General features: G+C 48.1%; 3 protein-coding genes and 1 long non-coding RNA gene across 27 annotated transcripts in view; 1 reads left to right on the top strand and 3 right to left on the bottom strand.

Annotated features, from left to right (window-relative positions):
* LOC100383268 (Serine/threonine-protein kinase WNK2) overlaps positions 1-2,899 on the top strand; it is a 3,086-nt gene extending 187 nt beyond the window's left edge. The window contains exons 1-5 of one of the 3 annotated variants that reach the window (XM_008653485.2): positions 1-505; positions 686-723; positions 847-1,465; positions 1,556-2,033; positions 2,153-2,899. The exon at positions 1-505 is cut by the window's left edge and continues 187 nt beyond it. In XM_008653485.2, the coding sequence (XP_008651707.1) occupies positions 401-505; positions 686-723; positions 847-1,465; positions 1,556-2,033; positions 2,153-2,634 (1,722 nt within the window). In that variant the 5' untranslated portion in view covers positions 1-400 and the 3' untranslated portion in view covers positions 2,635-2,899. 3 annotated transcript variants of the gene reach the window in all.
* Positions 2,900-4,927: 2,028 nt separating this feature from the next.
* LOC100501715 (uncharacterized) lies at positions 4,928-7,250 on the bottom strand. Its single transcript, NM_001196385.1, has 2 exons — positions 5,843-7,250; positions 4,928-5,752 (listed from the first exon to the last, which is right to left on the bottom strand). The coding sequence occupies exons 1-2, from the start codon at positions 6,762-6,764 to the stop codon at positions 5,712-5,714; spliced, it is 963 nt and encodes a 320-aa protein (NP_001183314.1). The 5' UTR covers positions 6,765-7,250; the 3' UTR covers positions 4,928-5,711.
* A 30,892-nt stretch (positions 7,251-38,142) lies between these two features.
* On the bottom strand, positions 38,143-46,013 carry LOC103632031 (uncharacterized). Of its 16 annotated transcripts, XR_004851356.1 has the most exons (7): positions 45,340-45,961; positions 44,936-44,993; positions 44,708-44,844; positions 44,531-44,595; positions 43,197-43,260; positions 39,018-43,125; positions 38,143-38,558 (listed from the first exon to the last, which is right to left on the bottom strand). It is a non-coding gene; the product is annotated as an uncharacterized lncRNA (long non-coding RNA). The 16 variants fall into 16 exon arrangements; XR_002263546.2 differs by having other exon boundaries at positions 44,531-44,844; positions 45,340-45,962; XR_555620.4 differs by having other exon boundaries at positions 39,018-43,260.
* Positions 46,014-48,202: 2,189 nt separating this feature from the next.
* On the bottom strand, positions 48,203-52,331 carry LOC541964 (histone H1-like protein). 7 transcript variants are annotated; one of them, XM_035960761.1, is made up of 5 exons: positions 52,194-52,331; positions 51,683-51,768; positions 51,535-51,604; positions 50,401-50,509; positions 48,203-49,020 (listed from the first exon to the last, which is right to left on the bottom strand). In XM_035960761.1, exons 4-5 carry the CDS (start codon positions 50,485-50,487, stop codon positions 48,466-48,468), a joined length of 642 nt encoding a protein of 213 aa, XP_035816654.1. In that variant the 5' UTR covers positions 50,488-50,509; positions 51,535-51,604; positions 51,683-51,768; positions 52,194-52,331; the 3' UTR covers positions 48,203-48,465. The 7 variants fall into 7 exon arrangements, with proteins under 7 accessions (XP_035816654.1, XP_020396305.1, XP_035816652.1 ...); XM_020540716.2 differs by having other exon boundaries at positions 51,543-51,604; positions 52,194-52,296; XM_035960759.1 differs by having other exon boundaries at positions 51,683-51,933; positions 52,194-52,294.
* Positions 52,332-71,241: the final 18,910 nt, after the last annotated feature.

Below are 71,241 nucleotides of genomic sequence, written 5' to 3'. Positions count from 1 at the left end.
ACCCTACCCGGGACATACATTTGCTATTTAAAAGCCTAGCGACAGAGCCGAGTGTGCCTCTGCTTCCTCCTCCCTCCCCCCCTCGTCTGCCCTCGAGATCCCACACCGCGCGCGTGCCACGTTGTCTTCGTCCTCTGCGCGCCTTCGGTCACCCCGCCGCCTGTACTGTACATGCGGTAGTACGGCGCAGGAACAAGAAGGATTTGCCAGCATGAGCGGGGAGCTGCAGGTGCATGCATCTATCGTTGGGTTCTTGGCTTGGTTGGGGGGTGAACTGAGTCTGGATGCGCCGAACGGGATGTTGGGGGAGGCGAGAGTGAGAGCACGGTCGCTCGCTTGAGGTGCGGCGCCGTCTGCCGTGCGGTGTCGTGGCGGTCTAGTAGAGGAAGCTAGGAAGAGGATGATGGGAGCTCTGCAGCTGCAGAGCAATGGCGACGGCGCTGCTGAGGGACTCTTACCGGACCCGGGCTACGTCGAGGTTGATCCTACCGGGAGGTATGGCAGGGTAAGGTCGATCGTATTCGTATTCGTATTCCTATCTCCGCTCGCCTTCCTAGCTCTTCCTCCTTGCTCGTCTTCTTCTTCCTCTTGTCGACATGCTCCGTCGTGGACTCGTGGTCGATCGTGGTACTAATAAATCTTGCTTCTCTCCTCTGTTCCGAACCATCGACTGACTGGACTGCAGTACAACGAGATTCTCGGCAAGGGGTCCTCAAAGACTGTGTAAGAAGTTCGATCATCTCCATCGTCGATTCCCAAATCCTAACAAGCGTCGTCGTGGTGCGTGGCACTGATTGCTGTTCCTGCGTGTGTCCGTCCATGCCGTGGCGACCATGGCGCAACCAGGTACCGGGCCTTCGACGAGCACCGGGGCATGGAGGTGGCGTGGAACCAGGTGCAGCTGCACGACTTCCTGCGCGGCCCGGCGGAGCTGGAGCGCCTCTACGGCGAGATCCACCTGCTCAAGTCCCTCCGCCACCGCGCCGTCATGCGGCTCCACGCGTCCTGGGCCGACGCCGCCGCGCCCCGCCTCGCCGTCAACTTCGTCACCGAGCTCTTCACCTCCGGCACGCTGCGCCAGTACCGCCTCCGGCACCCGCGGGCCGGCGCCGCCGCGGTCCGGCGCTGGTGCCGGCAGATCCTCGACGGCCTCGCCTACCTCCACGCGCGCGGCGTCATCCACCGCGACCTCAAGTGCGACAACATCTTCGTCAACGGCAGCCAGGGCCAGGTCAAGATCGGCGACTTCGGCCTCGCCACCGTGGCCCGCCGCCGCGGCTCGCCGCACGCGGCGCGCTGCGTCGTGGGCACGCCGGAGTTCATGGCGCCCGAGGTGTACGCGGAGGGCTACGACGAGCGCGCCGACGTCTACTCGTTCGGCATGTGCGTCCTCGAGATGGTCACGCTCGAGTACCCCTACAGCGAGTGCGTGCACCCCGTGCACATCTACAAGAAAGTCACCTCCGTAAGAAATTGCCTTCGTTCCGTTCTACAGATTACTCTTTTTTTTCTTTCATCCATCGATTGATTGATCAACTGCTGTTTCTCTGGGCAGGGGATAAAGCCGGCGGCTCTGTACAAGGTGAAAGACCCCGCGGTGAGGCGGTTCATCGACAGGTGCCTGGCGCCGGCGTCGCGGCGGCCGAGCGCGGCCGAGCTGCTCAGCGACCCGTTCCTGCAGCTGGAAGACGGCTGCGGCCTCGGCTACGGAGACGACGCGGACTACAGCGCCATGTACAACTACCTGCACCAGCCCGCGTGCCTGGACCACCACCACCATGCCGGCAGCATTGGCTCCACGGCGAGCAACGGGGTGGTGTCCAATGGCGGCGGCGGCGGCGGCGGCAGATGGGACGACGAGTCCGAGGACGAGGACGACGATGGCAGCATGTTCCAAGGCATCGACCAGCTGTTCAACGAGCACGAAGACGACGAGCTGCACGTTGCTGGTGTCGACATCACCATCAAGGGCAAGAGGATGCAGGACGGACGCATCTTCCTCCGGCTGCGTATCGCCGACAAAGATGGCACAGGTGATGGCACTCTCGCTCTGACCATTGAACGTTGAAAAAAAGAAAGAAAGAAACATCTTGTTTTCAACGCAATGCGCGGAGAGACCTTAATTTTCTTGTTCATTATTATACTTATACAGGGAGGGTCCGGAACATCTACTTCCCCTTCGACGCGGACGCGGACACGGCGCTGAGCGTGGCCACCGAGATGGTTGCGGAGCTGGACATCACCGACCACGAGGTGACCCACATCGCCGAGATGATCGACGGCGAGGTGGGCGCGCTGCTGCCGCACTGGAGGCCGGGTCCTGGCATGGACGACGACGACGGCGGCGGCGCCGGTCCGGACACGTCGGGCGCTACCGACCGCTGCAAGAACTGCCGGTCCAGCGCGTCCTCCGCCGGGTCGCTGGACGACTACATGTCGGCGGCGGCGGCGGCGCGGCGCGGCTGCCGGTGCGCGGAGCTGCACGGCCGGTTCGAGGAGATCACGTTCCAGGCCGACGAAGAGCAGGTGCGGTTCCAGGGCTCTGGGTGCAGCTCCGACGACGGAGGCGGGCAGGCTGAGCAGTGCGCCGGGGACGGAGGCAGTACTGTAACTGAACGTTCAGACCAGCCATGACCTGGTTCCTCGCAGGAGCAACTCCTGTTTTAAAAATCTGAAAATGTCACCAGTGCAGCCGCACAGCTGCTTGTAAGTGAACTTTTTTGTGGCTCTGGTTGAGCATACGATCGTTAAGACGGATATAGTTTGAAGTTTCAACAGGCAGGTGCTTTCCCTGATCTTTGTTGTTGTTTTTTTTTCCACTCTAAAACTGTTTTGTAGAACTCACACAGAATGACAGAATAGTGTATTATAAATAGATAACCAAAGACAGTTGGATATTCGAGATCATCTATCTATCTATTTATCCATGACCCTATTCAGTGATCCGTCCCAAAAAGTAGCACCGAGAGGGACATGCATGCTTAGCTGACATGCAGAAAAAAAGCATCCCTGAGCTGCCATATGAAAGATGGCAAGTTGGATGCCTTTGTGTGTATATATATGCACTAGATTAGGCAGGAAGAAAAGCTAGAGAAAGAAAGGCCCTGTTCCAAAGCTGCATCCCAGGACCAAACAAACTGGGCGCTGAACCCTTCTTCCGTTCCCTGTACAGCTACAGCCCTAGTGGAAGCAAGCCTAGATACGATTGTGACATATATGCCTGATTGCCTGGGGGGAAAATAATATATACCAACCATGCAAACCTGCAAATTGCTAGCTACTGGGGGGGGGGGGGGGGGGGGGGTATCCACTGATGGTTTCTTTTTCTCACACAAAATCCCAATTTGGTCAGTTGGAAGCCCAGTGCTGCACAGAGGGATATGCTATTGTTTCATCAGTTGGACCAAAAGAACTAGGGAAAGATGGCCACCTTCTAAATAGGGTGTTCTTGCATGTTTTTTATTATTTTTTTTGGCTCAAGTATAGCGCTAGCAGATGAAAGGCGGTGCCAGGTTAGTTGCATAGGTTTTAACCAAGCTTGGGTTTCAAAATGGGCTAGATGTGTTGCGTGCAGTGCAGATAAGAAGGGGCCGCCTTGCCAGCAAAAACCGAACAGGATCGAAACTGGCAAGGTTTGGCATGTCACATGTGGCGCTACTCTTGCTCTTGGGCATCAAAACCGAACAGGACAAAGACAACAGCTTCTATAGATGCTCCTAGTTTCCTGGGAATATTTATTATAGCTAGCTGCTTACCGTAGTCTAAAGAAGAATATGACGGAATCCAGATCTGCAGCCTGTACTGTAGGCCTGGCCTGCCACAATCTAAGGGTAAAGGGGGGGCTTCTTCTGGAAGTAGGAGCAACGGGTCCCCATCCAGAGGATACTGTATGGAGACGGATCGGCGATCCTGGCTTTTTATGGGTGCAGATCTAAAGATGCAGAGAATTAAAATCCATGAAGGCACAACAAGGTGCACGCACGCATCAATCGGCACAAAATGTACGAAAGATGTGGTGGCACTCACTTTCCTTGCAATAATTCTCCTGCATCTTTTATTGTTCATTCATTTCCCCTCTTTCACATGTTGCGAATTAGACATGTGAACCATGAATGAGTAATTCTCTGCAGAGGAACCTGAAAGAAAAAATAAAAAATAAAAATAGGCTACACCACACATCCCAGTAATTCTCGAGTCCGTCAAAGATTTGTGCTTGAGTGCAGATCGTCTAGCTAATGGCTCGGTGGGTGATTGCAGTTTCTGAAGGTGCGGCTGCATGCATGTGCGTGAGGAATGAATGATTGGGCAGCTGAGAGCAACCTTGCTTTGAACAGGAAGGCAGGCAGCCATTGTTTTCAGATAAGCATCAAGGCGACATCAGGCGTGCATGCGTGTTAGGTTTCGGTGGTAGGGGACGAAACGAAAGGCATGCCTGCCGCACTGGGCTCAATAACTCGCCTCGTCCAATGGCCATGTGTGGGCTGAAGGTCACTGTTCTGGCTTTCTGCAGACCTGGTGGTCTAGGTTCTGCTGCCGGTGCCCAATCATTTGTGGCGATGAGCTACTACAGCAAGGAACTGCATGTTCTGGAGGTTTTCATTTGTCGCAAAAAAAGTTGCGAGGAATTAATTTATTCAGTTTGTTGCTGGATTGTTTCTCATGAAGAAAAACAAAAAATTTCTGTCGTCAGTATAGGTTGTGCAGCTCTTTGACCAGGTTGCCATAAATAATTGAGCACCGGCAGGAAGAAAAAAAAACTAGACAGACATAAGTGATATCTTATATATCTACTCCCTCCGTTTCGTTTTAGTTATCGCTGGATAGTGCAAAATTGAACTATCCAGCGACAACTATAAAGAAACGGAGGGAGTATAACACAGTTGGGTGCAAAAGATGCTAGGATGACGTACAGTTGGATGGTTCTTCTCCTTTGCAGATAATGCCATGACCCACTGTTTCTACTGCAACCACAAGAAAAGAATGGCCTCCCTGACAATTTAAAGCCTGTGAAGGTTGCTGGAGCGAAGATTCTTCAGCGCCACTGATAATCGGGCCCAATCTCTACAAAATCGTTCCAAGATTACACTACCTTTTCTACCAGCCTTCAGCCCAAAGTGTCTAAGGATTTTTGTGAAGACACACACACACACAAAAAAAAAACAAGTACAAGATATGATGGCGATTTGAATTTAAGAATTTCCATCAAGGCTGGCCAGCTATCTTAAGAGTCCTTCAAGGTGAGATAGCTCTCCACTTGATTTGTAAAGAGCTAATGCATCTTCAACCCTTCCATTCTTAAAGTAGCCATCAAGCCAATGGAGACCATATGATCAAGTTGCTTAATGGACTCATCCACCTTCACATGGAAGCAATATCCATTTATCAGTATATTATATGAAATAACATCTGGTTTCACACCAGGGCGTATAGCCAGATCAAAGAAATCCTGTGCTTCCACAACACTTCCTTGCATTGGTTGTCCGTTATTGTGTTCAAGAATATGCAATCAGCATTGGATGGATGCCCCTATTGATCATTTCAAAAGTCAGTCCCCAACCTTCTTCCATTCACCAATGGTACAGAGACCATGTATTAGTGAGGTAAAACATACGATGTCAGGAGACAACCCTTCACTGACCATGCATCTGATTGAAATGGTACACATCATCCTCCACCCTGCCTGTCTTGCAAAGAATGTCAATTACCGTGCTTTAGCTGACTAAATTTGGCCTCAAACCATTCTGTCGCATCTCTGCAAACACAGCCATTGCCTTATCTACTGTTTCATGTTTAGCGTATGCATAAATCAAGATGTTGAAGACACGATGTTCAATTGGAATACCGTCTCGAATCATCAAATCAAGAAGATCATGCATATCAACAAGAGCTCCTTTGGTGGCGTACCCATGAAGCAAGCTGCAGTAGGTGGTAGCATTGGGTTTTTGACCCCTCCGAACCATTGAATCAAAGATACTCCTAGCTTCTGCGCATCTTCCAATCTTGCAGTAATAGTCAATCAGCATATTGTAAGTGACAACATTCAGTTGAAGACCACCTCCAGACATCTTTTTGAGTAGTCTCACTGCCTCTACCAACTGTCCTAAAGAGCAATATCCATGGATCAAGCTGTTATATGGCCTAGTATTTGGCATAACACCTTTATAAAGCATCTGTTGTAGGGATGCTTCAGCCTTGTCCATTGCTTGAGCCTTGCACAGGCCATCAATGACTGAGCTGTATGTCACAAGATCAGGTGGAAACCCCTGGCCCGGCATTTCATGAAACAGGAAGTAAGCTTTGTCGACCTCACCTTCTTTAAAGAGGCCATCAATGACTATGTTATATGACACCACGTCGGGAGAACAGTTGTATCCGCCATTGGCCGTCATGTGAAGCAGCAGCTCAAGAGCCTCTTGACTCTTCTTCTCGGCGCAGAGCCCCTTGATAAGAGCATTGTAAGAGAAAACATCAGGCGTATAGCCAAGCTCCGGCATCCGTCGGAACACCATATCCATCGCGTCACCAGTCCTCTTGCCATCACAGAGACCCTTGATTAGCTGGTTGAGGACCACGTTCTGCACCCTCCATCCTGTCCTGAGGAACAGGCCAAAGGCAGCGAAGGCGAGGTCCAAACGCCCAACATTGCAGAAGCAGCGGATGAGGATATCAGCGAGGTCCAAACGCCCAACATTGCAAAAGCAGCGGATGCGGATATCAAAGGCGCAAGCGTTGGTGGCCATCATATTGACGCGGGACCGGGCCATGGTATTGAAAAGGGACACCGCGAACGCGGCGCTCTGGCCTATAGGACAGTAGTGAAGGCGTGCACCGAGGCCTGTCTGGCCTGAGGAAGCAATTCATCGAACAGGTTGAGCGCGTCCTCTCGGCTGAGGCTTCTGGAGCGGTGCCGCTCTAGGATGATCCGCTCCAGCTCCTAGCACGTGCGGCGGCCAGAGCTGCCCCCTCGCCACATGCCTTGTAGGCTTGTACTCCTGTGTGGTGGGAGCGGCGGTGGAGTGGATGGGCCGAACGGCGCGGCACAGCGCAGCCAGCGAGCAACTGGGCGGCACAATGGTTGCGTGATGCACCTCCGCACCAGCCGTGGTCCCGTGAATCAGCGGCGTGCACGATTTGAAACGGCAGGAAGCTGGGATGGCGAGCGAGGTGCACTCGCCATGTTTGCCGAGCGGGAGATCGGGGGTATGCGAAATTGGGAATCGAGGTGCATGCGTCATGCGTGTATGGTGCTGTTCGAGGCGTCCTCGGTACTAGGATTAATTTGTCCTCTATAGGCTGATTTGGTGATTAGGAATCCCTATGGACTAGTTTGGGAGCCACAAAACCGGAGGGGATTGGAGTGGCTAAAATTCCCTCCTTATATAATTTTGAATAAAGAGGGGATTTTAGCCACACCAATCCCCTCCGGTATTTGGACTCCCAAACTAGGCCTAGAGGATCCATGAGTCCTCTTTAATTCAATTTTAAATAGCAAGAGGATTTTTTTCCTTTCGGGATCCTCGATCACCAAATCAGCCTTATAGGTGTACATTTGTGTCGTGTCACGGTTCAGGCACGAAATAGTTTAGTGCCGGGCCGGGTTTGGACCGAGGTCACGGCCTATGGGCGGGCACGAGCACGACCTGTTTAAGGCAGACACGAAATGGCCCATATATCTATACTATATTTAAAACACCAGTTTCAACAGTCGTCACGCGTCATTTTTTACAAATAACACCTCACAGCTATTTCAAATTAATCTGCTGCATTTCAAATTAATCTGTTGTATGACTATACTATATTTAAAACATCAGTTTCAACGGTCGTCCTGTATAATTTTTTTACAAATAACCCCTCACATCTATTCCAAATTAATCCGCTGCACGCCTATAGATGGCCAAACGACGGCCCGACACGGGCCAGACGCCCGCAGGCCACAACTCTGGCCCAAGCATGTCATGCCGGCCTACTGACTATGTCGGGCTAACGTCGGCACATTTGATTTCGAACCCATGCCCTATAATGGAAGAATGGCAAGAGACATTGGATGAAGCTGTCTAACCAGTAGAACATCATGCTCAGATGTTTTTAATATTAAATATAAATTGTATATATGTATATACTTTTTTTGTAAAATAAAAATATATAATCGTGTCGGGCCAGACCAGCACTACGGACCGAGGTTACAACCCAAGCACGGACTACGTTCTTGACTCTTGCAAACTCTTGCAAGCATTAGGTCGTTTCTAAGATCACATTGGCGCAATGGACTCTATGGTGTTTGAGGTTACTGGATGGAGCAACAATGATTTGTCACACTAACAGTAAAATGAAAAATTATTTGTTGGTTTAAATGTTAGTAATTGCTACGAATTAGCATAATTTATATAGAGTGCATCCAGTTTTTATTGATGTCTGACTTTAGCAATCACTCCATATTTTGATCTATCTTTTTATAAGTTTGTGTTCATGCGACTTATTTTAGAAACTTGAGCTCACAAACTTTTCTTAGTTGGTCTCTGTATGGTGGAATTATATTATTTTATATTTTTTGTCCGTTCAGTCAGTCGTTGTGAACTCTCTTCTAATCGCTCACTTCATTTATCGTGTTGTACCAAGACATATTGCATGGAGTAAACAATAACATCAGTTAACCAAATCAAAAAAATTATACGGAGAGCGGAGACAATAAATAAAAAATCTTAATTTTTTTGGTGGATAGTTTACGTGGGTATTGTTGTAAGCCGTCGCAACGCACGGCAACCACTAGTATTTATTAAAATCACATTTCATTCCACACTTTCATGTACTTGATAAAGAACACAAAGCTAGAGATAATGTTAGTTAGATGTTTTTTGTAGCTTTGAATTAGAGCATGTGATGTAATTTTATTTTTGTTATGAACATTAGATAATGAACTGAACTTACGAACTTTATATAGAGCTGATTATACTCTTTTTTTTTCTAACAAAATGATTTGTAAACAAGGTAGTCATTACATAGCTCTAGTAACTTAATACAAATATTAAGTTTACTTTAGGTCAAATTTATTTGTCTTATCTTTTATTTGTTTTATTAAATTTGTTTTAAATTTCGGGCTCTGATGTGAATTTTGGGCCATGATGCGAATTTCGGGCCAAAAACTGAATTTCGGGCCGCCCGAAATGAGCCCGGCACGTTTAATCAATTATGGGCCGGGTCGTGGGCTGAGGGCTAGACCTGTGGGCCAGCCCGACACGACCCGAAATTCAAATAATACGGGCCTTTTCGGGCTTGAGCTGGGCCGGGCCGGGCGGCCAGAATGTACACCTATATTGCCGTCGCGAGAAAGACGAAAATGGTGTTGCCCGGACTCGAACCGAAAACTTTAAACCAGTTTGGGCCATAGGCCCACTTGGACTATTTAGCCGAAACTTTAATTTTTACTATTTGTTGTAACAAATTAATAGAATAAAGTTCTTTTATATCTTTGTATCTCTTGTGTTTGTGAGTTAAGAAGCATTAGACTATATTCAGTAGCAAATGATTCGTAACACGTTATCAACATGATAGCTCTTACAACGGAGTTCACAAAGCAGTGGAGGTAAGTTCACTTCACCGTAAGAAGTTTATGGCCATGTTTAGTTTGCTGTCTAAGTTGCCACACTTTGTCTAACTTTTATGTTTAAGGTTAGTTTTTCAATTCAGACGACTAACTTTAAGCAAAATATGCACAGTTAGCCACGAACCAAACATGCTCTATGTATTTTTTTTATCCCTCCTCTTTGTTCGGGCATAAACACAAATGCATGTATGAAAAAAACATCTCTTTAGCAGATTTAATCGCCGGCTTGAAGCCGAATGAGATGCAAAACAAACAGAATCAAGAAATAAAAAGCGACATCCATCCTATCAAAGGAATAGTTTTTAGATAGAAAGGAATAGGGACATGTTGTCATCCTTTTTCCTTACATGGCGGTAAGACCAGCCAAGCATGAGCTTGTGAGAACTTTGGTCACACAAGCCACCATGTGTTGCGCATGCTAGCAACCACCGCTCGACGGGACGTAGATCGTCGTTGCGAGCAGGTATGAGCGAATGCGTGGGCCCTGTCCCCGCTGTTGCCTCATTACAGGAGAGCACGGACCCTGCCGCCGCCTCGCAGGCGAGCACGCAGGTCGGCCGCTGCTGCCACCACTCCGTGGGCGCGCGAGCGTGCAGCACCAACCGCCGTCACGCGGCTGAGGGCGCGCGGACGTGCGCCGCCGCGACCACAACGCGCACGGGCAAGCACCACCGCAGCCCAGCACGCGACGGTGGGCGCCGCCGCCGAACAAGCGTGTGCGAGCACAGCCTTCAAGCCCTGCGCGGACGCTGCTTCGATCAGTAATAGAAGAGAGAGAAGGAGATGTAGCACGAGCAGGCACCGAGGCAGGGAGGCTGTGCATCCACTATACGGGAGCGGGCGCAGTCGCCGTCACGCCGGCACCACGGCCAGGCGGCCATGGCCAGGAGGGCGTGCGAGCGGACGCCACCGCGCCAGCACCAAGGGCGTGCGGGCGAGCGGGCGTCGTCGCGGGCGTGGCCAGGCAGGCGAGCGACCACCGTCGTAGCTGCCAGCGCGTGCACGATGGAGATGGAGTTGGTCCGATCTGGAAACTGAAAGAGAGAGAAGAATGAGGATGACGGCTGCTATGGGAATCCTAAATGGCGCCCCTCTCATATATAGGCCGAAATAGGTTGGGCCTCGTAGGCCTTGCAAAACTAAAATAAGGAGTTATGCCTTTTTGTAATATCTCTTAATTTATAGAAAAAGTTTAAAATAACCATGAAAATGTTGAAAATTGATGAGAAATTTTTTCATACAAATAAAGGAATTGGGATCAGAATTATTTGCTATTTATACATTTGAATATTGTACTATTTATTTAGCATGTTATTATAATTATGATTTATGAATTTGTATTTAAAGTGCCATAGGAAATTACAAGAAGTAATTTTCCTCATTTTATAGATGTATATTTTTTTAGTAATGTTTTAAAAAATGAACGAAGGCCTAGAATACTTAGTATTCTAAATTTACAAGAAGTAAATCTTGAAGCACATAATGAAATACCTAGAAAGGATATCACATGAAGCATTCCACATTGCATCCTGTGCATATGATATTAAGCACATTGTATGTAGTGCATATTAGCAAAAAGTGCATTACATACTATGTGTCGGGGACCATAATTAGGGGTACCCTCAAGACGCCTAATTCTCAGCTGGTAACCCCCATCAGCATAAAGCTGCAGAGGCCTGATGGGTGCGATTAAGTCAGGGATCAGTCCATACGAGTGACTCGATCACGCTTCACCCGAGTCTAGCCTCGGACTCGGGCAGCCGACCTCGAGGGACTTCCGTCTCGCCCGAGGCCCCCCCTTTTAACGGCGGACACATCTCCGGCTCGCCCGAGGCCTTGGCTTCGCTAAGAAGCAACCCTGACTAAATCGCCGCACCAACCGACCGAGTTGCAGGGGCATTTAACGCAAAGGTGGCCTGACACCTCTATCCTGACGCATGCCCCCCGGCAGAGCCGAAGTGACCGCCGTCACTCCGCTGCTCCACTGACCGGTCTGACAGAAGGACAGCGCCGCCTGCGCCACTCCGACTGCGGTGCCACTCGATAGAGTGAGTCTGACAGGCAGTCAGGCCTCGCCAGGGGCGCCATAGGGAAATCCGCTCCGCCCGACCCCAGGGCTCGGACTCGGGCTAAGACCCGGAAGACGGCGAACTCCGCTCCGCCCGACCCCAGGGCTCGGACTCGGGCTAAGACCCGGAAGACGGCGAACTCCGCTCCGCCCGACCCCAGGGCTCGGACTCGGGCTCAGACCCGGAAGACGGCGAACTCCGCTCCGCCCGACCCCAGGGCTCGGACTCGGGCTCGGCCCCGGAAGACGACGAACTCCGCCTCGCCCGACCCCAGGGCTCGGACTCCGCCCTGGCCTCTGCCGAACGACTTCCGCCTCGCCCAACCCAGGGGCTCGGACTCGACCTCGGCAACGGAAGACAGATTCGACCCCAGCTTCGGAGGAGCCCCCACGTCGCCCAGCCTCGGGCGCGGGCCCGCCACGTCAACAGGGAGCGCCATCACCACTCTACCCCAAGCCAACTCGGGCCGCAGAGAACAAGACCGGTGTCCCATCTGACCTGCTCCGCCAGATAGGCAATGATGGCGCCTCCCAAGCTCCATGACGGCGGCGGCTCTCAGCTCTCTTACGGAAGCAGGTGGACGTCAGCAAGGACTCGACCGCTCCGACAGCTGTCCTTCCGCCAAGCTCCGTTGCTCCTCCGACAGCCACGACATCACGCCAGCAGGGTGCCAAGATCTCTCCGGCTGCCACATTGGCATGTACTTAGGGCGCTAGCTCTCCCTCCGCTAGACACGTAGCACTCTGCTGCACCCCTCATTGTACACCTGGATCCTCTCCTTACGACTATAAAAGGAAGGACCAGGGCCTTCTTAGAGAAGGTTGGCCGCGCGGGACCGAGGACGGGACAGGCGCTCTCTTGGGGCCGCTCGCTTCCCTCACCCGCGTGGACGCTTGTAACCCCCCTACTGCAAGCGCACCCGACCTGGGCGCGGGACGAACACGAAGGCCGCGGGACTTCCACCTCTCTCACGCCCGTCTCCGGCCACCTCGCCTCTCCCCCCTTCGCGCTCGCCCACGCGCTCGACCCATCTGGGCTGGGGCACGCAGCACACTCACTCGTCGGCTTAGGGACCCCCCGGTCTCGAAACGCCGACAGTTGGCGCGCCAGGTAGGGGCCTGCTGCGTGTTGACGAACAGCTTCCCGTCAAGCTCCAGATGGGCAGTCTCCAGCAACCTCTCCGGCCCGGGACGGTGCTCCGTTTCGGGAGTCTTGAGTTCATGTCCTTCGACGGCAGCTACGACATGATACTCCTTCCACCGCCGTGCGACAACGACAATGGCGGCCGACAACCCGCCCGCCGGCGGAGGAATCGACGACATCTTCCCCGCGTGGTGGAAGAACAACATTCGAGCTCGCTCTGTCCTCTCCCCCGCCAACGGAGGAGGAGGCGGGGCAACCAAGGCCAAGCGGGAGGCCGCGCTTCGCCGGCCGTCGAGCGAATCGACGCCCCCGACGCCCAGACGGAAGGCACGCCGGGCGTCGACCTCGCGTTCGAGACGAAGGCAAGCGTCGTCCCCCCGCGACACGCTGATCCCGAGCAAGAAGACGACGCCAGCGCGCTCGCGGAAAGCTTGCAGGACGTCGCCCTTGTACCTGAGATGACGGCGCAACCAGTCCCCGATGTGACTACGTCGCTCCGCGTTGACCAAAAGGTACTGACTAATCCCCATCTTACGTCATTTCGACTCGGCCTCAACCCGCCTAGCAACCTTGCTTTGGCGGGCGCTCTCATTGAGGTGAGTGCAACCCCACTGGGGTTTCGTATGCGGTCGCCTTGGGACCGGTTGACGGACGTCTCAACCTACGGGCCCTCTGGGTCCGAGGAAGATGACGATCCCAGCATCTGTTGGGATTTCTCTGGACTTGGCAACCCCAGTGCCATGCGGGACTTCATGACCGCATGTAACTACTGCCTCTCCGACTGTTCCGACGGAAGCCGCAGCCTTGACAACGAGGGCTGCGGCCCAAGCCGCGAATGTTTCCACATCGAGCTAGGGGATCCCTCCGAAGGCAACCATCTCGGCATGCCAGAGGACGGTGATCTTCCTAGGCCGGTGCCTCGCGCCGACATCCCGCGAGAGCTAGCTGTGGTCCCCGTTCCGGCGGGGGGTTACGACCCACAACTCGAGCAAGTCCGCGGGGCGCAGGCCAGGCTCAACGAGGGAACAGGAGCGCTTGAGCCGATCCGTCGGGACGTCGGACAGGTATGGGCGGGCCAACCCCCGGCCGGAGAAATACGTCACCTGCCCCAAGGTCTCCAGCACTGCGTCGCCAACGATGTCAGGGTCAGGCCGCCACCCGCATCCAGCGGGGTCGATCAGAACCTGCAGCCGCAGCGATGCTCCTCCGCGCGATGCCGGAGCCATCAACTACCGAGGGTCGGCGGGTCCAGGGAGAGCTCAAGGATCTCCTGGAAGGCGCTGCGGCCCGACGGGCCGAGAGCACTGCCTCCCGAAGGCAGGGATACCCCTCGGAACCTCATGCCGCGACTTCCCGATTCATGCGGGAAGCCTCGGTCTACACCGGGCGCACGCGCAACACCGCGCCTGCGGCCCCGGGCCACCTCGGCAACGAGCACCATCGACGCGACCGTCGGGCCCACCTCGACGAAAGGGTGCGCCGAGGCTACCACCCCAGACGTGGGGGGCGCTACGACAGCGGGGAGGATCGGTGTCCCTCGCCCAAACCACCCGGTCCGCAGGCCTTCAGTCGGGCCATCCGACGGGCGCCGTTCCCGACCCGGTTCCGACCCCCGACTACTATCACGAAGTACTCGGGGGAAACGAGACCGGAACTGTGGCTTGCGGACTACCGCCTGGCCTGCCAACTGGGTGGAACGGACGACGACAACCTCATCATCCGAGACCTCCCCCTGTTCCTCTCCGACGCTGCTCGCGCCTGGTTGGAGCACCTGCCTCCGGGGCAGATCTCCAGCTGGGACGACTTGGTCCAAGCCTTCGCCGGCAATTTCCAGGGCACATACGTGCGCCCCGGGAATTCCTGGGACCTTCGAAGCTGCCGGCAGCAGCCGGGAGAGTCGCTCCGGGACTACATCCGGCGATTCTCGAAGCTGCGCACCGAGCTGCCCAACATCACCGACTCGGATGTCATCGGCGCGTTCCTCGCCGGCACCACCTGCCGCGACCTGGTGAGTAAGTTGGGTCGCAAGACCCCCACCAGGGCGAGCGAGCTGATGGACATCGCCACCAAGTTCGCCTCTGGCCAGGAGGCGGTCGAGGCTATCTTCCGAAAGGACAAGCAGCCCTAGGGCCGCCCATCGGAAGAGGCTCCCGAGGCGTCTACTCCGCGCGGCGCCAAGAAGAAGGGCAAGAAGAAGTCACAATCGAAACGTGACGCCGCCGACGCGGACCTTGTCGCCGCCGCCGAGTACAAGAACCCTCGGAAGCCCCCCGGAGGGTCGTGCCACCCGCGGAGGGTGGCAGGGCCCACGATGACGACAAGAAAGAAGATCACCAAGCAGGAGAATACCCCGAGGTCCGCGACTGCTTCATGATCTACGGTGGGCATGCGGCGAATGCCTCGGCTCGGCATCGCAAGCAAGAGCGCCGGGAGGTCTGCTCGGTGAAGGTGGCGGCGCCAGTCTACCTAGACTGGTCCGACAAGCCCATCACCTTCGACCAGGCTGACCACCCCGACCATGTGCCGAGCCCGGGGAAATACCCGCTCGTCGTCGACCCCGTCATCGGCAACGTCAGGCTCACCAAGGTCCTGATGGATGGGGGCAGCTGCCTCAACATCATCTACGCCGAGACCCTCAAGCTCTTGCGCATCGATCTGTCCTCCGTCCGAGCAGGCGCTGCGCCCTTCCACGGGATCATCCCTGGGAAGCGCGTCTAGCCCCTCGGACGACTCGACCTCCCCGTCTGCTTCGGAACACCCTCCAACTTTCGAAGGGAGACCTTGACGTTCGAGGTGGTCGGGTTCCGAGGAACCTACCACGCGGTACTGGGAAGGCCATGCTACGCGAAGTTCATGGCTGTCCCCAACTACACCTACCTGAAGCTGAAGATGCCGGGCCCCAACGTGGTCATCACCGTCGGCCCCACGTACAAACACGCGTTCGAATGCGACGTGGAGTGCGTGGAGTACGCCGAGGCCCTCGCCGAGTCCGAGGCCCTCGTCGCCGACCTGGAGAACCTCTCCAAAGAGGTGCCAGACGTGAAGCGTCATGCCGGCAACTTCGAGCCAGCGGAGACGGTTAAGGCTGTCCCACTCGACCCCAGTGGCGACGCCTCCAAGCAGATCCGGATCGGTTCCGGGCTCGACCCCAAATAGGAAGCAGTGCTCGTCGACTTTCTCCGCGCAAACGCCGACGTCTTTGCGTGGAGTCCCTCGGACATGCCCGGCATACCGAGGGATGTCGCCGAGCACTCGCTGGATATTCGGGCCGGAGCCCGACCCGTCAGGCAGCCTCTGCGCCGATTCGACGAGGAGAAGCGCAGAGTGATTGGCGAAGAGATCCACAAGCTGATGGCAGCGGGGTTCATCAAAGAGGTATTCCATCCCGAATGGCTTGCCAACCTTGTGCTTGTGAGGAAGAAAGGGGGGAAATGGCGGATGTGTGTAGACTACACTGGTCTCAACAAAGCATGTCCGAAGGTTCCCTACCCTCTACCTCGCATCGATCAAATCGTGGATTCCACTGCTGGGTGCGAAACCCTGTCGTTCCTCGATGCCTACTCAGGGTATCACCAAATCCGGATGAAAGAGTCCGACCGATGAAAGAGTCCGACCAGCTCGCGACTTCTTTCATCACGCCGTTCGGCATGTACTGCTATGTCACCATGCCGTTCGGTTTGAGGAATGCGGGCGCGACGTACCAGCGGTGCATGAACCATGTGTTCGGCGAACACATCGGTCGCACAGTCGAGGCCTACGTCGATGACATCGTAGTCAAGACAAGGAAGGCTTCTGACCTCCTCTCCGACCTTGAAGTGACATTCCGATGTCTCAAGGCAAAAGGAGTCAAGCTTAATCCTGAGAAGTGTGTCTTCGGGGTGCCCCGAGGCATGCTCCTGGGGTTCATCGTCTCCGAGCGTGGCATCGAAGCCAACCCGGAGAAGATCGCAGCCATCACCAGCATGGGACCCATCAAGGACTTAAAAGGCGTACAGAGGGTCACGGGATGTCTTGCGGCCCTGAGCCGCTTCATCTCACGCCTCGGCGAAAGAGGTCTGCCTCTGTACCGCCTCTTAAGGAAGGCCGAGTGTTTCGCTTGGACCCCTGAGGCCGAGGAAGCCCTCGGGAACCTGAAGGCGCTCCCAGCTGATGGAGAAGCCCTCTTGGTCTACGTCGCCGCAACCACTCAGGTGGTTAGCGCCGCGATTGTGGTCGAGAGGCAAGAGGAAGGGCATGCATTGCCTGTTCAGAGGCCAGTCTACTTCATCAGCGAAGTACTGTCCGAGACCAAGATCCGCTACCCACAAGTTCAGAAGCTGCGGTATGCGGTGATCCTAACGAGGCGGAAGTTACAACACTACTTCGAGTCTCATCCGGTAACTGTGGTGTCATCCTTCCCCCTGGGGGAGATCATCCAGTGCCGAGAGGCCTCGGGCAGGATCGCAAAGTGGGCGGTGGAAATCATGGGCGAAACAATCTCGTTCGCCCCTCGGAAGGCCATCAAGTCCTAGGTGTTGGCGAACTTCGTGGCCGAATGGGTCGACACCCAGCTGCCGACAGCTCCGATCCAACCGGAGCTCTGGACCATGTTTTTCGACGGGTCGCTGATGAAGACGGGAGCCGGCGCGGGCCTGCTCTTCATCTCGCCCCTCGGGAAGCACCTACGCTACGTGCTACGCCTCCATTTCCCGGCATCCAACAATGTGGCCGAGTACGAAGCTCTGGTCAACGGGTTGCGGATCGCCATCGAGCTAGGGGTCAGACGCCTCGACGCCAGCGGTGACTCGCAGCTCGTCATCGACCAAGTCATGAAGAACTCCCACTGCCGCGACCCGAAGATGGAGGCCTACTGCGATGAGGTTCGGCGCCTGGAAGACAAGTTCTTCGGGCTCGAGCTCAACCACATCGCTCGGCGCTACAACGAGACTGCAGACGAGCTGGCTAAAATAGCCTCGGGGCGAACGACGGCCCCCCGGACGTCTTCTCCCGGGATCTGCATCAACCCTCTGTCAAGATCGACGACGCTCCCGAGCCCGAGGCACCCTCGGCACAGCCCGAGGCACCCTCGGCCCCCGAGGGCGAGGCACTGGACGTCGAGGAAGGGCAGAGCGGGGCCACGCCTGATCAAGATTGGCAGGCCCCGTACCTGCAATATCTCCGCCGAGGAGAGCTACCCCTCGACCAAGCCGAGGCTCGGCGGGTAGCGCGACGCGCCAAGTCGTTCGTCTTACTGGGCGATGAGGAGGAGCTCTACCACCGTAGCCCCTCGGGCGTCCTCCAGCGATGCATCTCCATTGCCGAAGGTCAGGAACTCCTGCAAGAAATACACTCGGGGGCTTGCGGCCATCATGCAGCACCCCGAGCCCTTGTCGGGAATGCTTTCTGGCAAGGCTTCTACTGGCCAACGGCGGTGGCTGACGCCACTAGGATTGTCCGCACCTGCGAAGGGTGCCAATTCTATGCGAAGCAGACCCACCTGCCCGCTCAGGCTCTGCAGACGATACCCATCACCTGGCCCTTCGCTGTGTGGGGTCTGGACCTCGTCGGTCCCTTGCAGAAGGCGCCCGGGGGCTACACGCACCTGCTGGTCGCCATCGACAAATTCTCCAAGTGGATCGAGGTCCGACCCCTGAACAGCATCAGGTCCGAGCAGGCGGTGGCGTTTTTCACCAACATCATCCATCGCTTCGGGGTCCCAAACTCCATCATCACCGACAACGGTACCCAGTTCACCGGCAAAAAATTCTTGGATTTCTGCGAAGACCACCACATCCGGGTGGACTGGGCTGCCGTGGCTCATCCCATGACGAATGGGCAAGTAGAGCGTGCCAACGACATGATTCTACAAGGGCTCAAGCCCCGGATCTACAACGGCCTCAACAAGTTCGGCAAGCGATGGATGAAGGAACTCCCCTTGGTGGTCTGGAGCCTGAGGACAACGCCAAGCCGAGCCACGGGTTTCACGCCGTTCTTCCTGGTCTATGGGGCCGAGGCCATCTTGCCCACTGACCTGGAATACGGCTCCCCGAGGGCGAGGGCCTACAACGAACAAAGCAACCAAGCTAGCCGAGAAGACTCACTGGACCAGCTGGAGGAGGCTCGGGACAAGGCCTTACTACACTCGGCGCGGTACCAGCAGTCCCTGCGACGCTACCACGCCCGAGGGGTCCGGTCCCGAGACCTCCAGGTGGGCGATCTGGTGCTTCGGCTGCGGCAAGACGCCCGAGGGAGGCACAAGCTCACGCCCCCCTGGGAGGGGCCATTCGTCATCGCCCAAGTCCTGAAGCCCGGAACATACAAGCTGGCCAACAATCAAGGCGAGGTCTACGGCAACGCTTGGAACATCAAACAGCTACGTCGCTTCTACCCTTAAGATGTTTTCAAGTTGTTCATATACCTCGCACCCACGCAAAAGTTTAGTCATCAAGGAAGGGTCGGCCTCGCCTCGGCAAAGCCCGACCCTCCCTCGGGGGCTAAAAGGGGGGAGACCTCCTCTGCGTCGAATTTTTCCTCAAAAAAAAGATCTCTTTTTAGCAGAATTTCTTTCGTGCTTTTTGACTACTTCGAAAAGTGGATCCTGGAAACGACGGAGTACACGTAAGCAGCCAAGGCTGACCGAGCCGAGGGACTCCTACGCCTCCGGGATACGGATACCTCACTCATCACCTTCTGCGATAAGTAACTCGCGTTCGGATAAAGCGACTCCGTGGACCGAACAAGTCTTCACGTTCGGAAGCTCTTCTGCCAAAGTGGTCCTTCAAGCTTTCTCGACTAAGTCGGAGACAGGGCCTCATGGACGGACGAAGGTACGCGTAAGCGGCAAGGCCGACCGAGCCGAGGGACTCCTACGCCTCCGGGATACGGATACCTCACTCATCACCTTCCGCGAGAAGCAACTCTCGCCCGCACAAACATCCCTGTTACCGACGGAAAGTCCAGATGCTCGGAATAAGGGGAAAAGAGACGCAGCTTTGCAAGCGCAGCGAGGGTGTGTTTTCTGGCCTCAGCGGCCGCAGAAGGCACACGCTACAAGACGATCTGATCCTGCAGGCTCAGGTCTTCACGCTGAAGGGGGCCGTAGCACCCTCGGCGTCGACGACGTCTTCAGCAAGGTCCGACGCAGCCTCGGACGGCGGCGCAGGGACTTCTCCGGGAATCCGGCCCGAGCAGGCGGCTCGGCCGGCTACCCCCGGGGCCTCGGCCAACCATCTTCCAAGGGCGCTAGCCCGACCCGAGGCCTCGGCTGATCGACTCCGGCGTCGGATCCGCTGACGGACAACCCGGCTAGGCTCCGGCCAACCAGGTTCCCATTTTCGAGCCAACTCCGCCTCTGTTCGTACTGATATCGCTACCCCCGGCCTCGACTCATCGAAGAGCGGCCGAGGGGTCTCTTTAACTAAGCTGGAGGAGCCTCAGACAACAAGGCCGATCGAGCCGAGGGATTCCTACGCCTCCGGGATACGGATACCTCACTCGTCACCTTGACACGGGGCGACTCATGCTTGGTGAAGCGGTACAGATAATAAACAGGCGAGACTTAGTGCTCGAAAATGAGGAAAAAACACGGCTCCGTGCCGAAATTACATACATGTTTAGGCCTCGACAGCCACAATGAACAAAAACCCTGGCAATCGAAATGCCATTACAAACGGAACTCCGGTTCCCCCTCCGCAGGTACAAACAACCCCACTCCATGGGGGAAGGCCTGCGGGGCAACAGAAGACTGACGAGCGGCTCGCCGCCGCCCGTTCTAACTGCGACAACAACCACCCCCGCCCCGGGCGGCGAAGCGGCTTAGGCAGCAGCTTCGGGGCAGGTGTTGCGACAGGAGGGCTCTCACCCGCAGAGGACGAGAACCAGCCATTCAGGCCGGGAGACGGAGACCCAGGGCTACTGGCGCCCTACCTATCCCGACATGGCTGGAGGAAGTCCCCGTGGGACTGAGGGATGCCATTCTCCCCCAGGCGCGGGGGAAGAAAAAGGCAGCCGACCCATGCGGGGGCAGCCCCCCGACTCGCCTCATCCTTCATCTTGGCCTGGATGACGAAAATCCTTGAGGCCGAGGGAGGGGTAGAGGCCGCAGCCTGGCTCGCTTCCCCCACCATCGAACCAGAGGTCGCCATCCCGGGTGACCACCGGTGGAGGGGTGCGGCCAGGCTGTGTGATGAAAATCCTTGAAGCCGAACGATGGCTGAAAGGTACCAACTCCCACGGAGTTGTGTTCCTCCAACGAGGAGGCGGAAAGACGATGGGTACCCCCCATCCGGGGGCTTGGAAGATGGAAAGACACGACGCATGAGGGAGGAAGAAGACATGGTTGCCTTACGAAAGGGGTCGCCCTCCTTTTAAAGGCAACTCTCCCTACGTGCGCCCCCAAACGCCGCGGGCTGAGTCTTCTCCAACACGCTCCAAGGCCCACCCCTGCGACTCTGGGGCTGGGTCCCGCATGTCATGCAGACCGGCTCCGAGCAGAAGAAGCCAAACCGCCGCGTGTGGTGCGCACAACCGCCCAGCGGTTACAAGCGACCCCCCACTTTTGCCCAGACCAACGGGCGGAAGGGGCGGGCAGCCATGCAGGCGGCATGCAACCGCGCCAGGTGGACGCACTTCTCCGACTTCTGACACGCCAGCCTGGAGGCCCAGGCCCACGCGTCACGCAACCAGCGCGCCAGTTGCTGCATGCAAGCAGCCGCGCCGCCACTTGTGCCACCGTCGCACCTCTTCGGTTGCGGAGCCTATGCCGCGACTTGAGGCGACCCAGCGCACGACCCAGCGGCGCCAGCCTGGCGCGACGGTCAATGCGGCCGAAAGTGGGCCGGCAGTAATGACGGTGGCAGGCGGACGGGAGCAGCAGTCACGTCGTCAGCCAGGCTCACGTCCCATCCAGGGACAGCAAGAGAGCCTCCTCCCACGGCGTGAAGACGGTGCGCCCGTGATCCGTTCCTCGAACGGCTCGCGCACGCGCAACGGCCGCCCCTCCAACCACTCGCCCCGTCGCATTAACTCCGCGGCAGGACAGGCGGCGCTTCTGGCAGGGGAAGCAGACGACGCTTCGCCTTCGCCGTAATAACCGCGCCAAAAAAGGTACGCCACATCGTTCGATTTCATATCCTTTTCCCTTTTTCCTCTTTCTCTATCTCTTGCAACAGGGACCGGGAAAGGGGGATACCCCGAAAAGGATCCTTCCCTGTGAAGGAACCGGGCTCCGAGCCCCCCTACTGATCAGAGGTTCGAAGGCTGGCCCTCCGAAGGGTTCAACAGTCGCCTCAGATCGCGTGGGCCCGACACCCACTACTGGTCAGGGGTTCGAAGGCCGGCCCCCCGAAGGGCTCCATGGCCGCCTCAGGCTACTCGGGCTCCGCGCCCATTACTGATCAGAGGTTCGAAGGCTGGCCCCCGAAGGGTTCACAGTCGCCTCAGACGCCGAGCAAGGGATGACCAGGGGTACGTTCGATACATAACCGAGGCTCGGGCTGCGCTCCCGAGGTACCCTAGGACATTTCCGAGACCAGCGGGAGCGATCTTGTAACGGAATCCCATCGGAGGGAGGCATCGAGCCCTCGGACCCCGTCGCCAGGGGACCGGGTCCGGCAGATCACCCGCAGGTACTTTTGGGCGTGCCTCTGGGCCCCTAGCCGACCCCCAACGAACGGGGCACGGACGTCCACTCGGATTACCCGCTTGCAGCTCACCGGAGACACCATGTTCGGTGCCCATCGAGGGTAACATGGCGCACTCCCCCTCCTCCTTGCGGAAAGGCGACGTAGGGGCGTATGCAAAAAGTCGAGTCTGTCCCTGATCGTCCTCTCGCCCTGTGCGGAGGCTCGGGGGCTGCTCTCGCAAACCCGGCTCCGGCCGAACCGTTGACAGCGTCAACATACCAGCCCGAGAACTTGGGCCCCGACCGTGCACTCGGGCTACGGCCAGTTCGCATGAGGGAACGACCAGACCAGCCGAAGCGTTACGCAAGGCATTAAGACCTCGAAGGAGTGAAACCACTCCTCCGAGGCCTCGGGGGCTACACCCGGCGGGTGCGCTCGCGCGCACCCACCGGAATGAAATGCAACCGAGGAAGGCTGGTCCCCTTGCAAAAAAGTGCGACGAAAGCCTCCAAGCGAGTGCTAACACTCCCTTCGAGGCTCGGGGGCTACTGTCGGGGACTATAATTAGGGGTACCCTCAAGACGCCTAATTCTCAGCTGGTAACCCCCATCAGCATAAAGCTGCAGAGGCCTGATGGGTGCGATTAAGTCAGGGATCAGTCCATACGAGTGACTCGATCACGCTTCACCCGAGCCTAGCCTCGGACTCGGGCAGCCGACCTCGAGGGACTTCCGTCTCGCCCGAGGCCCCCCTTTTAACGGCGGACACATCTCCGGCTCGCCCGAGGCCTTGGCTTCACTAAGAAGCAACCCTGACTAAATCGCCGCACCAACCGACCGAGTTGCAGGGGCATTTAACGCAAAGGTGGCCTGACACCTCTATCCTGACGCATGCCCCCCGGCAGAGCCGAAGTGACCGCCGTCACTCCGCTGCTCCACTGACCGTTCTGACAGAAGGACAGCGCCACCTGCGCCACTCCGACTGCGGTGCCACTCGACAGAGTGAGTCTGACAGGCAGTCAGGCCTCGCCAGGGGCGCCATAGGGAACTCCGCTCCGCCCGACCCCAGGGCTCGGACTCGGGCTAAGACCCGGAAGACGGCGAACTCCGCTCCGCCCGACCCCAGGGCTCGGACTCGGGCTAAGACCCGGAAGACGGCGAACTCCACTCCGCCCGACCCTAGGGCTCGGACTCGGGCTAAGACCCGGAAGACGGTGAACTCCGCTCCGCCCGACCCCAGGGCTCGGACTCGGGCTCAGACCCGGAAGACGGCGAACTCCGCTCCGCCCGACCCCAGGGCTCGGACTCGGGCTCGGCCCCGGAAGACGACGAACTCCGCCTCGCCCGACCCCAGGGCTCGGACTCCGCCCTGGCCTCTGCCGAACGACTTCCGCCTCGCCCGACCCAGGGGCTCGGACTCGGCCTCGGCAACGGAAGACAGATTCGACCCCAGCTTCGGAGGAGCCCCCACGTCGCCCGGCCTCGGGCGCGGGCCCGCCACGTCAACAGGGAGCGCCATCACCACTCTACCCCAAGCCGACTCGGGCCGCAGAGAACAAGACCGGTGTCCCATCTGACCAGCTCCGCCTGATAGGCAATGATGGCGCCTCCCAAGCTCCATGACGGCGGCGGCTCTCAGCTCTCTTACGGAAGCAGGTGGACGTCAGCAAGGACTCGACCGCTCCGACAGCTGTCCTTCCGCCAAGCTCCGTTGCTCCTCCGACAGCCACAACATCACGCCAGCAGGGTGCCAAGATCTCTCCGGCTGCCACATTGGCATGTACTTAGGGCGCTAGCTCTCCCTCCGCTAGACACGTAGCACTCTGCTGCACCCCTCATTGTACACCTGGATCCTCTCCTTACGACTATAAAAGGAAGGACCAGGGCCTTCTTAGAGAAGGTTGGCCGCGCGGGACCGAGGACGGGACAGGCGCTCTCTTGGGGCCGCTCGCTTCCCTCACCCGCGTGGACGCTTGTAACCCCCCTACTGCAAGCGCACCCGACCTGGGCGCGGGACGAACACGAAGGCCGCGGGACTTCCACCTCTCTCACGCCCGTCTCCGGCCACCTCGCCTCTCCCCCCTTCGCGCTCGCCCACGCGCTCGACCCATCTGGGCTGGGGCACGCAGCACACTCACTCGTCGGCTTAGGGACCCCCCGGTCTCGAAACGCCGACACTATGGAAGTCCTACATGAAGTAATGGACTCAAATTTTATTTTCTCAAAAGTATATGGAGCATTTTCCCGAATGTATGGATAATTACATCCAAGATATCTGAAATAATAACAAGTGATTCAAATATTATGAAATTTACAAAGATACACATGTAAGCTTTGATTATGTCATAAAAGGATCAGGGAATTGAAGGTGATTTTATGGTATTGTTTATTACATTTATGCAATACATTTATAAAACAATGCAATTATATTTTTATGGCTATTAAATTTCACGTGAAGCATAGACCACTTATAGGATTGTAAGTGTTTTGTACATATATATATTTCAAATACAAAATCATGGGCAATTTTAAGTATTGTCTTCACATGACATATGAATGCACCATTGTTGCTGACTCGTAGTCGCCGACAAGAAGTCAATCGAGGTGTGGCATATAATTGTTGCTAATTTAAAATCACCGACTTTTACGTCGATCAATAAATATGCACAAGTTTCATGAAGTGAACATATGGTCGATAATTCTCTTGACCAAGTTGAAAATATTTGACAAGAAGTCTAACACTGGCATATAAACAATAGTAACCATTCATACGAACCCTAGAAGGCCATCTTGTTGCTTCTGATGTGCATAACCTCTTATCTAAGTTGCATCATTGCATGCATGTATCATATCCAATTTCGGTCGTCTAAATTGTCAAATGAAGTCACACCGACTTGGTTTGTACCAACATAAGTTTATTGTCAAACATGCAAGAAGTAAATTACATGAAGAGATACCTCCTTGCCCCTAGCCGTATTAGAACCACATGAAGTGGATTGGAGAAGAAAATACTCCAAACGATAGTATTTAAATTAAAATAAATATTTGTTTTGAATGATTTTTTATGAATGATCAACATCTCTTGCATCTTTTTTTAGAATTGTTGTTATAAATATTGCATGAATTAGAAACCCACAGAAAATAGACCCTTCTAGCAAAACGTTGCCAACTCTTGAAGAGAAGGTCACATTATTCTCTTCAATATATATGAATCTTTACTTAGTATGTATTTTGAAGTACAATCGATATTTGTTTCCCTTATATGAAACTCTGCAATTATGTGATTACTATGAAGCATGGGAGTATCATAAGAGCATATCGACACAAAAGGAATTCTAAGAGAGTACACCCAAACAGACCATGAATGTTGCCTGTTATTTCTCAAGCATCTATTTTACATATATGCATAGAAAGAAAAATATGATACTATATTAGTATTTGAAGAAGCATGATCATACGAAGCATCATACTTGCAATACTCTCTCAAGTTTGAGAGAAATCCATAAGAATTAGTTTCAAGAAGAAACAATGAACATAGTATCTTCCCTATGAATTGTTAAGGAATATGGATGATTTTCCATATGAAGTGTTAAGACAGGATTAATGTGAAAAATATTTATGAAATTTTCCCCTTTGAACCATGATTCCATTCTATTAGAATATGTACACTTGAATTGTCAATTTGTTGTTTGGATAAAGAGTTTAGAAGCTCAGATATTATCTCCCTTTGCGACATAGAAATCTCAATTACATCCGCAAAATAATGAGAATAAATCAACTTGTATAACCATCACATTAGTATCCCTTGAATTAAGAAGATTTATGTTAGCACTTTTTTAGCCATTAGGGAAACTAATGGTGCAATACTTTCTTATGAAAAGTGCAGTTTAAAGAATACTTCTTACCTGGAATGGAACTAGGAGATATCCATGGCCATATAGAAACCCTCATTAGGGATTTTAAGAAATTATATGTGTTAAGTATGCTTCATCGAAGTCGTCAAAAGTGAGTGCGCTTCTTAGAAAACATCATACCAATGAAGTTGATAGCATTGCTCATAAGAATTATGGATATATTGTGTAATCATCACTATGAAGTCTAGCAATGTGAAGAAAGATGCCAAATAAAATAAGGATGCACTTGGAAAATATGGTCTTACTAGAATAATTACCCCTTTTTCAAGAAAAGGACATGAAGTCCATAATTTCAAAAGAAAAGGGGCATATAGGCCTATTGCATATGATTACTGCAAATGGTCATAAGAACAACTCCCCAACTTCAAATTTATGGTATATGTACTTACCACAATAATGCCTAATGATCTATTCCACGACATTAGGGGGAGGAAAATAATACTTGAAATAAGAATGCCGAGAAATCGCTCGAAAAGCCAAAAAGATCCCCGTGCAAGACCCACACTAATAAGAAAACTAGGAAATAAAGAAGTCAGGAATCCACATAGTATATTCCCGTGCAATACCAATAAGTAAATTGGAATGTCAATAAGACATTGAAATAAAGTATTGAACTGCCATTTTGTTTTGTGATTTGTAGAGCGTGACCAAGTCGCACTATTGTTTAGTGCACTAGAGAGGACTTAAGTATCGTTAATGGTATTCCTCATCCTATTCCGAGGCCTCAAAGAAAAGTATAGAAAATTTAGTTACTCTAATCCCAAGTACGTGGGGACGCCTGGAGAAAAAATGGATAAGAGAGTGAAAGTCGCCTAGAGGGGGGGTGAATAGGGCGAAACTGAAATTTACAAAGTTAATCACAACTACAAGTCGGGTTAGCGTTAGAAATATAATCGAGTCCGCGAGAGAGGGTGCAAAACAAATCGCAAGCGAATAAAGAGTGTGACACGTGGATTTGTTTTACCGAGGTTCGGTTCTTGCAAACCTACTCCCCGTTGAGGAGGCCACAAAGGTCAGGTCTTTTTCAACCCTTTCCCTCTCTCAAACGGTCCCTCGGACCGAGTGAGCTTCTTCTTCTCAATCAAACGGGAACAAAACTTCCCTGCAAGGGCCACCACACATTTGGTGCCTCTTGCCTAGGTTACAATTGAGTTGATCGCAAGAAAGAATCAAAGAAGAAAGCAATCCAAGCGCAAGAGCTCAAAAGAACACAACAAATCACTCTCACTAGTCACTAAAGCTTTTGTGGAATTGGGAAAGGATTTGATCACTTGGGTGTGTCTTGTATTGAATGCCTAGCTCTTGTAAGTGGTTGGAAGTGTGAAAACTTGGATGTCTTGAATGTGAGGTGGTTGGGGGTATTTATAACCTCAACCACCAAACTAGCCGTTTGGTGGGGCTGTCTGTCGCATGGTGCACCGGACAGTCCGGTGCACACCGGACAGTGTCCGGTGCGCCAGCCACATCACCAGGCCGTTGGGTTCTGACCGTTGGAGCTCTGACTTCTGGGCCCGCAAGGATGTCCGGTGGCACACCGGACATGCACTGTAGAGTGTCCAATGCGCCACTTCGCGCGTGCCTGACTTCTGCGCGCTCTGGCGTGCATTTAATGCTGTAGCAGGTGACAGTTGGCGCCGAATAGTCGTTGCTCCGCTGGCTCACCGGACAGTCCAGTGTACACCGGACACGTCCGGTGAATTATAGTGGAGCAAATTCCCGAAGCTGGCGAGTTCCAGAGTCGCTCTTCCCTGGGGCACCGGACACTGTCTGGTGAATTATAGCGGAGCGTCTCTGGATTTTCCCGAAGGTGAGGAGTTCAGCGTGAAGTCCCCTGGTGCACCGGACACTGTCCGGTGGCACACCGGACAGTCTGGTGCGCCAGACCAGGGCACACTTCGGTTATCCCTTGCTCTCTTTGTTGAACCCAATTATTGGTCTTTTTATTGGCTAAGTGTGAACCTTTGGCACCTGTATAACTTATACACTAGAGCAAACTAGTTAGTCCAATTATTTGTGTTGGGCAATTCAACCACCAAAATCATTTAGGAAATAGGTGTAAGCCTAATTCCCTTTCAATCTCCCCCTTTTTGGTGATTGATGACAACACAAACCAAAGCAAATATAGAAGTGCATAATTGAACTAGCTTGCATAATGTAAGTGCAAAGGTTGCTTGGAATTGAGCCAATATAAATACTTATAAGATATGCATGGATTGTTTCTTCAATTTTTGACATTTTGGACCACGCTTGCACCACAAGTTTTGTTTTTGCAAATTCTTTTGTAAATCTTTTTCAAAGTTCTTTTGCAAATAGTCAAAGGTAAATGAATAAGATTTTGCGAAGCATTTTCAAGATTTGAAATTTTCTCCCCCTGTTTCAAATGCTTTTCCTTTGACTAAACAAAACTCCCCCTAGATGAAATCCTCCTCTTAGTGTTCAAGAGGGTTTTGAGATATCAATTTTGAAATACTATTTTCCCTTTTTGAACTCAAAAGATACCAATGTGAAATTTCCAATTGAAAATCATTTTTTTTAGAATTAGGTGATGGTGCGGTCCTTTTGCTTTGGGCTAATACTTTCTCCCCCTTTGGCATGAATCGCCAAAAACGGAGTCATTAGAGCCCTTAGAATTACTATCTCCCCCTTTGGTCATAAATAAATGAGTGAAGATTATACCAAAGATGGAGTCCTTTTCTCCCCCAAAGATGGAGAGTTACTCGGAGTGATGGCGAAGGATGAGTTACGGAGTGGAAGCCTTTGTCTTTGCCGAAGACTCCAATTCCCTTTCAATATACCTATGACTTGGTTTGAAATTCACTTGAAAACACATTAGTCATAGCACATGAAAGAGACATGATCAAAGGTATATGAATGAGCTATGTGTGTAAAATCAACAAAAGAAGTTCCTAGAATCAAGAATATTTAGTTCATGCCTAAGTTTGTTAAAAGTTTGTTCATCAAGAGGCTTGGTAAAGATATCGGCTAATTGATCTTTAGTATTAATGTATGAAATCTCGATATCTCCCTTTTGTTGGTGATCCCTTAGAAAATGATACCGAATGGCTATGTGTTTAGTGCGGCTATGCTCAACGGGATTATCCGCCATGCGGATTGCACTCTCATTATCACATAGAAGAGGAACTTTGGTTAGTTTGTAACCGTAGTCCCTAAGGGTTTGCCTCATCCAAAGCAATTGCGCGCAACAATGGCCTGCGGCAATGTACTCGGCCTCGGTGGTAGAAAGAGCTACGGAATTTTGCTTCTTTGAAGCCCAAGACACCAAGGATCTTCCCAAGAACTGGCAAGTCCCCGATGTGCTCTTTCTATTAATTTTACACCCCGCCCAATCGGCATCCGAATAACCAATTAAATCAAATGTGGATCCCCTAGGATACCAAAGCCCAAACTTAGGAGTATAAACTAAATATCTCAAGATTTGTTTTACGGCCGTAAGGTGAGCTTCCTTAGGGTCGGCTTGGAATCTTGCACACATGCATACGGAAAGCATAATATCCGGTCGAGATGCACATAAATATAGCAACGAACCTATCATCGACCGGTATACCTTTTGATCGACGGATTTACCTCCTTCGTCGAGGTCGAGATGCCAATTGGTTCCCATGGGTGTCTTGATGGGCTTGGCATCCTTCATCCCAAACTTGCTTAGAATATCTTGAGTATACTTTGTTTGGCTTAGGAAGGTGCCCTCTTGGAGTTGCTTCACTTGAAATCCTAAGAAATACTTCAACTCCCCCATCATAGACATCTCGAATTTTTGTGTCATGATCCTACTAAATTCTTCACATGTAGACTCGTTAGTAGACCCAAATATAATATCATCAACATAAAGTTGGCATACAAACAAGTCACTTTCAAGAGTTTTAGTGAAGAGTGTAGGATCGGCCTTTCCGACTTTGAATCCATTAGTGATAAGGAAATCTCTAAGGCATTCATACCATGCTCTTGGGGCTTGCTTGAGCCCATAAAGCGCCTTAGAGAGTTTATAGACATGGTTAGGGTACTCACTATCTTCAAAGCCGGGAGGTTGCTCAACATAGACCTCTTCCTTGATTGGTCCATTGAGGAAGGCACTCTTCACGTCCATTTGATAAAGCTTGAAGCCATGGTAAGTAGCATAGGCCAATAATATACGAATTGACTCAAGCCTAGCTACGGGTGCATAGGTTTCACCGAAATCCAAACCTTCGACTTGGGAGTATCCTTTGGCCACAAGTCGGGCTTTGTTCCTTGTCACCACACCATGCTCATCTTGCTTGTTGCGGAACACCCATTTGGTTCCTACAACATTTTGATTAGGACGTGGAACTAAATGCCATACCTCATTCCTAGTGAAGTTATTGAGCTCCTCTTGCATCGCCACCACCCAATCCGAATCTTGAAGTGCTTCTTCTACCCTGTGTGGCTCAATAGAGGAAACAAAGGAGTAATGCTCACAAAAATGTGCAACACGAGATCTAGTAGTTACCCCCTTATGAATGTCGCCGAGGATGGTGTCGACGGGGTGATCTCGTTGGATTGCTTGGTGGACTCTTGGGTGTGGCGGCCTAGGTTCATCATCCTCCTTGTCTTGATCATTTGCATCTCCCCCTTGATTATTGCCGTCATCTTGAGGTGGCTCATCTCTTTGATCTTCTCCTTCATCAACTTGAGCCTCATCCTCATTTTGAGTTGGTGGAGATGCTTGCGTGGAGGAGGATGGTTGATCTTGTGCATTTGGAGGCTCTTCGGATTCCTTTGGACACACATCCCCAATGGACATGTTCCTTAGCGTGATGCATGGAGCCTCTTCATCACCTATCTCATCAAGATCAACTTGCTCTACTTGAGAGCCGTTAGTCTCATCAAACACAACGTCACAAGAAACTTCAACTTGTCCAGAGGACTTGTTAAAGACTCTATATGCCCTTGTGTTTGAATCATATCCTAGTAAAAAGCCTTCTACAGTCTTAGGAGCAAATTTAGATTCTCTACCTCTTTTAACAAGAATAAAGCATTTGCTACCAAAGACTCTAAAATATGAAATATTGGGCTTTTTACCGGTTAGGAGTTCGTATGATGTCTTCTTGAGGATTCGGTGTAGATACAACCGGTTGATGGCGTAGCAAGCGGTGTTGACCGCCTCGGCCCAAAACCGATCCGAAGTCTTGTACTCATCAAGCATGGTTCTTGCCATGTCCAATAGAGTTCTATTCTTCCTCTCCACTACACCATTTTGTTGTGGGGTGTAGGGAGAAGAGAACTCATGCTTGATGCCCTCCTCCTCAAGAAAGCCTTCGATTTGAGAGTTCTTGAACTTTGTCCCGTTGTCGCTTCTAATTTTCTTGATCCTTAAGCCGAACTCATTTTGAGTCCGTCTCAAGAATCCCTTTAAAGTTTCTTGGGCATGAGATTTTTCCTACAAAAAGAATACCCAAGTGAAGCGAGAATAATCATCCACAATAACTAGACAGTACTTACTCCCGCCGATGCTTATGTAAGCTATCGGGCCGAATAGGTCCATGTGTAGGAGTTCCAGTGGCCTATCGGTCGTCATGATGTTCTTATGTGGATGGTGGGCACCAACTTGCTTCCCTGCTTGGCATGCGCTACAAATCCTGTCTTTCTCAAAATGAACATTTGTTAATCCTAAAATGTGCTCTCCCTTTAAAAGCTTGTGAAGATTCTTCATCCCAACATGGGCTAGTCGGCGGTGCCATAGCCAACCCATGTTAGTCTTAGCAATTAAGCAAGTGTCGAGTTCAGCTCTATCAAAATCTACCAAGTACAGCTGACCCTCTAACACTCCCTTAAATGCTATTGAATCATCACTTCTTCTAAAGGCAGTGACACCTACATCAGTAAAAAGACAGTTGTAGCCCATTTGACATAATTGAGAAACGGAAAGCAAATTGTAATCTAAAGAATCTACAAGAAAAACATTGGAAATGGAATGGTCAGGTGATATAGCAATTTTACCCAATCCTTTGACCAAACCTTGATTTCCATCCCCGAATGTGATCGCTCTTTGGGGATCTTGGTTTTTCTCGTAGAAGGAGAACATCTTCTTCTCCCCTGTCATGTGGTTTGTGCACCCGCTGTCGATGATCCAACTTGAGCCCCCGGATGCATAAACCTACAAAACATGTTTAGTTCTTGACTTTAGGTACCCAAATGGTTTTGGGTCCTTTGGCATTAGATACAAGAACTTTGGGTACCCAAACACAAGTTTTTGATCCCTTGTGTTTGCCCCCAACATATTTGGCAACTACCTTGTCGGATTTGTTAGTTAACACATAAGATGCATCAAAAGTTTTAAATGAAATGTCATGATCATTTGATGCACTAGGAGTTTTCCTTTTAGGCAACTTAGCACGGGTTGGTTGCCTAAAACTAGATGTCTCACCCTTATACATAAAAGCATGGTTAGGGCCAGAGTGAGACTTCCTAGAGTGAATTCTCCTAATTTTGCTCTCAGGATAACCGGCAGGGTATAAAATGTAACCCTCGTTATCCTTAGGCATGGGAGCCTTGCCCTTAACAAAGTTGGACAATTTCTTAGGTGAGGCATTAAGTTTGACATTGCCTCCCTGTTGGAAGCCAATGCCATCCTTAATGCCAGGGCGTCTCCCACTATAGAGCATGCTTCTAGCAAATTTAAATTTTTCATTTTCTAAGTCATGCTCATTGATTTTAGCATTAAGTTGAGCTATGTGATCATTTTGTTGATTAATTAAAGCCATGTGATCATGAATAGCATCAACATTAATGTCTCTACATCTAGTACAAATGGAAGTATGTTCAACAGTAGATGTAGTGGGTTTGCAAGATTTAAATTCTACAACCTTAGCATGCAATATGTCATTTTTACTTATAAGGTCGGAAATGGTAGCATTGCAAACATCAAAATCTTTAGCCTTAGCAAGCAATTTTTCATTTTCATTCCTAAGGCTAGCAAGAGTAATGTTCAATTCTTCAATTTTAGCAAGTAAATCTACACTATCATTGGGAATTGAAACATTACAAGTATTTGAATCAACCTTAGCGATAAGTTTAGCATTGTCATTTCTAAGGTTGTCTATAGTCTCATGGCAAGTGCTTAGTTCACTAGATAATTTTTCACATTTTTCAACTTCTAGACAATAAGCATTTTTAACTTTAACATGCTTTTTGTTTTCCTTGATTAGGAAGTCCTCTTGGGAGTCCAAGAGGTCATCCTTCTCATGGATGGCACTAATTAATTCATTTAATTTCTCTTTTTGTTGCATGTTTAAGTTGGCAAAAAGGGTACGCAAATTATCTTCCTCATCACTAGCATTATCATCACTAGAGGACTCATATCTAGTGGAGGATTTGGATTTAACCTTCTTCTTTTTGCCGTCCTTCGCCATGAGGCACTTGTGACCGACGTTGGGGAAGAGAAGTCCCTTGGTGATGGCGATGTTGGTGGCGTCCTCGTCGTCGGAGGAGTCGCTAGAGCTTTAGTCGGAGTCCCACTCGCGACAAACATGGGCATCGCCGCCCTTCTTCTTGTAGTACCTCTTCTTCTCCTTTCTTCTCCCCTTCTTGTCGTCGCCCCTGTCACTGTCACTAAAAATAGGGCATTTTGCTATAAAGTGACCGGGCTTACCACACTTGTAGCAAACCTTCTTGGAGCGGGGCTTGTAATCTTTCCCCCTCCTTTGCTTGAGGATTTGGCGGAAGCTTTTGATGACAAGCGCCATTTCCTCGTTGTCGAGCTTGGAGGCATCGATGGGTGTTCTACTTGGTGTAGACTCCTCCTTCTTCTCCTCCGTCGCTTTGAATGCGACCGGTTGTGCCTCGGACGTGGAGGGACCGTCAAGCTCGTTGATCTTCCGTGAGCCCTTGATCATAAACTCAAAGCTCACAAAATTTCCGATTACTTCCTCGGGAGTCATTAGTGTATATCTAGGGTTGCCACGAATTAATTGTACTTGAGTAGGGTTAAGGAAAATAAGATATCTTAGAATAACCTTAACCACCTCGTGGTCATCCCACTTTTTGCTCCCGAGGTTGCGCACTTGATTCACCAAGGTTTTGAGCCGGTTGTACATGTCTTGTGGCTCCTCCCCTTGGCGAAGACGGAAGCGACCGAGCTCCCCCTCGATCATTTCCCGCCTGGTGATCTTGGTTAGTTCATCACCCTCGTGCGCGGTCTTGAGCACGTCCCAAACTTCCTTGGCGCTCTTTAGTCCTTGCACCTTGTTGTACTCCTCCCTACTTAGAGAAGCGAGGAGTATGGTTGTGGCTTGGGAGTTGAAGTGCTCGATTTGGGCCACCTCGTCCTCATCATAATCCTCATCCCCTACGGATGGTACCTGTGCTCCAAACTCAACAACATTCCATATACTTTTGTGGAGTGAGGTTAGATGAAATTTCATTAAATCACTCCACCTAGCATAATCTTCACCGTCAAAGGTTGGCAGTTTGCCTAATGGAACGGAAAGTAATGGAGTAAGTCTAGAAGTACGAGGATAGTGTAAGGGGATCTTACTAAACTTCTTGCGCTCATGGCGCTTAGAAGTTATGGAGGGCGCGTCGGAGCCGGAGGTAGATGGCGATGAGGTGTTGGTCTCGTAGTAGACCACCTTCCTCATTTTCTTTTTCATGTCGCCACTCCGATGCAACTTGTGGGAGGAGGCCTTCTTCTCCTTCCCTTTCTTTTTGTTGCGGGACTCTTCCGATGAAGCCTTCCCGTGGCTTGTAGTGGGCTTGTCGCCGGTCTCCATCTCCTTCTTGGCGTGTTCTCCCGACATCACTTCGAGCGGTTAGGCTCTAATGAAGCATCGGGCTCTGATACCAATTGAAAGTCGCCTAGAGGGAGGGTGAATAGGGCGAAACTGAAATTTACAAAGTTAATCACAACTACAAGCCGGGTTAGCGTTAGAAATATAATCGAGTCCGCGAGAGAGGGTGCAAAACAAATCGCAAGCGAATAAAGAGTGTGACACGTGGATTTGTTTTACCGAGGTTCGGTTCTCGCAAACCTACTCCCCGTTGAGGAGGCCACAAAGGCCGGGTCTTTTTCAACCCTTTCCCTCTCTCAAACGGTCCCTCGGACCGAGTGAGCTTCTTCTTCTCAATCAAACGGGAACAAAACTTCCCTGCAAGGGCCACCACACAATTGGTGCCTCTTGCCTATGTTACAATTGAGTTAATCGCAAGAAAGAATCAAAGAAGAAAGCAATCCAAGCGCAAGAGCTCAAAAGAACACAACAAATCACTCTCACTAGTCACTAAAGCTTTTGTGGAATTGGGAAAGGATTTGATCACTTGGGTGTGTCTTGTATTGAATGCCTAGCTCTTGTAAGTGGTTGGAAGTGTGAAAACTTGGATGTCTTGAATGTGAGGTGGTTGGGGGTATTTATAACCTCAACCACCAAACTAGCCGTTTGGTGGGGCTGTATGTCGCATGGTGCACCGGACAGTCCGGTGCACACCGGACAGTGTCCGGTGCGCCAGCCACGTCACCAGGCCGTTGGGTTCCGACCGTTGGAGCTCTGACTTCTGGGCCCGCAAGGATGTCCGGTGGCACACCGGACATGCACTGTAGAGTGTCCGGTGCGCCACTTCGCGCGTGCCTGACTTCTGCGCGCTCTGGCGCGCATTTAATGCTGTAGCAGGTGGCCGTTGGCGCCGAATAGTCGTTGCTCTGCTGGCTCACCGGACAGTCCGGTGTACACCGGACACGTCCGGTGAATTATAGCGGAGCAAATTCCCGAAGCTGGCGAGTTCCAGAGTCGCTCTTCCCTGGGGCACCGGACACTGTCCGGTGTACATCGAACGGTCCGGTGAATTATAGCAGAGCGTCTCTGGATTTTCCCGAAGGTGAGGAGTTCAGCGTGAAGTCCCGCCAGCCCAGGGCACACTTGGTTATCCCTTGCTCTCTTTGTTGAACCCAATTCTTGGTCTTTTTATTGGCTAAGTGTGAACCTTTGGCACCTGTATAACTTATACACTAGAGCAAACTAGTTAGTCCAATTATTTGTGTTGGGCAATTCAACCACCAAAATCATTTAGGAAATAGGTGTAAGCCTAATTCCCTTTTAGAGAGCTTATCATAGTCCAAAACACCCCCAACGAGATAATGGGGAACTAGTTGAGAGCTAGTAACTGGAGAGTAGCCTGCTAGCGAGGTGCCTTCAGGATATGAATATACCGGTAAATGAAAAAGAAGATAAAGCCGAAACAAATATGAGTTGGTCGGCTATTGCTAAAGGAGCTTGCTACTGTATTGAGAAATATTAGAGTAAAGCAAGATAAAGTGTATAAAGCACCCCTGTGACAAACGACCGTGAATTCTAAAAAGGGATGGTAATACTTGAACAAGAGCAATAGTCATTATATACCTATCATATAATGTTGACTATCTTTAAAAGATGACAATCATTGTAGCAAGGATACAATGACCACTAGCAGCTCATGGTCTTAAAGATCTGTTTTTCCTAATCTTGGGCATTTCTCCTTTGTAAGTATGTTTATCTCAGTGGTAGAAATCAACTTGAAGTTGAATAAAGGGATGGTTAAATAAAGAAAATATCTAGATTTGGGCTTTATATATATTTATATGCACAGAGAACTGTCGTTGCCCATAACCTAGGAAAGGCAAATAGAATTAATCATAGTGTAACTTCAAAAAGTTACCACAAGTATTGAAAGAATGATGAAAAGAGGCAACCATACTTGAAGTATGGGCAAACCACAACTTAGGCATATAGCTTGAGGCATGCTTGAGTGAATATTTGAAACATATACCTTATCATGTTGAAAGGCTTTCAATATAAAAATGTGCATTATGAAAATGCTACTAATTTCTTGGTCATTTGTGAAGAACCTAGACCTATAAGAACCTAAGGATGAGGGGGGGAATACCATGTCGATACACCATGAAAATAACATGAAAGGTAGACACTATATGTGTCATTGTGTTGGATCAGTAATGGCACTAAGTATAAGCAAATACCTTGTGTATGGATCATGAATGTCCTCCAATACATCTGAAGGGTAGAGAAATTTTTGAATTGAAGATCAAGACATGAATCTAAATGTGAATATGAATTCCCTTTGTGGCAAATCAGAATTGAATTAAAGTCAAAAAGTAGACCTTTGTGTCAACAATGACAAACTCATATGGAACCAAAGTCTAGCATAAAGATTTTGTGAAGATGTATACTTTGAATAAGAAACACTCCACGATATAAGCAATGTGGATTAAGGAATCCCCACTACCAACTTATGAAATAAAGAAGCTTGTGTTGCATAAGTAATGTTGGGATATATGCTATGTATGAAAATCCCATTAACATATGATCAAGAAGGCATATGATGAACCACGTTAGAATCTTGCATAATAAGTCATAGGAGGATCTTGTAGATCTACATTTAAGCATTGCATCCATCATTGAAAGGATGGACTTGAAGCAATTATAGAAGACTTAAAGTGTGGTTCTCAAGGGGAGAAATTTGCATACTCCTAAATTGAATCTTGAGCATGAAGTTCAAGTACCTAATTATAGCCTTAAGATTAAATGAATAAAAGGGTGATTTACACTCTTTTCCCCTTAAGTGAGATTTCAATAGAAATTTCTCACGTAAGGTTTTTAATGAGGCAAATCATGCAACACAGCAAGCGTGGGCTATGTACTCTTTCTCCAAAAATTTTCCAATAGGTTTTGTAGAGTTTTGGGACATGTGCATCTTGCGGCAAGAGGGCCAAGGCAGAGTGTTAAGAAACCAGTTTGGTCCCCAAAGGCCCATGTGGCCCATCTAGTCGAAACTCTAACTTTGCACTATATAGAGAGGACACCACCATTTATTATAACCAGTGAACAGAATAGATGAATGAGAATATTTGGTCTTTCTATATTTTTGTGTCTCATGTGTTTGTGAGTTAAGGAGCCTTTGGACTACATTCGGTAGCAAATGGTTCTTAAGAATAACCAGTGACACCAGTTGTTGATTTCCAATTCTCTTGTGCTTCAAAACCAAAAGATGAAGATGTCGCGAAGGTCGCGACGCACGGCGTCGTCGTCCCTGAGCCTTGCCATGGTCATCTTCTCGATCTTCATGGTCCCACTCCTTGGAGACGACGCGGTACATGCCTCCGTTCTCCTCCAGCGACCTGCCGAGCGCCGAGCGTGGCCACCAAGATGGTCTTCAGTGGACCCAGTCTTCAGTGGGCTGGCTACCTTCACCAGCCAGCAACACAGGTCCTGCAACTTTCACTTTCAGGCTGTGGGCCAAATACCTTTCTTCTGTGGATCCTGGGCTGCCTACTATTAACTAGTGTATTGCGCGCGCCCATGCGCGCGTGACGAAGTGAACATATGTATGTATAGTGTGATACTGTGGTGGATAGTGTGTTATGATGGTTGTAGAGTAGATAAATGTTGACGTGGACGAACTTGTGTATGTATGTATAACAGGCAATTTTGGTTGTAAAGTAGATAAATGTTGTAGCACAATTAACACAAACTTAAGAGTACATAGACAGAACATGTATCATACATGAAGTTTGGTTTTAAATAAGCAAACAACATAATATTTATAAAAAAGGAGTTGCGGGTGGCATCGAATTAGTTCCCCAGGAGACGAAAGCTATGTGTTCTCTGATACGGGATGCAGCAACATACATAAAACAAGGCATGTTTTAGTAGGTTGGTCGTACGTACACGAAAGTAGATTGCTTCTGCCAGCATGGGTAACCTTTGTAGCCACACAAAATAGATTCCTGTGAGACTTAAAAAATGTTAATTGTAGCTAGGTTTTTCGTTTGGTACTAAAGAAGATGTTGGTGTATCATGCATACAATGTAGTAGATTTAAGAAAAAAATACGTGATGATAAAAGCAGTATTGAAGAGTGTCGAGTAAATCAATGCAGTAACTATATGTTGTGGTGATAACAGAAATACACATACTTTATGTCCCTAATAAAAAGATCTGTGACAATACTTGAGTTTTGTGACCGGCAATGGGAATATTATTAAAAGTCACCTACAATGCTTCAAAGTTAGCGTAGTTCATGGTGTGTATATAGAAAAGTCACTGAAGATCTTAATGTGCATATACGAACATAACTGTAGTACATATGACAAGGCACATGGAACAAAAGAAATTAACAAAGATATGGTATCCAAACATCTGATTGTATATTATTTGACTATAAAATAGGCTAAGGGATAAAGCAATTACCTCGCTCATGTTGTACTTGAGGAGCAGGGGTACTACTTAACGCCGGAATGAAGAAGTCAAAGCATCAACTGAATTGGTTGTCTATTGTTAATATGGTAAAGCTAGAAGGCATGTTTGAAAACAAAGTTCACAAAGTATAGGAATGGTTCGTGTAGTGCTCATCCTTTTTTACGAAATTAGGTGGGCCATTGATATTTTAGCAGACTGAATATTAGTTGCACCAATAATAAGGGGCTATTCATGAATCTGTAAAATCTAGAAAATTTGAACTGAAGAAAGCAAAACTGGAACAATGTCGCCTAAACTCGGAAGCCTGGTGTCCCTCAACGTGTTGAATGTCACATACAACCAGATCTCAGGTCTAATTTCGACGACGGTCCCAAATTGAGCAGTCTCTATGAGCTGAACCTGGCACAGAATTACCTATCTGGCCTGATCCCTTCGGATATCGGCAAGCTGCAGGAGTTGCAGAGCCTGCTAGACCTGAGCAGCAACAATCTCAGTAGGCACATCCCTGAAAGGTCAAACTAAAAAAATCTAGAACCACAAAGCAATTAGTCAAGAAAAGAATTGTCCCACTATAGAATCAGACCAGGATGCAGTCTTAAACTTTTAGTTTGACATGTATTAACACCATTCTTTCATCCTGGGCAACATGTAAGGTTGTGTTCTTAGTTCTTACAATAAAAAGCTAAAGTAAAGGAACTTCAAGTTGGTTGCTATATGTTAATCATCTAGTTGGAATAATAGTCCAAGTGGACATAGAGGAATGGTTGTTGGCAGTTGGCATAGACTAATGATTAAAAAATATTGACATCAGTATATCATGATTCCTCGTGATGCCCATCACAAAGATCAAAAGTAAAGAGCACTTAAGAAAAATGAAAGAGTGTTTGAACTGCACAACCCAACACTATATGTCATCCAAAAGAACCCAACCCAACCTGCAGTAGGATGCATCTTCTGAACATTAGTACAACCCAACCTATGGTAGAAAACAGGACTTCAGAAGCAAAGATATGCCTCTCGCCTCAAACACGTTTCAATATAGTATTTTTTTCTGCAACGAAACTACTCTATCAATATAGAAGTTTTCCATGCGTTTCTTCTTAGATATTTGACATCACAATCTCTATGAAAATTCATAAAGAGAATCATAACTTTAGCTATTTTTTTGCTAAAGTTATGCCACCTTATTCTCTGTTGTCCAGGTGATCTAGTTTGATGTCTACTTATTATCCACAAATATGTGGAAAAAGTGCTCTGGCAACTACTTACTCTCTTGAAGTAAAAAAGTGTAAATGGAAGCAGATCCTAGACCGTTAGTTAACTTTAGACGTAGAAGTCCAGAACATCTTCTATAATGGTTGGGGATTTAGGCTGAACTGTGTAGTCAACGAGGCATATTAATAACAAGCAGATTACAAAGCAAAAGGGAATAAGGCGCATCTTACTGCAGGTTTGTGCCACATAAAAGCCTACTATAGGATTTGTACAAGGAAAGGGGAAAAGCCACATAAAAGTCTCACACACTGATGTCTAACATGCAGGTAATATCTCAATATCTAATAAAGAATGACTCATAGTACATTAGATCTGACATAAGTTACTATACAGATATACAAACTTCTCATGCTAATATCTAATATGTAGAAATAAAAAGAACCAAAAAAATCAGGTATGCAACAAGAACAAAATAAAACATACCACATTCTCAAACTCACTGTATCCAAATGTAGACACCGACCATTTATATTCATTTCCAAAACAACACTATCCTGACCCTGCAAAGGTATTCACCAACAAAGCACACAATACAAGGTTGGACAAGCATTCTATCAACACCTAGTTATCTGATGACAACATAAGATAACTTGTTTTGTATGCGAAATGCTTTAAACATGATGACTGCTTTTTTTGAACTCCATTGCCAGGTTTTGCAGGTCTGTAGCAAGAGTCCACTGCACATAACAACCAAGAGTATGTTGTCCGTCAAACTGTCACTCTTCAACTTTTAACTGGCTAACTGTCTGATAAATAAGGTTATATCATAACCTGGCCAATACCCAAAGATGGCAGAATGATGTAGGAAACTAACATACTACATATGTAGCAACAATCAACCAAAAAATTCTAAACAAATTCCTCTAGTGTCTATGTCTTTTTTCCCCTTGCCTTATTTTCATGCCCTCACACTACCAAAAGTCAGAAGTATTGCACTACACAAGAAATAATACTACTGGTCCTAACCTAATCAGTAAATACTGGAGAGCGCTGAAATCAGGAGTTCATCCTTGCAACACAAGATTTTCAGTTTTGTTAATAAAACGCCGCCCATAAATCCTCCTAAACACTAAATTCTAACATGATGAAAAAATGTAAAAACAACACCAATGCGAAGACAGTCCAAATCCCCAATGTCATCCTTTGATAACCATCTAAGGTTAATATCATCAGGGTTCAATTTAGTTATGCTCATAGATGAACTAGCCACTCACACATGTATCATTTTTTCATGTGCGGATGTGCCTGTATTTCTCTCTCATGTGGCCATGATTCATGACACTGAAAAACAAGGTGGTACCGAATGCATCTAAAACTAATATAAATAGTCTTCATCTCTCTAATAAAATGTATAACTCCAAGATTTCTACTTTGTAGTGATAGATAGTATCGGTCACCTAAATAACAAAATCCAAAGCTACTAGGAAAAACACATCACAGGCACCTGGAAGAGGAAGCATAGACATGAGCCGGTGTTTTTCTGGTGGGACGCAATCATGAAACAAAGAAAACAAAATGATTGATCATATCATGAAAAATGGAATGCCAAGGTACTCAAGCATATAAAATTATTATCATAGATATATTATCTAGAGTAGAATATTCATCTCCATATATTATTGACAAAAGGAAAGCTTTTCCTGATTGCCTTGCTCCAAGCCCTACAAAACATTGCGCCAGAGGACTATTATTGACAACCCGGTTTAAAAGACCATGTGTTATTTTTTTAGACGCGCAGGAGAACTGCGCCCCATTATATATTAAGCAGAAGAAAAAAGAAAAAACATATACTTAAACAACCATGTCCATTGGTGTTGCATAGTATGGAAATGGGGCGGTTCTCCTATGAAGATACTTCCTTTTATTGCCAAACTGCTTATGAGACACAAGATATAATCCAAACTTGTGTGTTGTAGACAGTGGTAAACCTTAAAATGCCAATAAAACCTCATTATACAAAAAAGAGATTATCAAGCAGATGAATTATAGGATAATAGGAGCAAGAGGACACCAAAAAATAACAATAATGATCCAGGGTGCCGGTGGTGCACCTAGAAGATTTGTTGTTTTTTAGCAGAGAAACTATAAGTGTTGTGTCAATCGTAACACTAACATGGCAGTTGGTAGAATTAAATTGCTAATAAAATTGATTAAAGATATAAACATAAGAGCACGACGTAGATTTGAACCTTGTCACCTTCAGTATTGTATGGCCTGTTATAGAATCATGTACATGCCAATGTCTACGCATTCCATTTTTACCATTAGCACTAATCCATGTATCTACTTCAACAATATCACCCCTGCAGTAGATTAGAGGAGCGAGTTAGAGCGCATGGTAGGAGAATTAGAATGCATGGCTGATGTTACATACCTTGCTAGAATCTGGGAGTAAATCATAGCACGTATGCAAACTCAAATATTTAGAAATGCAGCACCTAAATTCAGAAACTCAGAATCTGGGAGAAAATCATAGCATCTAGGCATTTCGTCAGGCATCTATTAGGCACTAAAATATGAGCGCAACAATTAACAAATACTACCTGTTAATTGGTAATTTCTCCGGGCTGTTAGAGGTGTTTAAGGAAGGAGGTTGTAATACTAACCTTTTGAATCTAAAAAGGTGTTTTGGAGAGTAATGGTGGCTGTTTTATGTTACTGTAACGGTGGAGCATACTTTTTTTTGAAAGAGTTAGAAATGGGTTATATCTTTAAAAAAATATTTGATTGGTGTCTTGTTAATAAATTCATTCCTCAATGGAACAGCTAACTTTTTGTAGTACAAAAACATTGTTTCAAGAATTGTACAGATCATATGTACCGAGGAAAAAATAATATGAGAATCAGTTGTTGTGTAATCATGTCTGCAGGTGTTAAAACAGAAGAGTATTGAAACAGCTTGATGACTAATTTGATTGGTGTCTTGTTAATAAATTCATTCCTCAATGGAACAGCTAATTTTTTGCAGTAGAAAACATTGTTTCAAGAATTGTACAGATCATATGTACCGAGGAAAAAATAATATGAGAATCAGTTGTTGTGTAATCATGTCTGCAGGTGTTAAAACAGAAGAGTATTGAAATAGCTCGATGACTAAAATCTAAGCAATTATATGTCTAGGTATCTTTTTTTAAGCAAATCTGTGTTCCTTCTAATGTTTGTTCAAATATGATATACAAATTGTATATTTCATATAGAAGGAACACATGAAGCTAGACATCTCTCAAGTAAAAATATGGGCCGCAAATTTTAGTATGTATGCAAGCGGATTTCTGATTATGATGAATAAGATTTTTAGGTGCAAACTGTATATTGGTTATAGAAGGTATGTGTGCAAACGGATTAGTGTTTACGATGAATAATATTTTTAGCTTATTAATTTTTGCGTCTGCAGATAATGTTTTAGCTGCAAGCAATTGTTCTACTTCAAAAGTACAAATCTGTCTCCAAACAACACCTAAACGGTTTGTAATGACAACATGGTTTGTAATGACAGCAGCTAGAGTAGCAAAATTGACAGATGATGTATCATTAGCATGCAACCTTTTTTTGTGCAAAATTATAATTCCGATGCTAAAATTACTTCCAAAGCAGCACTTAAACGGCTTGCGGAAACGATAATTGGATTAGCAACATTGAAAGCTTATCAAACAATAGCACACATTCATGTTTTTTTGTGCAAAAGTAAAATATTGTCTATGAACTTACTTGTGAAAGATGCGGACAGTACACTTAGAAGTTTGGAAATGGATTGACGCAGGTCCTTGTAAATTCTTGACATGTGAAGAAAAGAAAAGTATATGAGTACTCGTAGAACTAACTATGGTGATCCAAAGATCAGTATAGAAGTACACAATTGATCATGCATCTTGATATAGATTGTACTGTGGAAGTTAATGTTTGAAGTTAATGCTTTGGATAATAGCTCACGACACAGAAGTCCAAAGATCCATTTGATGGCAAAGGAGATAGCCAAATTACATTGCGCAAATCCATTGAATCATCATGTGGTACATTAGATCCTGTAAATTAAGGAGGGAAAAACAAATTCAATGAAGTACTTGAAAGTACAGTACCCAAATTTCCAACAATGGAATCTCGTGAAGCCTGTACCTTAATGGCGCTCCCATTTCAGTCTAGGCCTGAAACTTCAACATCTCAACACTGGCATCTAGGGAAGAGAAGCATGAGATCATCATACATAACACAATTTGGTACCGCTGTTGTATTCATAGAATAAAAGTATTTTCATATACAAAGTACCAATTGTTCTACTGTGTACATGAGACATCCATCAAAGAACACCACAGTTCTTTTAATTGTTATTGGGATTGATAATGATCTATCTCCAAGGAAAAGCACAGGGCGTGACCAAATGCTTAATGGGCGGCGGTGCATAGATGTACTCCTATGTATCCTCGAGAACAATAATATGCAATTCCATGATTAATTGGGTGTCATCGATGATTGAATGCCAGTAACAGAACTCCCAAGGCGAATCGAAGAATCAGACATACCCGGAGCGGGACGTCAATCTGCGGGCGGAGAGGTTGACGCCTGGGTCCCTACCCTACGCATGACTTCGATCATACGCTCAATGACGCCCTGCACCTTTTCGGACAGCACGTCCCTGATGCCACCTCCCGCGTCCCCGACGTCACCGTCATCGCTGTGGATGAGCTGCCGCCCTTACCGCAGAGTCGCGATGCCACTTGAGCGAGGGAGGGGATGGGGCTTCTGGTGGCATATGCAACTCAACGGGATGAAGCGATGGAGGGGATTGGGCTTCTGCTGTCCATCTGGCGTCATCTAGAAGCTTCGATCCAACAGGACGGCACCGGGTCTCAGGGGCACTGCAGTGACCTGCTGAGCCACGTGCAGGGGGTGAAGCTATGCGGGTGGGGCCGGTGAGCTGCTGAGCCGGTGCCGGGGGTGAAGCTACGCGGGTGGGGCGTGCACACAACGGCTTGCCCAGTGGGAGGGGCGGTGATCTGCCGAGCCGGCGTCTGGGGTGAGGGTGGGGGATGGGCGGCGATATACCGAGCCGGCGCCGGAGGTTAAAGCTACCCGGCGTGGGGCGTGAGCGCGACGACGCACCCAGGCGGGAGGGGCGGCGCCCTAGGGCGAAGCTACGCGGGGGCGGGGGTGTCATCTATAGGCAGCTCCTAGAAGCTTCGCGTCGCTCACGAGAAGCCTGCCTGAGAACGATGCCTAGCCGTTGATCAAGAATCGTCCGCGTGAAAAACTTCTAGGTGACGTGGATACCGTGAGGGGAGCCGTTTCCATCCGGCTTTAATAATAAGGAAATATCCCAAGGGAATGGATGGATAGATGGATTTCTTCACTTTGATGCTTCTTAAGCTGGCCTCTTTAGAGTGGGCTTGGATAGTTTCTTAAGCAGACCTCTTCTTAAGATGCAGATTTTTCTCCTCCTAGCTATGATCTAGCTGGCCACTTATGCTTGTTCTCCGCACTGTGGCTTTAATCTGGCTACGCCTGCGGCTTTTACAGTATTTTATCTATATGGATTACAGTTACAGCCGTCTGAACAACTACAACAGTTGCGGCTCCTAGCCAGCCGAACAATACAAGCTTGGTTACTAAGCATCCGATGGACCTCATGACTAGAGGTGATAATGGATCATGATCTAAATGATTCTTCATAAAATGTTATGGCCTTAAATAAAATTTATTTTAAAATGAATAGAAATAAGGTTCGATCTTAACCTGATTCGATCATTAAATCTTATAGTGTAAAATTTAGAGCTCATTGTCATCTCTAGCCATGACCCCATCCTGGCTTCGGTCTCATGTCGTCAGCCTCTTCTGATCCAACGCCTGTTGACCTGCTTCACCTACCCTGAAGAAAGGCTCAAAGCATGGTAAGCCTCTCAATCAAAAGTTAGACGTAGCAGCCAACTCCATGAACTGAATAAGGGCTTTAATCCAACATCTTTGCAAAGACAGAAAATGTGTTGGTTATGTCACTAAGCCACCTTTGGTCTCTTACTTTGTAGTTTAGGAGCTTAGCATCACCTTCTGCAATCTTTACCCTCTGGGCCCTAATGGAGCAACAGAGCTTATGGCCAAGCCAGCCAAGAAAAGGGTGGTGGGCCATAACAAAGGATCAGGAAAATGCAGATGGCAAGGGCCTAGAAGAGAAGCCAGAGAATGGTCCAGAAGCCTGGCACCACACATCGGTTATGCTCTTTGTTGTCTAAAGAGATTCTGTCTTGCCATTAACTTTTGTCATGAACAATAGATATTATTGGAAAGTCTTTAGCTGGCACCAATTCAGACAAGAAATAGAATTCTAACAGAAATTTTATTATGTGTAGATTTTTATCATGTTTATTTGTTTGCAAGAGACCAAGCGTGATCGGTTTGATCTCGATTTTATTTGCAAATTTTGCTCGCCCCCCTCTTTTGATCGTTTTGAGTTTATTCTTCTGTGGACGACTCGGGTGGATCCATTGTTATTGGAAAAGTTGCTATTCTGAGGAAAAGCTCATTTTCAAAAAATATATATATGCTGCTTCTTTAGAGTTCTATTCTTTGCATAATGGTGTTGTTTTGGATCCTAACAAATGTGAATGCCCCCTGTTCTCCGGTCGGTAAAAGAAAATGTCTTCTCTGGTTCAAAAATATTCAGATGGGCATTCAAAAAAAATGATTCAGATGTCGGGTTGAATTGACTAGTTGATCACGGGAGATTTTAATCTTCATAAAATCCCAGAGGATCAAAACAAGCTGGAGTTGATTATACTGAAATGTCTCTGTTCAATGATGCTATCAGTTATCTGAGCTTGGTTGAGCTACCTCTAAAATGGAGGTGATTTACATGGACTGATAAATAGTAGATACCTCTTCTTGAGCATTTTGGATTTGGATTGGTTCTTCGCATTTGGCTAGTTGGACAGTTTCTTATCCGACCTCAGATGTTGCTACGCTAAGCATGGAGACATCAGATCATGTGTCATGTCTTGTTTCTATAGGCACCTCAATACTGAAGGGACAGGTTTTTCATTTCGAAAAATAATGGTTAGAGCATGAAAGACTTTATATCGTAGGTTTAGGTTTAGGATGATTGGTTGATGGATTCTCAGCACTTCGAATGCAGCAAAGAATCTCACTACTGAATTTTTTACTTAGAAACTCTGATGCAGTTGACAATGAAACCGAAATGAGTCTCCTGCTATTCATTGTCCAGGGTAATCAATCTAACAATTGAACAAACAGAATCACATGAAAAGCAGAAACCAGAAGTCCGAACTTAATGCAATGCCAGGATTCTTCTAAATCCAACAAAATCAACCGATCCAACAATTTAAAAAACAGAAATCCAAACCAGATGCAACCAAAAAAATATTGACAACAATAAGCCAACAACCCGGGGATCATAGGATAGCAAAATACTATTATAGCTTAGCTTGTTCATAGAGACTGGAGGAGCATGACGGCTGATCACACGCGATCAACTATCCCAAGTTTTTACAGGCACAGAACTACCACCGACACTCATGCTGGAGCTACCGACGAATCTAGAGCTACTGACAATATTACGATTGGATCAAAATCCATGAAAGAGGGGAATCTATAGGCGGAATTGAGGGGGGGATCTCGCCAGCGACAAGGCAGGCAGACTACTTCTTGGCCTTCCTGGCCACGCCCTTCCTGGCCGGGGCGGCAGCAGCAGCAGCCTTCTTCGGGGTTGCCACCTTCTTAGGAGCCGCCGCTGCCTTTCCCTTCTTGGCAGGAGCAGCCGCCTTCTTGGCTGCCTTGGCGGGGGAGGCCTTGGCGGAGGTCTTGGCGACCTTGGGAGGGCGCCCGCGGGGCTTGGGCGACGCGGCGGCAGGAGCGACAGGCTTGGCCTTGGCCTTGGCCTTGGGTTTGGGCGACGCCGCCTTGGGCTTCGCAGCGGTCTTGGCCTTCGCCTTCGGCGAGGGCTTGGGCTTGGGCGCGGCCTTGGGTGCCTTGGGCTTGGCGGCCTTGGGCTTGGCGTCGGTGGCCGGCAGCTTGAAGGAGTTCTTCACCCTCGTCAGCTTGCCGGCGGCAGCGAGCTTCTTCAGCTGCACAGTGAGCTGCTTGCGGAAGTTGGTGGGGAGCTTGCCGCCATGCTTCCCCTCGACGTACTTGCTGATGGCCACCGAGCTCGACCCCTTCCTCTCCTTGAGGGCAGCGATCGCCTCTACAATCATCTGCAGCCAGACAGACCCAACAGGTTGCGTCTCAGATTCAATATCGAATTCGCGGACATGAACAGAACAGAGCGACAGAATCAATCCAACAGATTCCATAAGAGGAGACGATCCTAACGAAGCAACGAATCGGCTAGATCGCAACGGACTAAACCTCACCTCAGCGTAGGGAGGGTGCGCCGCCGGCTTCTTCGCCGCGGAAAGCTTCTTCTCCTTAGGCGCCTTCTTCTCCTTGGGCGCCTTCTTCGCCTTGGGCGCCTCGGCCACCTGGGCCGCCGGGACCTCCGCTGGCACCTCGGTCACCGGGACCTCAGCCACAACAGCCTCCTCCGTCGACATTGCGGATCACTACTACTCTCCCCAACCCTCTCCGGAACTACACTACACTACGCTGTTGTCGGCGGCGGAGGCGGTGGGTGATGACTGATGAGACAGGGAAGTGACGAGGAGGGCGTTTAAATAGCGGAGGCGGGTGGAAAGGCTCAGGGACGTAGCGCCGCGCTGCGATTGGCCGAGCGGGTTCGCACGCGGATCGCTGCCGCGCCGCGCCCAGATCCAACGGGCGGGGGGGACGCTCGCCCAGGCCCGTGGCTCGGGGGGGGGGGCGCTGGCGCGCGGCCCTGCTCCTGGGTGGACGCCACTAGCCTGTTGCATCTGTGCTTCTCCCCCGGATCCCCGAGCTCCTCTCTCGCGACGTGATCCACCGTTCGCCTTGAAACTCTCTGCGTTTGTAGGTCACTAAACTAGCTTTCAAATGCGGGTGGTCTCGTCTGATTTGGTCGAGAATTCAGGGAGAAATCGGGAGTTCGGTGAGGGCAGGTCTGCTTCGGGGGAATCTCCGTGCAGGTGTGCTTCTCCTCCGACTTTGGGGCGCCAGTTCTCCCGGCACGGCCAGCCGTTTCGGGCGAAATTTGGTGCGGGCATGGACCCCGAAACTGTCTTTCGAACGGGAGTGGTCGCGTTCGATTTGGTTCGGAATCGAGCGAGAGATTGCCGATCGAGTGGTGGCTGGTCCGGTGCGGCTGTCACGGTACAGCGTCAGTGTGCAACGGGCTCGTTTTTGCCGTGTACCGCAGCACATAGAGTGTGGTGGGTTCAGTTATGCACAGCTAACCAAAAAAAAAGGGTAGATCGAGGCCTGTCACGTATAGCATCTAGACACCGTTGTCAGGATCAAAGAAGTGGGATACTAGTGGCTTGTGCATTCAGCACGAAGGCAGAATAGTGATTGGGTTCTGTGAAGCATTGGATTTCACCTAGCTAGATCCCCCCCTTTTTTCCCCAATCATAAATGGATAATGGCAGCGTGAATTTAAATCGAAAACTGGTGCAAATGCAGAATGAAGATTACAAGAACTTCGTTCAAAAAGAGTTTCTTACTTTGGTCATGCTTGGCGAAGAGAGCGGGTTTTCATGGCAAAGCTGGCATTCCCTGCTCCTCATTGGATGCTCTCGTGTAACCATCATCTTTGAATCCTGCTTATTACTCCTGCCAAAGACGAGAATTTTCACCTAATTAGCATTTAGCAACAACGAATGTGGCATCGGCACACAAGTATATACTTTGTTAATGCGAGATCAAAGTAATGTTCAGATGTAAAAAAGAAAAAGAAATAAAGAAAAGCATCCATATTCCTTTCTAGAATGCTCGAGTCGAGTGAGTGATTAACCGGGCACATGGATATAGAATGTCGAAAGACCTTTTTAAATTGCTATACAAGCATGTTAGGTTCTGATGAAGTATGTAGTGCTCGTCAAAATAGGAGTCAATACTATTTCAAAATGCCAATGCCGAAAGATAGTGAGCACTGACACCATATAAAAAAGTTTAGGCATTCATGTAGGTGTCCTAGGAAACACATTCAAAAAATTTGTTCCTTTTTTCATATTATATTCATATTAACAAAACTTTTTGCTGCTTTTTAAAGCAGGCTAGAGTGACATGGGGAGATGATCTGAGAAAGTTGTGTTGTTTCCATATAGATTATTGTGTGAGGGAGGAAAGATGTAGTTAGACCGACCACACATAGCTATAGAGAGGGGAAAAAAGAAAAAAAATTGCAATTCAATTCTTGTCATTCCCCACTGTTGATCTCATCCACTTTCAATAGGCTCACAACACCCCAGATGTTGAGCCACACCGCTCGCTCGTGCTATCATTGTTCTTCATGCCCCCTACTGAACGAGACAACCGCTCGCTCCCATCGTTGGTCTTCCCTGCCAAACATTCTCCACCTTAAGTCATAAGACGTCGCCGACACCTGGACTAGCTACCCACCCTAACTTAGCCATTCTCTTTAAGATTAATGTCCTATCAAAAACTAATCTCCAACCCCCAAACCCTCCAACACTAAATTTATGGTTCCTTCTTCAACTCTATTTAAAGAGACCCTAGGTCCAAAGCCGCTTCTTCAACCTTACATCGCAAGGTCCAACTTCTTCAACCCCAAACCACCATGCCTCGAGTTGTGAGTGAGAGGGAAATAAAAAGAGGGGGCGAGAAGAGTGACTTGCTTGGCGACCTTTCGTAGTCTGAAGCTGCTACCACCAAAGTTTGTGCTGCTTGACCTTGTAGTCACCAGATCTAAAAGGGGAAAAGAGTTTGGATCTGAGAGGAAGCGCGTTGGTGATCCTTTGAAAAGTTAATAGGTTAAGGAATCACCAGATCTGAGAGGTTGACTTGTTTGGATCCGTCGTAGTCCACGACTGCTGCCAAACTCTTGCTACTTGCCCTCAATGTCACTAGATCTGAAAAGGGTGAGAGAGTTTGGATCTGAGAGGATACGCATTAGTGGTCCTATGAATAATATGTCAGTGCACAATCAATCTATGTGGTTGATCCGCTCGGGGTGCGTTGTAGTCTAGAGCCACTGCCACTGAAGTCTATGTTACTTTCCCTCGCCGTCACCAGATCTGAAAAAGAGAGAGAATTTGGATCTGAGAAGAAGCATAACAATGACCCTATGAAGAGTTAATAGGTCAAGGCGTCATAGAATCTAAGAGGCCGACTTGCCTAGGGATCTGGCGCCGTCACTGCAACCAGAGTCCATACTACTTACCCTCTTTGTCACTGAATCTGAGAAAGAGAAGACTTTGGATCCAAGAGAGCGCACGACGTGACCCTATGAAGAGTTAACGGGTTGAGTGTCACCAAAGCTGAGAGGTTGACTTGCCTGGGGATCCATCGTAGTTTGGAGTCGCTTTCACATAAGTTTGTGCTACTTGCTCTCGCCGCCACCGGAGTTGAAAGGGAGAGAGAACCTGGATCTGAGAGAAAGCGCGTCGGTGATACCGTGAAGAGTTAATATGTTAAGGTGTGGGCCCTACCGCATAAGAGGAAGGCTAAACATGTGATCGGCCACAATTAAGTTTATACCAAATAAAGGGCATAAGATTCCTAGCACATATCTAATGGGCGCAATAATCTTATCTTGAATCATTTGTATGTTATGTAATTATAAATTTAGAACTCAATTAATGTTCTAACATTTTTAAAAATAATATTTGAGACCATAAAATACTTTGCATTAGGAACAAATTGAAAATTTTCGCTTGCCTATTCACCCCCTCTAGGAAACTTTCAACAGACTACATCCCTAAACGTACCTAGACACCCGAGCAACAAGGGATCAGAAAACAAACACGCTCCCAGCCTTCCAAGGCCATGCGGGACTTGAATCTCGATTCGCCTGAGGCACCGCGCGCTGGCCGCACAACTACGCTTCGCCCAAGGCCAGCCTTAGCGAACAGTACGCCTGCGTGGGTTCGCGACTTTCCCGAGGACACCCTCGGGCGGGAAAATGCATGGCCGCCTCGCCCGAGGGCATCTCGAGCCAGGTCCAGGCATGAGCCCAACCTCGACCGACTTCTTAGACCCTAGAATTCGTGCATTTAATACAGTATGTACGACCACCTACCCCGCTGTGGGCACCAAAGTCAACAAAGGGTGACACGACCTCGGTCTAATCTACTCTTTAGTCTTTACTACCCACAACAACGATTAGGGCGTGAATATCAGGCACTATTTCCCCACTCTGACCGATGTTCCAACCACTCTAATCATGACTGCATATCAATGATCCGACCCGGCCTCAGCCCAGCCTCGGACAACTGCACCAACAAAGAAACACGCAATGTCGCATGCTTTACCGCCAACTCCGCTGAAGATAGGATGGCTATAAGAACAACAAGACCGGTGTCCAATCTACTTGTTGCCATCTCGAATGACGCCAGGACCATATCACCACACTCTTCTGTCATGTCAAGCATTGTTTTAAACAATTACGACTCGACAAATGTCTCATCAAGGATTTGCTCGGACGCCTACTCGTGCTCTCGACCCAGCCTCAGCTCTCTATCTCACAAAAGACAACGCAAAGTACCAGGGGCATCCTGCCGGCCATGCCGCAATAGGGCTCGAGCGCACCTCCGGTGACCATGACAATAACGTAACAACACTTGTACGCCCGGGTTTCCTCCTTGCAACTATAAAAGGGGAGCCCATGGCATTCAGAGGGGGAGGCAAGAATACAACACTTCACCACTCACTCCACTCCTGGTATTGGCACCAACCTCAATCACACTTAGAGACTTGAGACCTGGTCCCTCTCTGGACTAGCTTGTTTCCCCTACTATGAGCACCTAGGTGCAAGATAATATAAGTCTCGTCCTCCCTCACTGGAATAGGTCCTTCTTGAAAGTCGCCTAAAGGGGGTGAATAGGCGAAACCTGATATTCACAAACTTTAAACACGCACTAAGGTCGGGGTTAACGTTAGAATTAAATCGTAGTATGGAAGATAGTTCTCCTTGCTTAGAGTTTCTCAATCAATGTGGATAACATTTGGGAGCAAACTCAAAACAATATGAGCAAGGGAACTTTTAGAGAGAGGAAAGAGGGGAAACACATCAAATGAAGATCAACAAGTGAACACGGTGATTTGTTTACTGAGGTTTGGTTCCAAAGAACCTAGTCCCCGTTGAGGAGGCCACAAAGGTCGGGTCTATTCCAACCCTTTCCCTCTCTCAGACGGTCACACAGACCGGTCGAGGCTTCTCCTTAATCACTTGGGTCACTAAGACCCCGCAAGGATCACCACACACTTAGGTATCTCTTGCAAGCTTTACAAAGCACTTAGAGAAATAAGAATGAGAAGGACACATTCTAGTGCCCTATCCACCAAATATTTGAACACAACCATCACACGCACATAGAATTCACAAATACATTCAGTGTCCCTCAGGATGTCACTGCATCAAAATGTCTCTATTTGGCAATGTCTTTCGCAGGAGCAATCGAGGAAGAAGGGCGACTCGAGGCATCAGGCGCAGCCTTGACATGGGCGATAATGTCATCAGGAACCACTACACCAGGCCTCCTCATCAAAATCCGCCCCGCGTGAATGGCTTTGTCCATAGCCTTGTCGTGCTGAGCTCTCAGAACGACGCAGATGTCCTCAGAAGCTTTGGCAGCCAATCGAGCAGTTTCTAGCTCCTGTGCAACGAGTTTCTTCGAAGCACGAAGATCTTTAATGGTCAAATCCTTGGCCGATAATTGTTGTCCCAGCCACTGAACTTCATCCTGAGATGCTTGCAGCTCGTGGCGATGGTGATCCAGATCTGACATAGTGAATCGGTGGCTCCTTTCCAGAATAGTCAAGGAATTGCTAGTGTCACGATATAACCTGTCCAAGTTATCACGAGAGGCCACAAGAGCTCGTCTTTCCTCCTGTAAACAAGAATCAACATTCAGTACCCAACCAACAATAAGCACGACAGAACCAACTAAGAGAGTCTACCTCATACGCCATTCTTTCTGAGTTAAGCTGGGCATTGAGAGAAGAATTCATAGAACGCGCATCGTCCAGCGAAGCAGAAACCCGAGCCAGGTCGGTTTGACCTTGAGAATACTTCTCCTCAAGATTAGATTATCGTCGGGTCAAGTCGGCCTGACTTCGAAGATGTTTTCCTCAAGCTCGGAGCACCGTCGAGCCATATCTGACAAGGTAGCTGAAAAGGGATACATGGTTAAGAACAAGATTGATCAATAGAAGTAACTAAGGAAGAAGCAAGGTCACTAACCAGTATTCAACGCTTTCAAATCAGCAATCTATTTCTGAAGCAACAATGAGTTCCACTATATCAAAGACAGAGCTCCTTCTAGGACAGAAGCACCATACGACCTCAGCTGGGCAGACATTCCATCAACCAAAGCCTGTGATCGAAGACAAATAAGTATGAGAAAGATAATCTACCAAGAAGAGCAATAAAAAGCAAACAATTGACTCACTTAAAGATTGGAGAAGAACAATGGTAAACCCAAGTCAGAGGGAGCGATGTCATGGCTCGACGAAGGAGTATCAGCAGGAACAATTTGAAGAACGTTGTCAGGAGTAAGCTCAGCCCCACCAGCAGATACTAGACCACTTGCATCTAGCTCCCCGACCTCCAAGGCGACTTATTTGTTCGAAGTCACAGAAACATGCATCCCTGTCGCCCCATCGGACCGTGGAGGAGACGACCCAACATGGACGTCCATGGAGGTGTGGGAAGGAGAGCTCACCTGAACACCCTCGGGGGCTAGGTTGCAGCTCGCGCCACCCACCAGAGCTGGATCATTACCGGCAACACCCCCGGGGGCTGGGTTGCAGCTTGCGCTACCCACCAGAGCTGGATCACTACCGACGACACCCTCGGGGGCTAGGTAACTACCAGCACCATTTTCGAAGACCGAGTTTTCTGCAACAGCCACCTCTAATCCTCAGTCACCTCCATGTGAGTCAGGCAATCCTAACAAACGTCTTGACATCGAAGACTGCCTTCCAAAGTCGATGATGCACGAGACACTGCTCGGGATACCTTTAATCCCATGTCTAGAATTTCAGAACAAACAACCATCATGTCATCAGCAGTTGGCTCCGATAGCGTATCCTTAGGGATGACCTCCTCAAGGGCTTGATCAAAATCTGATATTGGCAGTTCCTGAAGGCTAATAAGAGCGGACAGAGCTGGAGAAGGAATATCACTATCCCCCTACTACCTTTGTAATGCCGGTTATTCTTACGATTAAACGAGACTTCTTCTTCGTCTTCTTCGTCCTCATAAAAAATACGGACAACAGCCTGTGCACGGTTACACCCATTGGGATCAACTTCAGCACGGTTACACCCATTGGGTTCAACTTCAGCATGGTTACACCCATTGGGATCAACTTCAACACGGTCACACCCATTGGAATCAACTCAACACGGACGCCACCATTGGGATCAACCTCAGGAAGGACCTCTGCTGGCACTTCATCACAAACCGGAGCAGAAGAACCGACATCCCGGTCCAAGCAAGACAGTCGTCGAAGCCGCCTCTTCTTCTTTTCCTCAGCAGGCGCAGTCGGGCGGCTAACTAGGCGAGGACGTTTTGGGCGAGCACCCTCAGGTTTTCGGGTCTCCAATGCTTTGTCAAGCTCTTGTCCAGCCGTGATAGCCATCGGTTCAGCATGGGTCGAGTCAGAAGATTCTCTAGCTAACATATTAAGTACATCATCTATCTCTACATCATCTGGACTAGCCAACATCTCAAAGTGAATTTGCGTCTCATCATTGGGAAGATTCCAAAGAGGAGCAATCAAAGCTTCAGTGTCCTTGGGAGAGGACCGCACTCTAAGGCCCAGACCACCATCACTAGTAGGAGGGTTGGACACGAAATTGGAAAATGACCTATGAGGTGGCAGATTCCAAGCAGAATAGGCAACATGAGCACCAACATTTGATACTCTACCCCTCATAATCATGTCTAGTCGGCTCACCAGATCCTCAGTAGGAATTTTCTTGTTGATGACCCGGGTAGAGTCATTGATACCACTGTACAAGTAAGCTGGATACGCCCTGTCTTTCAAAGGCTGAATATTCTTGAAGACGAAGTTAGCAACCACAACTTCGGTAGTCAGACCTCTCTCCTTGAGCAGACATATCTCAGCAAGCAGAACTCTAGCCTCTGTTACCTCCAAGGAAGTCGGAGACTCAACCCAGCTCGGAGTACGTATATCTGGCTGCCTCCCCGACCGAGGGGGGAGGGACTTGCAGTGGTTTTCCACAATAAACCACTCAAGGCGCCACCCTTTAATGCTATCCTTGAGAGGAATGTCGAGGTATTCTGTCTTCCTCACGCGGCACATCTCCAAACTTGCACCACCAATGAGTTGGTGCTGCCCCCCCCAGCCATCCCAGGCCGACAATGATACAAATACTTCCAGAGTCCGAAATGAGGAAGAATTCTGAGGTAGGCCTCGCACAGATGCACAAAGATAGAAATTTGCAAGATAGAATTGGGATTCAGATGGGTCAAGTTTAGATTGTAAAAATCAAGGAGACCGCGGAAGAAGGGAGAAACGGGAAGAGCAAGGCCGCAGATGAGAAATGGAACATAGATGATGGACTCGTGGGTATCTTTTGTCGGAACAGTGACCCCACGACAAATCCGCCAAGAGCAGAGCTCTTTTGGAGGAAGAACTCCAACATCAACAAGGTGGAGGAGATCTAATTCTGAAACAACAGACATGTGGTTACCTGCGAACGACAACTGACTGTTGGGATCGATGGGAGGAATGACTGTCGCAACAGAACTCTGCTTCTTCCGCTTGGGCGCCATCGCAATCTCGCCGGCGGATCGAACAAGGGCAAAATCTTAGGGAAACAGAGGAGTGGTTCGAGGCGAAAATGTGAAGTTAGGGCTCAGAACTCAAAAGCGCATGTCGACATGAGTATAGATGGGGTTTTCCCAGGTTGGGCACCATTTCTAAAATGTGCTAAGTCATCACCCGGGAAAGCGAGACTTCCGACATAACTCGGTTGTTACTTCTAAACCGTCGACAACATCCAGCACCACTCAGTCGTTATCTCTAAAACACCGACAGTGTCTGTCATAACTCGGCTGTTACCTCTAAAAACGCCGACGAGGTCAAGCATAACTCGGTTGTTAACTTTAAAACGCCGGCAACATCAAGCACCACTCGACTGTTATCTCTAAAACGCCGACAGTTTCTGTCATAACTCGGCCGTTATCTCTAAAACGTCGGCAGAGCCAAGCATGACTCAGCAGTTACTAGTTATCGCTTGGTAATTTTTTCTAATAACATCGGCAGCGTTAGGCGCGAAGACAAACTATCAATCGACTATAAAGAAAGAACGACAGAAAAGCGAGAGGTTGCCCGGAATAACTGAAATTTCTTCAATACGTAAAGGAGGGAAGTTTTTCACAAACTTAAAGACCAACTCATTATGAGTGAGCCTTTTCTCCCTTTTTCACTACATTACATTACTACATTACTCACTACACTATACTACTAACTACTACTACATTATTCTGCTGCTACTACTACTACTGCTACTACTAATTATATATACTAATATTTAAGCCAGTGGCGCTTGCCACTAGCCTTGCTGCTGCCGCCGCTGCCCTTGCCATTGTCGTCGCCCTTGCCACCGTTGCCTCTGTCGCCTTCGTCGCCCTTGCCGTCGTCGCCTTCGTTGCCCTTGCCATCGTCGTTGCTGTCATCGCCACCACCGCCGCCATCGCCGCCGTCGCCCTCATCGTCGCTGTCGCTGCTACCTTCCTCGGATGAGTCGGAGGAGTTCTCCTCGTCCGAGGAGACCTCCGACTCATCCGAGCCCTTGAGCCCGGAGCGCTCGACGGACGGGATGTACGTCCACACCTCGGTGACTATCCCCTGGGTAGAGATGGCAATGGGTACCCGCTACCCGAAACCCGGTGGGTTTTTGCTCCTATTAGGGTATGGGTTTGGGTCAATTTCTCTACCCATGGGTTTCTTAATGGGTTCAAATGGAAACTCAACGGGTACGTGGGCATGGGTTTGTTCTTCCACTACCCATACCCGCAAACCCATGGGTTTTTAAAACCCGCTTTAAAATCAACATTCCTTATAAATATGTCTCATAATATTATTAATTGAATATGTTCTAATTGAAATAAACTTCATGTAACAAATTTTAGGCTAGAGTTAGTTATCACGTGTTCCTTTTATGCTAGCTTATTAATGTATTGATTGTCATTTATATGATGAATTATTTTTTATGTTGATGTTAGTGGGTATGGGAAACCCGTTGGGTACCCGAAACCCACATGGGTATGGGTTTGGGCAAAATTTTATACCCGTCATGAGTATGGGTTTTTTAGCGGGCGTATTTTTTCTCCGCGGATATGGGTTTGAGCAAGTAATACCCAGCGGGCTTTTACCCATTGCCATCTCTACCCCTAGGAATCGTCCGAGTCATCGGACGACACCGGGGGAGAGGCGTAGACCGACGACCCTCGGACTCGGAGGAAAACTCCTCCTCCGAGTACTCGGAGTCACCAAAGTCCTCCGAGGGAGGACTTGGCTCGCGCTTCCGCTTATCCCCGGAGCGGTGCGACGAACCTCGACCTTTCTTGTTCTTGCCCATGGTCGGTTGGCAGAGAAGAGAAAAGTGGGAAAAGAAGCAACAGACGATCGGAAGATGTGTGAAGACACCAACAAGGCAAGCAGTCTATTTATAGAGGTCGGAGGCAACTGCTCATCTCCTACCACGATCATCGAACAGTCGCAAGTATTCAATAAGCAATTCAAATCGTCTGGAAGCAAGTCAGACAGCAGACGCGGCTTCGCGTAACACGACACCATTTGGACTAAGGTCAACTGCTTGGACGATATGATTACACCCCGCGGTCACGTCAAGTTACTACTCTAGGACAGTTTGCTAAACACTCTGCATACCAAGACGTCCCTCGGTCACACTGTCACACCCGGGTTTCGGGGCACCAAGACCCGGGCGCGAACATAATCACCAGGTGTGCTGGGACCAAGTCTCACACATATGATGAATCATGGCACAGGATCGAATGTCACATCTTTACTATATAATAGGAGTTCTATACAAAATAAATAATTACATTATAAGGAGACAACGGTCCAGCAACCCAAAGTTGGCTAGGAGACGACGACCTAGACCTCTCATGAACTCATCACAGCATCCTCCAAGCGCCTCATCATGTGGTACCTGTTCTTGACCTGTGGGGGGTGTGAGACAACAAGAGTGAGCTTACATACGTTCTTAGCTCAACAAGTTGTGGGGAATAATGTGTATGAACTCGCCAAAGATGGGAGCTCATGTGTAGTGTAAGGCTTACCAAAGTGGATGGTTGAAGATGAGCATTGCTTTTAAAGTTGGTCAAAATTTTATTAGCAATTACTAAGTATAAGTAAATACCAACCCAATTAAGTAGTAGAACAAAAATAACAAGATCACCTGCGATGCAATGCATATGACAAATTGAATTTAGTTCCATAAATTAATCATGTGAGTGTCCGAGCTGCTCATGACCGTGAGCACGACTAGTATACCAGATTTACACTCTGCAGAGGTTGCACATCTTTACCCACAAGTCATGTTACCCATCTGCCAAGAGACGGCCAATCCCATACACCTCTACCGAGGAGGCGAGGCAGGGTAACACTACGATGCCTTTACAAAGTTCCACTAGCTTCAGAAAACCCGCTACAGTTTATAGGAAGCTCCAGTGCAGGAATTCCCTCGCCTGACCGCCATTGCAGCAAAATCAACTGAGGACCTCCCTACACTGACCACTCCCCTACTGCCCTTGCCCCTTTCGGGTAAGGTAGTCTTCCACTAGCTTTCCTAGTTAGTTAGCCAAGGGCGTCCCATTAAACCCTTATGGTAGCACTGTTTTCCCGGGTGGTTCTCCATGTTCCCATTAACATAATGATCTTATCATGAACCGTAAATAATAAACAGATAATAAACATATAATCATGAACAATGTGTATCTCCATACCCAAAACCACATAAAGCAATAGCATGTACTACACAAAAATTTAGTAGTAAAACCAGTGGTGAAACAAGGTATAAAGATAGTCAAATCTAGGGTAACCTATTGGGTCCCATCAAAATTAATCTATGCAGATCATTATGATTAATAAGAACATGACTGGTTAAAAAGGAAGTGATCAAGGGCACAACTTGCCTGAGACTTGAGATTCTAGGTACCAACTTGTTTTTCAGATGACTCATGGCCTCGCGCTAGTCGTAGCAATATAAACAAACAGTGTATAGGCAAAATTAACATTACACCAAACATATATGAAAAATACATATTAATAATATACATATTGAAATAAGATCACAGGAACATGAATTATTAATTTTGGTGCTATAGATTTTAAGTTATGGATTTCCAAAGATTCTATGTGCTTTGTACAAGATTAATTAAGATAACAATTTTAATGTGGCTTTTATGTCAAAACAGTGGCACTAAATGATAAAGAATAATATTACAAAATTATAGGAACTGGAATGGGCTAATTTGGACTTAATATGAATTTTCTATGGATTATACAAGTTTTACAATTATTTCTATACTCAAAATCAATTTCTAAATCTCTTTTTCCTATTTTCTTTAATTCCTGAACTGGGCGCACTAATACAGAGAAGGTCGGGGTTTAACTCCCAAAATAACCCAGACACAGGCGCGGGGACGGAGGGTTATTTTGAAGACAATGGAGGGGTTCTTTTGAAAAACAACCAGGGCCGAAGGGTATGCTAGGATCCGAGCCACGGGATTAGAAACCGAGGGCTAGGATTAGATCGGCCAAACACTGAACCAGTAAGTTTTCTGGGCCACCGGATTGAGGATCGACGGTCCAGATGTGAAAGTCACGCGATCAATTTTCATCCGCCCGATCGAGATCTAACAGCCGCGGGCGAATCGTTATCGCGCTTCTAATCTTGACCGCATGCGCTAGATCGTACAGTCACAATTATTCTGAGCGAAGGGATATCCCCCAAGCTGATCTGGACCATCCCATGCAGATCTGAAGGGATATCCCCCAAGCTGATCTGGACCATCCCATGCAGATCTGACGGTGCTGGTGTTTCTTCTATCCCATGTTGTTGCCCTCCATCCTCATCATAATTAGTGGGAGATGTAACTGTTCGGCCATGATGCAACATGTTAAAATTTCTGTAGCGCTTCTTCCTCTTGTGCTTTTGGATAGATAAGATATTCCTTCACGGAAGCATGTGTTGAAAGCAAACTAGTACTTTGCTAGGAACTCGATTGAAGTTGTCTCACAAAGAGGCTCGTGAGGTGCACAATCATTAGGGAGCTCCTTGCGAAGGAATACAGAGAAGTTATGCAGATGGGCAACGGAGGCGTACTTGGCAGGGTCCCATCTGAAAGGGCAGACACCGAGCTGTAGGGTGGCGAACCGCACCATGAATTCACAGAGTTTGAGGTAGAGCACATCGGCGCGGTCGAGCTCGAAGGTGTCTCACTCTCACCAGTGCGCGCCCGTGACGCCGCACATCTCCAGGTCCACCTCCATGTTCCCCCGCGGCGGACCTGCTGTCTTCCACCAGCGACGGCGGCGATCATCCTCCCCTGGTCTCTCTCTACCCTCACTCTCTCATACCCCATGGATGTTCTCGGTTAGTGCAGCTCCCAGGTCGAGCTCGCCCACATGGTTCATGGGGAAGGCGGTGCTAGAGACGCATATATAGGCATGGATTTAGCGAGTCCGATTTTGGTGTGGGAAACAGAACCCGCCGGTTCTAGCGTCGTCTGTTGCGGTGTATCTGTTGAAGGCGACGACAGGTAGGAGGTAACGCTGGCATCGCGGACGGTTGAGGAGGATGAAGATGGAGTGCCTGCTGCCGGGGCCCGGACGTCAGTGAGACAACACGTGACAGGGGCTTTTTACATTTGTACCACTAGTCTGTCCCTTCTACTCATTTTTGCCACTAGATGTATAACATGTTCATTTCGACCCTTCCATCACGAAGTTTTGCTCAATTTTACCACCGGCGTCCACTTCCGTCCAAATGCACCGTCTTTGACATCGTGGGCCCACGGTCTCACGCGAACCTCACTGGCACGTTTCCCAAATCAGCATTTGGTCGTTGCATCCCCAGATCGGCCCTACGATCCGGTCGTCGCCTACGGGCCTGTTTGGTTCAGCTTTTTTCTGACCAGCTTTTCTGAGAATCTGGCTGTAGGGAGAATCTGACTGTGTAAAGAATCTGAGTATCATTAGGATTACGTGCGGAGGAAGATAAATGTGTCCATAGGACTCAGGATCTAGAAAGTGACGGATTCCTACTATTGCAACGACTCAACCGATTATGTGTTTATATTGATTTTGAATAGTTTTAACCAAACGAATTTTATAGAAGCTGACTGAAAAGCTGAGTGTTTGGCAGTCCACAACAGCTTTTGGTAGCCAGAAGCTCCAAAAAGCTGAAACAAACAGGGTCTACATGCTCTCGGCCACCTCCCAGCATACGCTGGACCGTGCGCCGCCTCCGGCCGCTTGCTGCCCACGCTGCACCTCGTCCGTCCGCTTGTCGTCCACCTCGCTCGTCTCCCCGCATGTGCCTGGCTGCCGCACGGGCAGGGAAGCGCGACGACCTGGCAGAGCAGAGCGGCGATGATCTTGCCTACTGTGGCGTCTGACGAGAGCAATCAAGGCAGCGCCAGGCGAGAGCAGGCCGAGCGGCACCAGGCCGGAGCAGCGGCCAGCGGGGCGATGCCGGATGTAGCAACAACAGCGGGAGCAGTGGGGAATCGATCAAAATCGGTTCAATTTGGGGATAAATTGGTTCCTGCATGTGGGTTCCACATGGGTCCGCGGGTCCCATGATTCAGTGACGGCTCACATGGACGGAAAAGGATGACAATGGCAAAACTGAGCAAAACTTCACGAGCGAGGGGTCAAACTGAGCACGATGTAAATTTAGTGGCAAAAATGAGCAAAGTGACCAGACTAGTGGTCCAAATGTAAAAAGCCCTAAAAAGAAAAGGGAGGCGGGAGTGGGCCGTGCGAGAGAAAATTTGGCCCAGATGCGGTTTTGGTCCCATTTCTGTTTTCTTTTTATGATTTCTATTTCAAATTCAACCATGATTCATCTTTGAATTTCAAGCAAAATTCTAATGTGGACAGAAATCATATCTTCATATTTATTCTTATTACTGTTACTATTATTATTTTTATTATTTATCTTCCTCCTCACGCTTTAATTCAAAAAGGAATAAAGGATTATCATAATTACCTTTCTCAAATTCTTTACTATATATATATAAATTGAGGTCAAATTAAGTCTTGATTCCTTTGTTCAAACAAAAATGCTCATCACAAAATCATCGACATGAGATGCATATTTCTAAACTCATTTATTTGTTACCTGACCAATATAATTCCATTATTTGAATATGCACAAATAGAAGGAGTTCAAATGATCTCCAAGGTTCCATAAATTCTCAAACACTAATAATAATTATATTTATTTATTTTCTTGATACAAATTTTGGGCTTTACACACACCCATTGGGTGGGGGGACGACCAAGAATTTTCAATAGATTTTCCCAAGCAGTCACATCCGTACAGTATACGCAATGAATGTATCAAGACAAAAGAAATATATCGATGGAGATCAGAGGAAAGCCAAATATAGCTACTGAACTGCAAGTCTAGTCAGCATAAGCATTGAAGCACGAAGCGAAATGAAGATTAGCCAAGAGCCATCTAACAGACGTCTAATCTGTCGCCGATCAAATAAATTTCAAACCTAACAGGACATGGGCATACCACGCTACTGGTTTCTAAAGCATGAAGACAAAATGCTGGTATCTAAAGCATAAGCTGATGATATAATGCTGATTTCTAAGGCATGAGACGAAGATAAAATGATGATTTCTAAAGGCATGAGATGAAGATCTTTGAGTGTATTATTTTCAGTAATCCACTCAAAGCTCGGGGGCTACACCCATTGGGTGCACCAATCCTTAACCCCCAAAGGACATAATGCTGACCTCTAAAGCATGAACCGATGATAAAATGCTGATTTCTAAAGCATGAGACAAAGATAAAATGATGATTTCTAAAAAAAGCATGAGATGAAGATCTTTGAGTGGATTATTTTCAGTAATCCACTCAAAGCTCGGGGGATACACCCAATGAATCCTTAAACCCCAAAGGACAGAATGCTGATCTCCAAAGCATAAGCCAGTGACAGAGCACCGATTTCTGAAGTATAAGGCGAAGACCGTTGAATGTGCCAAAGGAGGATAACATAAGATTGTTCTTTACCGAATTGCTCAGAGTTCAGAAGCAACAATTCGACAGGCGTATTTTCAAAGCGTCCATTACCAAAATAAAAAAAACACAAGCTGGACCTAGAATCTTTGGGCTGATTATTTCAAAATCAACTCAAAGATTGGGGGCTTGTGGGGGACAGATATCCCTCGGGTCCACCCAAAGTAGAAAATTGTCTACCGCCTCTCGTGCACCTAGCACAAACCATCGAGCTACAGTCAGCAACACCGTCCTACCCAAAAGCACCTCGAGGGGTAACCCCGAGTGCGTGGTCGGGTCCTAAACACCGACAGACGGTCTGCTAGGGGACTGCGGACGGTCCGCGCCCTGTCAATTCGGACGGTCTGCTCTGCTGACTCGGACTGTCCAGATCCTGATACGGCGGACGGTCCGCGGTCTGATACTCAAATATTCCAACTTTGTAAACTTTCTGATTTTGAATTTCAAATTTGATTTGTCGCTCATATATGGACATTTTGACCAATCCAAGGGTTAGTATGCATGCATATACACATTATGTACTTGAGGAACACAAATTTTCATATAAAACTATTTAGATCAAACAAGAATAAAAAATTCATAAAAAATAACCAATAAATAGCCTAGAGAGCATATTTAGAATCGAAATGCAATACTACACATGTGTATTCAACCTCAAGCCACGTTTGAGAGATTTATCACATTCATTTCACTTCTTAATGTGCAAAACCTCGTTTCATCTAGAGGCTTTGTAAATATATCGGCCAATTGATCATCCGTGCCAATCGAATATATAGTGATATCTCCCTTTCCAACATGATCTCTCAACAAGTGATGTCGTATATCAATATGCTTCGTTCTTGAGTGTTGGACCGGATTTGTAGCCAATTTTACCGCACTCTCATTATCACACATGAGAGGCACATTCTTAAAAATGATCCCATAATCCAATATAGTTTGTTTCATCCATAATAATTGAGCACAACAATTACCGACCGATATATATTCCGCCTCGGCGGTAGAGAGAGCAACAAAATTTTGCTTTTTAGAAGACCATGAAACAAGAGACCTCCCAAGAAATTGACAACAACCGGAGGTGCTCTTCCTATCAAGATTACAACCCGCATAATCCGAATCCGAATATCCAATTAATTCAAATTGAGCACCTATGGGATACCATAGACCAATATTGGGGGTATACTTCAAATATCTTAGAATTCTTTTTGCGGCCTTCAAGTGAATCTCTCTAGGTGAAGCTTGAAATCGAGCACACATGCAAACACTAAACATAACATCGGGCCTAGATGCGGTAATGTAAAGCAAACTACCAATTATTGAGCGAAAAAGTTTTTGATCAACCATAGTACCTCCCTCATCTAAGTCTATATGACATTTGTTGCCATAGGAGTCTTGATAGGCTTTGCATTTTCTAAACCAAACTTCTTGAGCATATCCTTCAAATATTTTGATTGACTTATAAAGATTCCATCTTTCAATTGTTTGATTTGAAGACCGAGAAAGAAGCTCAATTCTCCTATCATAGACATTTCAAATTCTTTTGACATCATTTTTCCAAACTCCTCACAAAACAATTCATTAGTAGATCCAAAAATAATATCATAAACATAAATTTGACAAACAAATAAATCTTTGCCAACTCTTTTAGTGAATAGGGTAGTGTCAACCTTCCCAATTTTAAAGTCTTTGGAAAGCAAGAAATCCCTAAGCCTTTCGTACCAAGCGCGTGGGGCTTGCTTAAGCCCATAGAGAGCTTTAGAAAGCTTGTACACGTGGTTAGGTCTTTTGGGGTCCTCAAAACCGTGAGGTTGTTCAACATACACTAGTTCACTAATCTTACCATTTAGAAAGACACTCTTTACATTTGTGATTCATCATGAGCAATATTATCATTCATAAGAGAAATTTTGCATTTATCACAAATAGAGTTAGTAGGTTGTGGTTCACTTGTAGGACTATCAAGTAAGTCACAAGTGACCCCAACATCCTCGGTGACCACCACAACTTCATGCACAATAGATGAGTTTTGAGCTTCCACAAGCTTCTCACAATACTCTTTTAGATCGTTGTGAGAGGTCTTGAGCTCCTCAAAAGACACTTGGAGGTTTTTATACAATTCCTTCAAGGTCTTAAACTTTTCTTTTTCTTTGTGCATGTAGTCATCGGCCTCACCTAACATTCTAACAAGATCATCATATGAATAGCCATCATCCTCAACATCATCAACATCACCATCATCATCTATACCATTTAAATCGGTGATGATTTTTACCTTAGCATCTCCCTTTGCCATGAGACAATGAGGGGATGAGAAAAGTGAAGGGGCTTCCTTGATGGCAATTCCGGCATTAAGCTTGGATGAGGTGTCATCATCATCTGAGCTATCATCTGAATCCCATTCAACTAGGTAGGCTTTGCCATCTTTCTTCTTATTGTAGAATTTCTTCTTCTTATCATCTCCATCTTTGCCCTTCTTCTTCTTGTTAGGGCAATTCATGGCGATGTGACCGGGTTCCCCACACTCAAAACACTTTCTATCATTGAAGGCATTTCTTCTTGATGTTTGGCCTCTTCTAGGTTGACCCCTCTTCTTCTTCATGAATTTGTTGAATTTCTTTACAAATAGAGCCATATCTCCGTCACTCTCACTTTCATTTTCTTCATCATCACTATCTTATTTTTCAATTGCCTTCAAGCTTTAACTTTGAGAGCGGTTGATTCATTCTTCACTTTCTTTGCCAAACTTATAGCATCGACTTGAGATTTCTTGAATATATCTTGAGTAAGAATTTCTCCCAATACTTTGGTTGGAGAAGTTGTAGATAAATCACTTATTACTAGCAAGGTCACAATAGTGTCATACTTCTCCGGAAGAGATCTAAGGAACTTATGAGTGAAATCCACATCCGGTACATCAAAACCAAGTCCCTTGAGCTCATTCACTATCTCATTTAACCGGTTGAACATATCAGACACACTTTCTTCTTATTTCATAATGAATTGCTCAAATTTTCCTTTGCACACATATAGCTTTGCACTCTTCACAATTGTAGTTCCTTCATGAATTTCCATTAGCTTAATCCAAATCTCATGAGCCGTTGTGAGATTCTTGATACGGTTGAACTCATTTATGTCCAGAGCATCATAGAATACATTCATGGCTTGATCATTTGTAAGAATGTTTTCATTGTCACTAGCCGATGGTTCATCTTGTTTCAACACAACAAACCCATCCTTGACAATTGGCCAAATTTTTCCACCCATTGCTCTAAAATGCATTGACATTCTTATTTTCCAATAGTCATAGTTATTCCCATCGAAATGTGGTGGCTTCCCAATGTGCACATTATTGTTACTAGCCATTTTGTCCAACTCCGGGATGATTAGATCCACAAACAATGGAGTCCTCAGCTCCGATACCACTTGTAGGATCTAGGACACCGGCTAGAGGGGGGTGAATATACGGTTTTGACTAAAATAAAAAACAGTAGAGAAATTTAATCAATATGACAAGAGGTATAAATTCTCTAGTGACAACAAGTAAGCAATCTATGAGAAACAACTATGGTAATTGTATACAAGAAAGACAATATGCGAAATACTAATTACTTGCACGGTAATAAGTAATGCAAGAAGAGAAAGACACCGGATTTTATCCCGTGGTATCGGTGATTTGCCGATCACCCCTAATCCACGTTGAGGTGGACTTCAAGCTCTCACTTGCTCCTCTATCAAGACGCGGCTTGATCTTTGAGCCAAGTGGACAAGAAATCACACAATACCTCGTTTCCACTAGCGTCGCCTTTGCCGCTCCGGCGAGGTAGGCATGAACCCCTCACAATCGACACCGCGGCTCCTCCACAATATTCTTGGAGACCTCGACGGAGACAACACCCGAGCCATCTAGGAGGCGGCAACCTCCAAGAGTAACAAGCCGATGACGCTTGCCCGGTGTACCACCTAGTGCCTCAAGAATCACCAATGGATGCAAATGCACTAGGAACTCTCAATCTCTCACTAGAATGCAATCTCAAGCAAGGAGTGTGAGAGAAAGAGTGGGAGGATCACAAATGAGCTCAATGTGTGCAAGGAATGGCCAAGAAAGCCCTTACACACGAGCTCCCCTTCTATTTATAGTCCACCTCAAAATTCTAACTGTTATGTGCAACTAGCACAGTTTCTGCGCACACGCGGATGGTCCGCGCCCTTAGACCAGACGGTCCGCCGTACAAGTAACGGCTACTTTTCCCGTTTGAAATCTGTCAGAGCTGTTAGAAAAGCGAGGTCTGGACAGTCCACCAACCTTGGCCGGACCGTCCGACACCTAGCAACATGGAGCACCAGAGCCCTGACTACATTGAGATAACACACGCGGACTGTCCGCCATACAAGGCCGGACGGTCCGCGACCTGGGATTCAGTACTGTTCGGGCTCAGGCCCCGGATAGTCCGTAATACAAACACCCAAAAACACACAGTCCCTGCCCAAACCAATTTGGCACCTGCGGACGGTCCGCCGACCCTGGCAGGACAGTCCGCACAATAATACAGGGACTATGCAAAGAGCGACCCTCTCTGGTCAGGACTGCGAATGGTCCGGCCCCAAGGCCCGGATGGTCCGCAGTACAAACATGCAGGACCAGTCCAAAGTGAACATACTTCGGACCCCTCTGGATAGATCGCGGATGGTCCGGCCACTTGGCCCGGACGGTCCGCTGAACCCATGACTTAGCAACTTTTCATTCACGCTTTCGAAAAGATTTTTAACTCTCGAAACTGGAAGCGCTGTTAGACCTCATGCAAATGCAACCAGTAGATGCTCCATGAGGCACTAAGTTTTACACAGACCAAAGTCATTGACCCCTCTTAATAGTACGACCATCTAGCCTACTAATTCGGTCAAATATCTTCTCTAAACTTCTGGAGACCGGCAAAAACAAAAACCTATGTTATACCTTTGCCTTCACTTGATCCACAACCAATGCTTATAAGTCTCCAAGATTTTCTGTTTTATGTGGTCCAACCTGCATTCTTATTTCTCCAAGAACCGTTAGTCCATAAATAGTTGTCATTAATTATCAAAACATCACTAAGGGGCCTAGATGATTCACAACTTCGCTAGGTATCAGTAGTCGTTGCGGCGCTACCACACACGATGAATCTGACCCCAAGGCTTCCAGATTGGCAACATGGTACTTCGGCTACGATAAGACAACCGAGGCCACCATAGGCTCACCCCTCCCTAGGAAGGGCTGTTCATCATCGCCAAGGTGTTGAAACTAGGAACCCACAAGATGTGCAATAGCCGAGGCAAAATCTAAAAATATGCTTGGAAAATTAAGCAGCTACGTCGCTTTTACCCTTATAATTACAAGTTGTCATGTATTTCAATCTTCATAAATAAAGATCTAACCTTCAAGTGAGGATCGGCCCTGTTTCACCTGACCGAACCTTCCTTGGTGGCTAGAAGGGGGGAACACCCTCTGCGTCACTTTTTTCTCATAAAAGTTTTTTTAAAACAACTTTGGGTCGGCTATTTTGATGGCAGTCATATCTTATTTTTTGTTTCTGTTGGCTAATTCACCAAAAATCATTGGCTGTCGGTGTTTATGACCCGACCGCGCACCCGGGGTTACCCCTCGAGGTGCTTTTGGGTAGGACGGTGTTGTTGACTGTAGCTCGATGGTTCGTGCTAGGTGCACGAGAGGTGGTAGACAATTTTCTACAGGTTCGGGCCACTTGGAGAGGCGTAATACCCTACTTCCTGGTGTGGATCTTTTATGTGGGGGTTACAGGGGAATTCTCTAGTATGAAGGATGCTAGAGAATGGAGTAGATGGCTAATGAGTGACCTGCCTTTTGATGGGGTGCCCCCTAGGCTTTATATAATCGACCGTGGGGCACTACATGCGGATATGACGACGACATATCCCTTAGTAATAGTGAACCGACTGAACTTATCTTCCTATAATCCTGCCGACTTATCCTCATTTAGTTCCTACGTCTGAGGGTGCTCCGCGGGAGAATCGGATCAATGCTGCGGATAATGCTTAAATCCAACGAGTCG

This window comes from Zea mays, chromosome 7 (assembly GCF_902167145.1).
Source record: "Zea mays cultivar B73 chromosome 7, Zm-B73-REFERENCE-NAM-5.0, whole genome shotgun sequence".
Classification (NCBI taxonomy): Eukaryota; Viridiplantae; Streptophyta; class Magnoliopsida; order Poales; family Poaceae; genus Zea; species Zea mays.
This window is presented reverse-complemented; position numbering and strand designations above follow the sequence as displayed.

Excerpts from the sequence above, each read along its gene's own strand:
- LOC100501715 (NM_001196385.1), bottom strand. The coding sequence starts at position 6,764 with ATGGCCCGGTCCCGCGTCAATATGATGGCCACCAACGCTTGCGCCTTT. Across the intron at positions 5,753-5,842 it reads TGATTTGATGATTCGAGACG|AGATGCGACAGAATGGTTTG; the intron begins GTATTCCAATTG and ends CTGTGTTTGCAG.
- LOC541964 (NM_001111618.2), bottom strand. The coding sequence starts at position 49,359 with ATGTCGACGGAGGAGGCTGTTGTGGCTGAGGTCCCGGTGACCGAGGTG. Across the intron at positions 49,021-49,179 it reads CGCACCCTCCCTACGCTGAG|ATGATTGTAGAGGCGATCGC; the intron begins GTGAGGTTTAGT and ends GTCTGGCTGCAG.